The sequence below is a fragment of the Lepidochelys kempii genome, chromosome 3 (assembly GCF_965140285.1).
Source record: "Lepidochelys kempii isolate rLepKem1 chromosome 3, rLepKem1.hap1, whole genome shotgun sequence".
In the NCBI taxonomy this organism is placed as follows: Eukaryota; Metazoa; Chordata; order Testudines; family Cheloniidae; genus Lepidochelys; species Lepidochelys kempii.
In genome coordinates this window covers 11272790-11337226 of record NC_136382.1, presented here as the reverse complement: position 1 = coordinate 11337226, position 64437 = coordinate 11272790, and the positions used below count along the sequence as shown (strand labels likewise).

The window sequence follows — 64437 nt, the reverse complement described above, 5'->3', positions numbered from 1 at the left end:
GGTCATACTGTAATACAAATAATAAATAATCTTGTCTTTATAAGCTTTCAGTAACCTGCTCATCTTATTTTATTTGAGATGGGCCAGAACCGAAACCAAAACAAATCCCCCCTCCCCCCGGATCCAAGCCCCTCCCCTCCAAACTAAAGAAGGGAGTGGCTAAAATATAACCCCCCAAATTTATAAATGGACCCTCGCTTTACAATGGGCTGTACCAAACCCCAGAAGGCTGTTGTGTTCAGACCTCATCGCTTCATAATACTTCTTAGGCCAGGGGTTCTCAAACTGGGGGTCGGGACCCTTCAGGGGGTCGCAAGGTTATTAACATGGGGGGGTTGCGAGCTGTCAGCCTCCACCCCAAACCCTGCTTTGCCTCCTGCATTTAAAATAGCGTTAAATATATTTAAAAGTATTTTTAACTTATAAGGGGGGGTCACACTCAGAGGCTTGCTATGTGAAAGGGGTCATCAGTAAAAAAGTTTGAGAGCCACTGTCTTAGGAGGTTTCTCAGATCTCCCCCATTTCTAGAATTCATCAGCCTAATAAACATGATCTCCTTTCTCAACATCACCCCCTTCTAAACTGTCTCTGACCTGCAGAAGGATCTGTACATGCTCCTAGGTCTTGCAACTGACTTTCAGCCCACTGCTGGCCTTCGCAGACTAATTGCTTGGAAGCCTTGTGTTTGAATTAATATGTCCATTTCCCATCCTGTGTTTGTCGAGCACCTAGCACAACCAGGTCCTTGTCCATGACTGGGGCTCTGAGGAGCTAAAATACTACAAATAATAAGAATAATAATTAGCTTAGTCTCTAGCTAATGTCTAACAGCTATTTAGATTGTAAGCTCTTTGGGCAGGAACTGTCTGCTACTCTGGGTTTATGCAGCACCTAGCACAATGAGGCCCCATTCTCCGTGGCTCCTTAGGCACTACCATAATAAACTTGATTAATAACAACACTATTGGGTAGGAAGTAGACTAGGGTTGTGGATCTAAAACATCTGAGAGCAGCGTTGGATGAATTAAAAGAGCAGTAGAACAAGAAGGTCTCTTGACTCATCTGTACTTCTGCTGTGTACAACGGAGAGAGAAATAAGGCTACATGAAGAATATTGAAACAATTCATTTTTCTGCTAAACATAGCAAAACTGTTTTCCTCAGGCCTCCAAAGCTCCCTGCTTCAGAGGTGGCTATGTCTCGTGGTGCAAAGACCCTCAAAAACCCCCTTATGCATTGAATAGCCCTAGCTCCATATCTCCCCAGGCCTGAAGGATGGGCAGGGGCAAACCACTGAATGGACTCACAGAGAGAAAGGAACATTCTGTTTGCTTTGGGTCCTAGATTCCAGAGATGGCAAGCAGCTAGAAGACCATCTAGCCCTGCGGGATCCCCATCAAGGTACGATACTTGAATTTCTACATTTACTAGCGTTTTGTCCAACCTACTTTGAAGTGTCCCCAGGTGTTGGCATTACTTTAGGTCAAGTTCAAGGTGTGTGTGAGTGTGCATCTCTCTAAGGGAAAGGAAAGTATAGGGCAGTTTCAGGCACAGGTGGACAGCGAGTTCACCAGATTTAAAGAGGTGCTGTTACTCAGGGAGAAGGCTGGCTGAAGGATCCAGTGAAAGAAGGAGCTGCCTAGCCAGAAGAACCACACTCATGCCCAGGGAGATGCTGTCAGCAATCTGCTGCCTCTGTGCATTCATCTCAAAATTATATTGACAGGTTTCAGAGTAGCAGCCGTGTTAGTCTGTATTCGCAAAAAGCAGGACTTTGTGGCACCTTAGAGACGAACAAATTTATTTGAGCATAAGCTTTTGTGAGCTACAGCTCACTTCATCGGATGCATTCAGTGGAAAATACAGTGGGGACATTTATATACATAGAGAACATGAAACAATGGGTGTTACCATACACACTGCATCCGATGAAGTGAGCTGTAGCTCACGAAAGCTCATGCTCAAATAAATTGGTTAGTCTCTAAGGTGCCACAAGTCCTCCTTTTCTTTTTACTGTAAAGAGAGTGATCACTTAAGGAGGGGGGGGCGGGAAACCTTTTGTAGTGATAATCAAGGTGGGCCATTTCCAGCAGTTCCTCAGACAGTTCTTGTCAACTGCTGGAAATGGCTCACCTTGATTATCACTACAAAAGGTCCCCTCCCCCGTCCCCCCCAGCTCTCCTGCTGGTAATAGCTCACCTTAAGTAATCACTCTCCTTACAATAAAAAGAAAAGGAGTACTTGTGGCACCTTAGAGACTAACCAATTTATAAATTGGTCTCTAAGGTGCCACAAGTCCTCCTTTTCTTTTTGCGAATACAGACTAACACGGCTGTTACTCTGAAACCTCTCCTTACAGTGTGTATGGTAACACCCACTGTTTCATGTTCTCTATGTATATAAATCTCCCCACTGTATTTTCCACTGAATGCATCTGAGGAAGTGAGCTGTAGCTCACAAAAGCTTATGCTCAAATAAATTTGTTAGTCTCTAAGGTGCCATAAGTACTCCTTTTCTTTTCTCAAAATCATATTGTCTTTTGTGTTATTTTCCCCCCAGCTGTATGAGCTTGTATTTTTCCAGCCTGAATGCCCTGTTGTTCTTTTCTGACCACATTTTTAACCTCGCTATGGGCCTGATTCAAAGCCCACTGAAGTCAACAGAAAAACGCCCATGTATTTCAATGGGCCTAGTACCGTCTGTATTGTTTTTCTCTCCTCACTAGCATTCACAACTTACTATGATCTGTAGATCATTTGGTATCACCTGCAGATTTTATTAATACCTCATGTACTGCCTCTTCTAGATCATTAATGAAGATGTTAATAAGACCAGCCTTGATATCGGTCCTTGCAAGGTAAGAGGTTGAGGGGTGATGGAGATAGAGGTTCTGGGAATCTTAGAAGTTAGAGATGGAAAAGACCTAGCAGGTCATGGAATCCATTCCCATGGGCCTATGCAGAATTGTTCCTTATTACTGGCTGGATCATGCCCCCCCTACTGCAGGATACCCTATGGTGTAAAACACCACAAGGATCTCTTGCCCCACATTGTTCCGCCACCAGGGGGTGCAGTTACCTCCCGCCTGCAATCAGCTGTGGAACCCATCCAGAAACCCTCTGGATCTCCAAGGATCTATTCAGATCCCAGGAGTACTGGAAGGGTCCATGCTTCCATTGCAACGCTGCACCCCTCGCTCCCAGCCCCTGTCTGCGCAGCTCCATTAACATCTCCCCAGCTGGGCCTGCCGGGGCAACACCCCCTTAAAGGGGCATCCCACCACCCAGGGAAGTTGCAGTGGGGAGACAAAACAGCCCTTTGTCTCTCCACAGCCCCATCTCTGACCATCGCGTTCTCACCCACTCACCCCTGTGTTGACTTCAGACCTACAGAGAGGCCTTTGCAGGGTTGGAGGGAAATGTGGAATGTTTCCATGGCGACAGCTTAGGGGCCTCCTCCACCCCATCTGTTCAGGAGAGACTCACACACCGCGGACACCTTCGTATATGGATCTGGGGGGGCACAATCCCTCCCCTCTCTATATTTTCTTTTAGTGCTTTACACAGTCAAGTTTTGACTCTAAGGAGGACAGAGAAAGGTTGGGCAGACAAGAGGAGAGATGGGTGCCTGAGAATTGGGGTGGGGGGGAGAAGGAGATCGGGAAACCTGTTTGGTTGATCAAAAGGGCCCCAAGAAGTTCTCTGCCTACACAAATAGGGCTGGCCCTCCATGGGGCAGCCACTCTTCTGGGCCTTGTGGGGAGATAATACTAGTCTCTTCATATTTAAAAAATACATGTAATTAAGCTTGTCCCATGGGTATCACAGCTGTGTGCTCATGCTTAGCTGGCGACTAGATTTTTCCCTGCCTATGATATTCAGTTACACAGTGGATGATCACAAGGCCGCTTTCTGCCCACAGTGATGCCTTTAGGAAAGCTGAATTGCTAATTGGCTTTAGTTGGACGTGGGGGAGGGAAACAGGTCTGTGTTTGGGTTAAAAGGCAGATACTGCCATGGAAAAAAGATAATCAGATTTATCAATGGCAACGGAAAACATCAGAAAGAACGTAGAATAATTAATTGTGATAGGCCACAGGATCATACACAATTGCAGCACCATGTCACGGCGGTAATCACAGTGTTGCCCTGCTCTAGAGATCCTCGAGCCAGGCTCCTTGCTATCTCAAAGGGCAGAATCCAACATTTTCCATCATGTTTTTCATAAACTCTCTGGGTCTCTTCCCCCGCAACTCGCAAAGACTTTCACTGAAACATTAGGCCTGGCTGCGAGACCTTCTCCAGCCTTTTGGAAACACGATCCCATAATTAGGAAAGACAAAATCGTTCCTGTTAAATAAGTACAATGGTTCGGTTCTCTGACTCCTTGGTAACATGAAAACAAAGCTTTGGATGTTTTGGTACATATGTGAGCTGAGTTCTTCTTTCTTCTTAAACCGAATCATGGTATTGAAATCCACAAAAGCAGCCAAAGTTGTGTCAAATTAAGTCTACGTAACAAATTGTCCTGGAGCCAGCTTTGCTGAATGGAAGGACATCAACTCTCTGCCTTTGGGCGATAACAAGGCAATGGCATTTTCTCCTGGGCTGACCTGGTCAGGAAACGAATGGATGGTGAGAAGAAGAAAGTGTCTCCGTGCCATCACTATCCGAGATGTCAAAGCCAGAAGTTTAAAAAACACCTGAGTCCTGTCTTTGTTTCTGGCTGTTTCATAGAAAGTGGTTACAATCTGGTCTGTTTAAAGGGAAAGATTCAGATCAGCCACTGTTATGATGAAACTGGGTCTTCTCTGCTTACTTAGTATTAGCTGTTCCTGGAAGTCCTCTTTATAATACCGTACGGAATTGTTCTTCCAGAATTACATCATACTTCCCTCGAGGAGAGAGGGGAAAAAGCAAACACTTTTGCTTGATTATTATGTGGCGTCTTTGTATCTCACGTGGGTGAGCCTGAAGTTCATGGGAGGAGGAAGAGGTTATGCAGTTATGATGTCTCCATGGCTTTCGGCTAAGACCAGGCTATTCCAGGAGTCCTGTTTGGAGCTGGCCTGTGGAGGTTGGCTGATGGCTGATTGGTAGCCCTGTGGGGAAAGCTTCAGGGCTGAAATAGCAGGGTGAATAGAAGATCCGTGCCCAGACATCGCGGTGACTGAGAATGCCTACAAACAATGTAAAAGTGAAAAGATTTTTTTTTAATTGCTTCAGACTAACAACATTACAGCAAGGAGAAAGCATTTCACTTTCCACAGGTCTAATGTTACATTAATATGTACATGCAAAGACATGAGATTTGCAATATTGAATTAAACCATCGGTTCACTGTATCTGGTATCCTGCTTCAATGCCTGATTTGTGATGCTTCAGAGAAAGACAGTTTCCCTTTTCCTCTGAACCCATGCCATTTATAACACTGCAGAGAGTGCACTGAGTTCTTTTCTGAACTCTACAGGTGACCATTTTATACCCTGAGGTATAAGATTTGACCACCAATTACCCTTTGATTAATAGCTTGCTCATGCAGAGTGTAATCAGCGCTACATTACTCTGGACTCGATACTGCAAGCATTGGATCAATCCAGCAAAGCCCGTAAGCATATGAATTTTTATTATGATGATTTAATATTATTTGATTTATTATTTAATATTGGTTTTATGGTCAGAATGCTCAAATATTACACTGAGCCTTTTATTTAAACATTGGCGTTCTTTGGATGAGTTTAACAGAGGCTAAGCTAACTCAGTCTCGAATATTAGTCTCGTTATGATATAGGGAATCAAATATCTTCTTAACCAAGAAACAACAGCTACAAATAAACAGGCTTCCACACAGATCAGGTTCCAGATTTGTCCGTCTTGTTCACCAGGGGCGTCAGCCTGCCTGGAACTGTATAAGGCACATAGAGACATCTAGTGGCTGAATAATATACTGCAAATAAACTTATTGTTACAAGTCTGGCATATAGCGTAGAGCTGTGTGATTCTGGTGATTTTAATTCTCAGGTGGTTCAGCTCAGCTTTTTCAGTTTTGTTTTACATGGACTTGTGCTCACTGCACTGAGCTTCAGGTTTAAGCAAGCCCACAAATTCATAAAGAAACTAAGCCAAAACTGCCAAATTTTGCCTGGTTTCAGGTCAAAACCAAACAGCACAGCTAAGGGCTTATCTACACTTGGATATTTATGCAAATAACTAGTCCAGAATAATTAGCATAAGCCTCTGTGTGGGGACTCCTAGTCCAGAATTACAGTCCCGTTTATGATTTAGCTTACACCGCTTTGGTATATTTCCCAACGTAAAAATGCCCTTAGTGTTGCAAGTTTCGCCCCCTGTGACCTTTCAGATCCTTGGGTTGAGTAAATGGCTGTCGTTTGCCTTCAGAGAAGGTTCTGAGGGTGTCTTTTCTCCTCAAGTTACCTATATTAAAGTTCACACCTTTGTCATACCTCTTGACCTTTCCTGCTTCATTACCTGAGAAATAGGGCTCGGGTGCCCGTAATGAGATGAAAGCCCCGGTTCCGTCTTTATGGGGCGCATTTCCTCGGTGGTGGTGGTGGTGTTGGTGTTATTGGCGGAGCTGGGGGGGGGGGTAAGACTCTCACTACTGGACGGTCCTAGGAGAAAACAGCAGTTAAACCAGGCTTCCCATCAGAGGAGCTTTACGTACAAAAAACATAGCAAAGCATTTGTGGTTTGGGGAAAGAGAACTCTGTTCGTAGGCCGGGTTTTGCTGCCATTGAGAGACCTTCAAAAATCTTAACCAGGTTTGGAGAGAAGAAGAAAAGGATGATGGGAGATTTGCTCGTTTGGTAAATTACCCTTGTCTCCCCACTTACAGTGTTCCTGCCTCTCATTCCATGTACTCTTTATCCCTGGCAGGGCAGGATGGAAAATCTCCCAAAGTCCTGTGTCAGCATAAACAGGGCTTGGTGTAAAGCCTCCGAATGATTCTCTGTGGGAAGTGGCTTCTGTGGTTGTTCCATAGCCCTGGTTGGGAACCTGGAAGGGGTGTCACCAGGACATTACAGGTGCTAATTAGTACCAGTGATGATGGGGATGCCTGTCCACTGGGAACCGGACCAAGCGCACTCATTTCACATAGGTCACCAAACAGCAATCCAACAGTGATCAGCTACCTGTTTGCTAAATCCGGGGATGTCTGGTTCAGAGGGCAGAATTCTTAATTTAGTTCTAAAGGGTGAGTTTCTGATACTATGCTCCTCCTACGCGCGCTACACACAGACATACACACACATCTTGTTTAACGCTCACCTGCTGGTGTCTTGGATTTGTTAAGGTTCTTCGGCTTACGTTTCCTCGTTTGAATCCCCTCTTTTCTCATTGCTAAAGGCCTTGGGACCTAGGAACCCAAATGCAAAGCATACTGTTTTCAGTATGTACGCAATACAACCTAACGTACTGGGATTACATCTCTGCCTCCTAGGATTTCAGGTAATCAGTAGATTTAACTAAAAAGACATGAAGCCAAAAGTTACTGACCAGCAGTGATTGAATTGAGAGTAGAGACAAGCCCTGGCTGCAAAGTTTGGCTCCAGATCTGGATCTGAATTTTTTGGAAATAATAGCGTGTTTGCATCCAAGGCTTTGAATCACCAACTATAAAGCCAGAAGGGATTATCAGATCCTCTACTCAGACCTCCTGTATAACTCAGGCCAGAGAATTTTATCATGACTAAATCTATGTCTACACTCCAGAGCCTATGTTGACATAGCTCAGATGCAGCATATGCTGACAGAAGTTTTTCTCCCAGGGTAGGAACACCACGTCCCTGAACAAAGTTATCTTGGCTGACAGAAGTATTCTTCTGACAGCATCCCTGCATCTACAGTGGGGGGAAGAAAGGGGGTGAGTTCACACGCTGACCAACATAGCTATGCCAGTGTAAGCTTTAAGGGCAGACCAAGCCTAGCACATACCTTCTGGAAAGGTATCCACGCTTCCTCTGAAGACTTCAAGAGATGGAGACTCTACCACTTCCCTTGCTAGTTTGTTCCATTGGTTAACCACCCACACTGTTAAAAATTATGCCTTATTTCTAACTTGAATTTGTCTGGCTTTGACTTCCAGCCACAGGTGCTGGTTACATCTGTGACCCCAAAACCCCTCAATTCCAACGGGCAAGGGGGCTACAAGAAAATTCTGATTCTGGTCTATCCATTCTGTCCAAAGACTATCAGGTGAGGTCTTAAATGAAATCCAGGGTCACACTGGTCATTAATTTCAGAGGGGTAGCCGTGTTAGTCTGTATCAGCAAAAAGAACGAGTACTTGTGGCACTTTAGAGACTAACAAATTTATTTGGGCATAAGCTTTCGTGGGTTAAACCCACTTCATCAGATGCATCTGACAGTTTAACCCACGAAAGCTTATGCCCAAATAAATTTGTTAGGCTCTAAGATGCCACAAGGACTCCTCGTTCTTTTTACTGGTCACTAATATCGTTGTGAAAGGCATGATCAGATATGCTGTAAGGAATCAGGTGTGTATACTGAAAATGGGTTTTAAAGTCTGTGTCAAGGCCGATTGGACAAACAGTTTTTCTGTCAGACACAAGATGTTTATGCACCTGTCCCTGCCACAGCATGTAAATTAAGCATTGTAAGCTAACACAACCGCTGCACATGGGGATGTGCAATCAAGAGGACAGCAGCACACAGGAGAATAAACCACAGGGTTTATCCTGACTCAGAGCACAGACAATGAACTCTGGGGATATAAGTAGAAGGCAAAAAGACACCCCTTCATCCTGCACCTCGGAAGTAAATGGACAGTGTCTTTACATTCATGAAAACGGGATCTTTGCCCACCTTGCTGGAAGATACTGCAACAGATTTTGGGAGAAATAAAACTCCTTTAGAGAGGAGGTAGCCAGTTAAGCTTAGTCTCTATAAAGCGTGTTGTGATTTTGTTTTATACGGAACCCTTTTGTTTTTATTCTCCTCACTCACTAGCTCTTGAATCTTTGGTAATAAACTTATCCTTGATTTCACTCTAAATATATCTAAGTGCTGTCACACAAAGCTAGGTGCTGATCCTGAGTTGACTCATACAAGCTAATGTGTGCACTGTTTCCTTGGGCACAGCAGACTGGGTATTTCTGTGGCATTCAATGGAGAAGGGACTGGCTACAACAGGGGATGCTTCAAAGGGGCTCGGGGACTGGCCTGCACCTATTGTTAACCTGCAAGGCAAAGTAAGGGCTGGCAGAGCTCAGAGGAAGTTGTTTGCATAGCTACCAGGCTGGCTGTGTCCTCTGACACCCCGCTAATCACAAACAACTCTCTCTCTCTCACTGGAGGCAGGGGGGTAACAAGGTGACTCCTATATTGACGGAAGGGGGGTTTCCATCTGTGTAGTTAATCCACCTCTCCGTGAGGCTTTAGCGAGGACAATGGAAGAATTCTTCCATCGACCTGGTTGTGTCTACACCGGGGTTAGGCTGACCCAGCCACGGCACTCAGAGCACAAAACTTTTCACAGCCCTAATTTTAAGTAGAGCCCAGACATTGCTCTTTGGCCTAGGCCCATCTGTAAATGAACACTACAGCATACACTCTCAGGGAACGGAGATCATTAACGGCATAAATGAATTTGTGTCTAAAACCAACAAACCCCCACCCCTGTGATCAGCAATGGGAAGAGCTGTTCGGGTTTGCAGTTCAGCCGGTGAGGGTTTGCTGTTTGTTTTCACTGTGTCTCATTGGACACAGAGAAGATTCACAGATTTTAAGGTCAGACGGGGTCACTCTGACCATCTAGGCCACAGAGAGCGGGGACAATCTTCCCTAATTTGCCTTCACCTGGAGCAGGGAGCGAGAGGTGGATACACAGTGGTTCACGACTAGGACTGCCTGGGCATTGTACACATCTGTGTCCACATCTGGCGTTCGGAATACAGAGCCTCATCCCACACCACTGTAGTGAGTTTGTGAAGGGAGTTTGTTTCTGACTTCAGTGGGGAGCATGAGTGTGGAACTGGCTTGTAACACCTTAAACTTCAGATCGGCCATGGGGCCTGTGTGACTTGCCCAGATCTCATTCAAACAGACTCTTTCAGGCTTATTAGCCATCAGGCTGGTCCCAGCAGTTGTGGGACCCTCTCAAACATAGCCAATTCCTGTCACCATGACAAGACTACGATCGAGAGAAGGGTTATTACATTATACTGCTTTCTTAGAGTCACGGATTCTGAGGCTCGAGAGAACCATTGTGATCATCTAGGCTGACCTCCCACATAGCCCAGGCCACAGGACTTCCCCGAATTAATTCCTGTTTGAACAAGAGTATGTATTTTGGAGAAAAACATCCAATTTGGTTTTAAAGATTGACATTGATGGCGAATCCACCCCCACCCTTGGTAAGTTGTTCCAATGGCTGATTCCCCTCACTGTTAAAAACTGGCCCTTCATTTTTAGTCTGCATTTGTCAGCTTCACCTTCCAGCCGTTGGATCGTGTTATGCCTTTATCTGGAGGGCGTAAATGGCAGGGTAAGTTACACTGTGCTAAATCACCTTGCTAAATCATTTTCAGTGAGTGCGAGTGTGATTCATGTTTTGGGGGGGCCAAAGACTGGGGTTGTAGAGGGGAGATCAGCCAAAAGAAAAAAGTAAGACCGTGTAAGATAAAGCAGATTCCCACCTGGCACCACTTGAACTAACCCTGTCTCACATCCTGGGAGAGTAAACAGTCCATCTGCAGTCTAAAGAGCGGGCACACAAGTCTATTCTATTTTACACAGGTTCTCATACCACCCTCCCACCCTGCTAGCTGAGTGCCCTCCAGCCGTGCATTAAGCAACCTGACTACACGTCTGGCCCGGGTTATTTGTTCTCAGCGTCTCATTGTCATTACCCCGTGGAGCTTCATGTACAATCCGCAGGCGTTACAGACTGGCTCGCCTTCAGCGTTTCTGCGCCACAGCGTGGTCGTGGTCGTGTGACAGTTGGCACAAGAGAGCCCAACGCGGCGGGAGGCGGACTGCAACAAGAGACAAAAGCAACAGCAGTGTCAACAAGTCGCTAGCGTTACCATTTGCACAAGCGGTTTCTAGGTTGGAGCAGACCCCACCCAGCTTTCCCTGATGCATGGCAACTGTTGCAGGGGTTTGCGGATGTACTAATAATATTTTGTACAATGGACAGTAACTAGCACCGAAGAATCTCAGTGCACGTTACAGACATTACACGGATTCAGCGTCACAACACCCCTGGCAGTACGGTCAGTGGGTTTTTACCCATTTTACAGATTTATAAACCAAGGCACAGCGGGGTAAAGTGACCTGCCCAAAGTCACGCCGGGCTTAACCATTAGCCCAGTTGTGCAGCCCTGTGGGTGAGAAAGGGGACGTGACAGAATATAGTACTTCCCTGCGTAGGAGACCCACATCACCAGACCCTGCATGAGCGGGGCAGGGCGGGAGGGAGCTGCTGCTAATTCACCTCCCATGCAGGTGGGCAGGGCGTGGGCAGGCAGGAGTGGAAAATGGGTGGGGCCTTTGCTCCACTCAACATGCCAGCCAGCTGAGATGGCACAGAGCGGGAAGCAAGATACACTAGGTACTGGGCTGGCCTGGCTTACTTCTCCCCTGGAGTGAGCCGTGCAGGGGCGTACGCAGGAATAAAAATTTGATGGCTTTGGGGGGGAGGGGAGGCACATTTTGTGTCCCCTGCAGCCGGAGGAGCTCACTCTCCCTGCCCCAGCGCTGGAGCCAGAGGAGTTCTGTGCCCCTGCTGATTTTTGGGGGGGAGGAGGGGTTGCCCCTGCTTGCCCCCCGCCTTCTGCCTGCCTCCAGAACCGTGACTCTCGGTCACCGTTAGGTCCCCACCATGGTCCTGAGGCAGCACATTAAGCACTGCCTCCTGCTCTGGCCAGACAATGATGGGCCAAGCCAGCCAACGGGGTCAGTGGCACAAGTGGGCAGAGACCCACGGGCTCCTGGCTCCTCCTCCCAACACTCGCGCCTTCTCTGTAAGTGAAGGGAGATTTGACAACGGTCAAAGCCGAAGCAGGAAAATCTAATTTGTTTCCAACTTCAAGTGAGACTCCGCCTGACAAAGGCCGAGTCTGGAACTGGGCCCAAGGTATGAAATCTGGAGCCAGGTTTTGAGTGCTATGAAATTTGGTGGCGTTTTTGATCCAGGCGTTTGGTTTGTTCCATCACAGCAAGAGGGGCCAGCTGGGAAATAAAGATCTGGATCCTAACGCAACCACCCCCCATATTACAGGGTGTTTAGACCTGGATGTTTGGCTTGGGGGGCCATCCCTAGATGCATGTGTTTAAAGGGACATTGTTGAGATGTCCTGCCATCATTACTGTGTTCCTTATAATAACTCTGTCTGGAACTGTAACTCTCCTTCCTCCCCAACCTGCTGCCTATCCACCACCTGGTCACATTGCTTTATTATTGTAGGGTTGCTCAGGAGAGCCAAATGGATGGACTTTGATTTTGTTTTTAATCGGGGGGAAAAAAAAAAAAACCAGTGCTGAAGCAGTCTGCCACTTAGAGTCTCTGGCAAAACACAAGACGGAGGCTCCTGCTGGGCTGCCTGGACTGGATTTCTTCTGCGAGGAAATCACGATCCTGCTGCCACTAAAGTCAATGGCAAAGACCCCTTGATGTCAGTGGTGTATAATGTAAGCTCTCCTGGGCTGGGCTCTTGCCTTCTAACCTGTACAGCTCCTGACCCTCTTTTGACATCAAATAAATGATCAAAGCAGAGGCTTCCACATGTGAGGTTTTCAATCATATTTTCCTTCAAAAAAAAAAAAACAACAACAACCAATATTTAAAATTCAGGAAAGACTCATTCTGGAAATTGTGATGAAAACATGTAAGCAACTGTCAGTATGTGCAACTGGTCCCCTGCTGGGCCTGATCCAGAGAGGGTAGGTGGCTGTTAGAGGCCTGCTTATGAAGCTTTAGCTCCAGGTGTTGCTACTTGTGTATTTAACTCTGGAAGTCCCCAGTTCAATCCCTAGTGCGTCAGTCAAAATGGTCAGCATGTAAAATGCTATGAAACCAGCCCCTGCTTCTCCCTCTTGCTTCATTTTTAACTGCCCAGAGTCTGTAACCCACAAAACGGTATCTTCTGTTCCTGTCAGGTTTGCCCATATGGCTGCCATTTCCTTGTTTTGCCTTTTCTGCAGATGGCAACATGGCCGCCCTTTGTTTACCTCCCTGTTTGCACTTACTGGCATTGTGGCACGAAGGTCGGGGAACCTGGCACTGACCTAGTACAACTGCTGTGCGCTTCACTCGCTGAGCTTCCTTTGCTATATGTAGGCCTGGAACAAAATTATGTAGCCGAACACACCCAGACTTTGTGGGCGTTCTAAACTGAAACCTGGATCAGGGACCTAATAGGCGGAAGCAAAACTGGGATCCAAACTCACCCCGACGGCAGGGTGTTCAAAACCCAGATCCAAACTACTGCTGCTGCTCCCGCAAGTCAATCTAGAAACGAAGGGATCAGCACAGGTACAATAAAAGCCAGCCTGTCCCACAGCTTTTTAGAGGATGGGGGGAAAAATCTGTGTGCATTGGTTTGTTTGTTTCAGATTTTAGTGCAGCCCTTTGCACTTCCTGATTAACGGGGAGCATGGGGAGACTGGAAACTGATGTGCTGAAACCACATGAGAAAGACCGTTCTTGTCGTACTTGAAGGGAGAAATACTGAAACACAAGAAAGCCCACTGGCCTGAAGTTTCCACCCAATTTTATAGAGCAAAGCAGCTTAGTTAGCTCGTGTACATGCATGTGGTCTAGCCGTCTTCTGCTTAGTGTATGCACAACGTGCCTCAGTTGGCACATGACCAGGATTCATCACTGAATTTGGTCCAGGGCTTGGATCATTTGCTTCCCGGCCTCGGGCCATGTACTGACGGGGAGTGTGACGTGACCGCTGATCCGTGCCCCCGAGTCTAGTGGTGACAGCACAGTGTTAGGAGTCAGGAATCTGGATTCCAGTCCCACATCTCCCAGTGATTTGCGGTGTCATCATGTCCTCTCTCTCTAGCTTGTTTTCACCAGCTGTGAAATGGGGATAAGAACACCTACCCCACAAGGGTGGGATGATGTTTAATTCAGTCTTTCCCAAGGTTTGGAACACTGAGCTCCTCTTCAGAAATCAGTCCTCTCTCCCTACAACCTCACTAGTGGCCCACCCACCTTACTGTAGACATCTCCTGTGCACCTCAGCCCCGCTAGTCCTTTGGGATGTGACCCCACACCCTTTGGGAAACCATGGCTTCGTTCATTAACATCCATCAGTGGAATGAGAGCCTTGGAGAGACCATGCAATGCAGGTAAACACTGTGTGTGTCTGCACGCTAGGGAGAAGATCCTGCAAACACATGGGGAGATGTTTCTACACTGGCTCAAAACACAAGCACTGCAAGCACTGTGGAAAGATCAGCAGTTATCACGTGGCAATGTCTGACCTGGCACACACTGAGACGAGGGAATGGCTTTACAGAGTCAGTTGATTTTTAACACGCATCTTTTTGTAGTGAACGTATCTATCTGAATATGTACGCCATCTTCACCAAGACCAGGGATTGAAACCAGGACATCCTGAGCTAAAGCATCACTCTCTGCAACCATGGGCTGTACCAGACACATAGCCACTGTGGACTGGGCCCAGTGAGGAACCCACAACTCTCATCAATGGGTTACCTAGGCATACACACTGGGCACCTGCCCCAGGCGCTAAGCTTCCCTCGCCTTCTCTTAAAAATATACGGCAGAATTGAAGCAGCAAATGGGGATTTGGGGCCAAACCCTATTACAAAGCAATTCAAAATCTCCTTCCACACACAAATTCGTGGAAGAAACCCCATCCCAGCCATCTCAGCCCTCCCCAAACACTGGGGAGCTTTGAAGTGTGCCCAGAACAGCAACAAATTCAGGCTGTGTTGACTCTGGAGAAGAGTCAGTTTCCGAGGGGAACTAGCAGCTCCTGATGTTACGTGCCCCAAAGGCCTGCTGAGCGAGCACCTCTGCCAGGCTCAAAGTGCACCGGTTCCTTACAAACCCTAGCACTCTTTCAAACCAGCCTAGGGCCTAGCAAAGCACGGAACCTCTCAAGTGACTTTGGGAAGACAAACCAGAAGCACGTCACTATGAAGCACTTTAGCCAGCAGAGGGCGCCAGAGCCAGCGGATTATGGCCAGCTGAGCGTCATCCGCAGAAGGCAAAGCCAAAGAAATCCAGGCAGTAGCATGATTTTTGCCTTCTGCCTCTCTGAAGATGCTGGAGAGCGACAGACAGGCTTGTATGCTGTATGTATGTATGTATGTATGTATGGTACAGCATGTAGCCCCAGCATTTCAGTTCTACCTCCTGGCTTGCTCAGACAGGAAGCCACCAGAGGCTATGGAGATGGTGGGGTCACCAGAGGCTGAGGGAGGTCACAGGCAGGCAGGAAGTAGCCAAGGGGTGGGCATCACATGTACATAAATGTGAACAGAAATGTAGAGAGAGGTGGAGGGGACCAGGCTGGAGGTGGAAAGGGAGCTGGGGGTCAAGGGCAGAGCTCTGTAGATGTTATTTTGTGTAGAACCCTGTAAACCCAAGGGCTGGCCTTCTGCTCAGCTGTGAGCAGCAGGCAGGCACTTCGGGTCTCCCATGTGTCCCACAGTCCTTTGCACCATTTGCCATGGGACCTCCATTGAGGAGCCGATGCAGCCAGTGCAACAGATCACAGAGTTTTGCAGGCACAGACAACTCAGCTGAAGCCAGGATGCTATTTTGGAGGCACAGAGAGAGGCCCACGAGGCTGCTGGGAGACACCAGATGATCTCCCAACTTTTGCCTAGGATTCTAAGCCTCGTCATTGCAGAGTGCCCAGGTCCTCTGGGCAGCTTGGATTGAGCGAGTGTTTCCTGTTCTGGAGTCTATTGTGTAGTTGTGCGCAGGCTGCAGGCGAACGGCACACGCCTTTCCTTACCAGCCGCCTCTGGGGTTTGATCAGCGGTCGGTTGATGCCGTTCATCTTGTGGTAGAGCCCACATGCGTTGCACAGGTAGTGTCCCGTGCCGTCTCTCCTCCAGAGTGGGGTGGACATGGCTCCGCAGTTGACGCATTCTCGCCCCTCAGAGTAGTCGTCAAAGAACTCTGCAGGCATGACAGTAAACAAGACAAGAAAAGAGGGTGGACAGGTTGAGTTAAATAAAACATTTTTAAAACTCTCCACTCTTGGTCCTAAATACTCAAGCAGTACCTGGCTATCTGCAGAGAGCAGAAAAACAGGGGCTGGGGGTGGGGGGAGGGAGGGAGAGGTTGTGTTACGACTTTCCTTAGGAAAGGCAGGTCTTATTAAAGGCAGGCTGGCCAAGTGGCGAGGCCCTTGGCTTGGGATTCAGGAATCCTGCCTCTGCTACACGTATTCTCTAGCACCTTAGACAAGTTACTTAATCTACTCTGTGCCTCTTCTATCAAGTGAGGATAATACTTCCCCACCTCACAGGGTGTTGCGAGGATAAAACCCTCTAATGATTATGAGCCTCTCAGAGACTAGCCCAGTGGTTCTCAACCTTTTTTCGTTTGCAGACCCCTAAAACATTTCAAATGGAGGTGTGGAAATCTTAAGACACAATCTGTGGACCCCCAGGGGCCCACAGACCACAGGTTGAAAACCACAGTAGTACAGTGGTGAGGGCTGTAAAACTGCCTTTTGAGGTGCAAACTGGGGCCCTCTCTTTTCATCAAAACCACGCTGTTCATGCAGGCCCAGATCTGAAGCCCACTGAAGTCAATGTAAAGAATCCCATGGATGCTGGACTGGGCTCGTCAAAGCTACCCATGAAAACAACACGCACCTATGGAGGGTGCAAAGTCCTCACTGTCACTTGTAAATCAGAAAGACACTTGCACAAGCAAACATCTAGCTCTGCATGCAAGCACTAGATCCACATGCACAACGGATGCCCAGGTAACACACTGTCTGTTTGTTGACACCACACTCATCATCAGGAATCGATCCTGTGACTCTCAGCATAGAAAAATAGGCCTCTACCACTTGGAGTAAAGGAGACCTTCTCCAGGGACAAGAAAAGAGCAGGCTGCTAGCGTGACTGGTGTGAGCCACTAGAGGGCGACATGATCCCATGCATTCTGCCAGCATACTGCACAGGGTGCTTTTTAGACAGTTTCACAGAAGTACCCACATGGACAAATCTGGCCCATGACGTCTGCTTACAAAATACTTTCCTGGGAATTTGGAGATGCTAAAGAGACTCTTCCTCAAGCACTGCAGCCCTAAGACAGCTACGGGAGAGTAAGCTGGACTCTATTCTGCCTTGGCAGTTACATGCTTCATGCAAAACATCATCGCTCTAATAATGGAGAAAGAGATGGATCACACCCTGATTTTCAGATCGCAGGATGAGCCTGCAGTGCTGGGCTACGTGTGTTGCACCTTCCGCTCTGGGCCTGATCCACAGAGGAGCAGCATCTGTCAGAGCTCTTTAGTGCGAGCTCGAGAGACCAAAGCTTTCAGCTCCAGAATGAAGTCCCCCCAGTTCAATCTCTACAGTGGACCACGATAACAGCGGTTACACCAGTGGCCATGTGCTGCTATTTGACCGGCACTCTCCAGAGTTAAATTCAGCTTGAGCTCAAAAGACGGGCTTTGCAGCTAGTGGGTCTAACAGACCCAGGTCTACTCTGAAACTCGTCCTTGGATAGAGTCACAAATAGCAAGTGTGAAAAATCAGGGCACTTTTGGGGGGGAATGGAGGGACATTGTCTTATATGCAACTAAGCCCCTAATCAGGACAGTCCTGGTAATATTGGGACGTCTGGTCACCCTGTCCTTGGGTCAGGCATAGAGGGGAACTAGAGAGGTACATGTGCAGATAACAAGCAACAGTGCAAACCCATCCTCAGCATAAAGAGGTGCAATTCCATTGAAATCATGGACAAACTCAGCGCAATTCCCTTTGGCTTGGTAAAATGAGAACACCTGATGTGAGCATCTGTGGGCCATAAATATCTAAACCTCTGAGACTGCAACGCATCCCTGATGTTAACCCAGACAGAGGATAACAGCCTACGACCGCTGTCAGTTTGCGGAGTTACTCCTTTAGCGAGCGGACTATCCTCTTTCACACTGCTTTGGTGCAGCCCCAGCTGACGACATGAGGGGTGGGAGAGTTGTTACAAAATCATTCCTGCAGACTCACTTCCCCGATTATAACCGAAGGAACAAGATTGCTTGGCTCTCAGTCTAAACACAGAAACTACCGTAGAATGCAGATGCAGCATTACAAAGGAGACGGGGGGGGGGGGGGGGAAACAGTGCAGCTTAGTGTGTCCTGGGTTTGCAACACACATCTCAGCCACCCTTGGAGGTGTCAGCCTTCCTGGGTTTCTCAGGCCGAAACACGTTACATGGTGTGTACCACAGTATGGGGACAGAATATACATAACGGCCAGGCCAGTGTTGATAAAAGCACATTTTTGGAAGCTGTTTAGGCTTAGGCCATGCCAAACAGAAGCTGCTGAAGAAGTGGCCTGTTCAACACTGTACCGCAGATCCTAGGAACCTTGCCATGAGACCCGGGCTTTGTTATAGCGGCGTGATCTCTGGGACCCTAACAGATCTCTCCACAGACAGTTCAGAGACAAGCCCATTGAGACAAACAGTTTTGATCAGGGGAACCTGTTTCCCACTCCACGCCCACAGCGGATTCGTTGGTGTCCCGACTCCTTTCACTGCAGCGTCTACACTGAAGACGCTGGGGCAAATGAGATTTTGCCGTAAAGACCTGATCCAAAGCACATGAAGATCAGACGTCGTTCCGGGGATTTCAGTAGGCCGTGGACGCTTGAGAGCCTTACGGATTTTGTAATTTCATGTTGAGTCTTGTGAAATTTGGTGTTTTATTTCAATCCCCAACTCCTGGAGACATGTTATTAGCTAAGAATCTCATCAGTCCTTTGGAAAAAAAAAACAGAAAGGTTCTAACCCACAGGCTTGTGCAGAAAAGCTTGAAACTGTGAAGCGAATGCACGTAAAGGCCCAGAAACCAGAAGACAGAGAAAAAGAGGCATCTTTTGTTTTTTAAAAAACATCCTGATTTTTATGCCAATCTCATCATTTTCTAGGCCTGACTCATGATTCTGGAATGCACAGGGTAGCCATCAGAACATAAGAATGGCCATCCTGGGTCAGACCAAAGGTCCATCTAGCCCAGTATCCTGTCTGCCGACAGTGGCCAATGCCAAGTGCCCCAGAGGGAATGAACAGAACAGGTAATCATCAAGTGATTCAGTCCCTGTCACCCATTCCCAGCTTCTGGCAAACAGAGGCTAGGGACACCATTCCTGCCCATGCTGGCAATATTGTGATTATAACGCCTTCCTTGTCTCCTTACAATTATTTGAGTCTCAACCAAACCACAGATCAAAAAGTGTCGTTTGAAAAGGAAAGGCACTAGTGCAGCTGGTTAAGAAACGAGTCCTTCCTGTGAAAAATCTGAACAAAATCAAAAATTTCAATGAACATATAAAAAATGTCCTCTGATTTTTGGGGGGGTTTCAATGAAAGCCCCAAAATTTTCAAAAGACATTCAAATATTTGCACCCAAAGTTTTATTTTGTCAAAAGGCCAATTTGCTTTGAAAACAAGTTTCAGTAATACATTTTCAACACACTCCAAAAAAACAATTGGTAAAATCGGGCTGGACTAAAATTGAAACTCAAAACTTTTTCCAGTGGAAAACTTATGTTTTCAACACAATGAAAATGTGCGTGGGAAGTGTCTGCTGTCCTAGAAATTATTAATTATTTTTTAATCAAAAAATTGAAAGTTTTTGGCCAAAAGTCAAAAAGATTTTGTCTGAGGACTTTTTTTGTTTGTTTTCAGCCAAAACTCGGGGGGGGGGGGGGAGAAGAAGGAGGAACTGGCTGAAAACCAAATTTTCAGGGTTTTGGTTTTCTGAGAAAAAGTCAACATTTTCTGCTAAAATCTTTGACAACAAATATTTTTTTAAATAATTTTTGTCAGAATTTTCTGGAGGAAAAAAAACAACATTTTCCACCCAGCTCTACAGTCAAGTGTCCCTGATTACTATCGGCCTGAGGTCTGTTGTCAGGCACAACTTGGGAAACTTCTTTTCACTAGATTCTTTCCCGTCCTAGTCCCCATCTTCTCTGTATTCATTTCTCATTCAACCCATGCCTAGCTGTTTTTCCACCTTTCTTTTCCCCACACTGGAGTTTTTCATTCCCTCCTGTCTGCTCGCCACAAAAGAATTCAATTTCTCATCAGAAAACCAAAACATTTTCAGTTTCCATCAATTTTTGGCTGAATAGGTTCATTTTGGAGATTTTCAGTTTGATGAAAAATTGAAATTTTCCACTGAAAATTTTGACAAACATATTTTGTTTTCATCTAAATCTTCCTCGGGGAGAAAAAATCCCAAACCATTTCCCATTCAGCTCTAAATCCACCATTTCAGTGTCTCAGAATGCTGATCATCCATAGCTCCTAGTGACTTTAAAGACAGTTGCAGATGTTCATTACTTTTGAAAATCAGACCATTAATATTACCCAGCTGCTTTGGGGGCATGCAGATGTCTCTATCAGCAATAATATCCCCAGCATGCTGATCTCCAAGGTGAGTGTGACAAGATCACACTGCCCATGATGGAGGAAATGCGGAGCCAGGAGTTGAAGATGATGTTTGCAAGGTGTAATCTCTTCACAATCTCATACAGCACTACAGACCTGTCTGAGGAGAGACTGCTAATGTTCCTCATCAGGAATGTTCCTCCTTCTTCTCCAGGGCATACTTTATGTTGCTGAAATCCTTTTAACAGGAATGCTCCCTAGGAGGACTTCTTCCCACAATATAAACTGAATAGAACAGGAGTCTTGAGCTCTGATATGTGTAGTTTAGTCTTTGGCACTGTCCCTTTATCGTCTCTATAGTGGTGAATTAGAAGGCAAGAGAATGGATGTCTTTATAAACAAGGCCTCATTCAACCACATCCAGCTGAGCTTGATGCAGGAATGACTGTGGGGAGTTCTCTGGCTTGTGTTGTACTGGGGACAGGCTGGATAACATAATGGACCCTTCTGCCCATAACAATCCATGAATCTACAAAAGAACGAGCACCAAATTTCTTCACGACTCCAGCCTTCTTACCCCTTCCCTCCATGGGAGCTCTTCACTGGCTTCCCGGTTCTTATCACATTGAACAAAGCTTTGTCTCCTTCCCCTCCAGGCCCTCGCCCTCGGCCTCATCTCTGCTCTCAGTTCCTCCCAGTGCTCCTCTTGCTCTGCTCGGGAACACTGGAGGAAAGGCTGGATGGAGTCCTTTGTTCTGTGCTCTGCAGCAGGTCAGATTTGATGATCATAATGCTCCCTTCTGGCCTGATGAGCTATATGAAGCCCTCTGGGAAGAGTTGGGCCTTCATCTCTTTCTGCCTCAATGCCCGCCCCCTCCCCAAAGGGGATAATACCTCCGCTCCTAGCGGGGCTGCTTGTGAGGAGGTAGCCACTGGCGTTGGAGAGATCTGCTCAGACACTACTGCGTGCCAGAGAAAAGCCTATTCACCATGCTAAGAGCCTGTGCTCGCTGACTGGACGGCCAGGTTCTCCAGGACACCACGGTCGCAGCGCCACACGGATTTGGTCTGGTTTGGTTTTTCCAGTGTTCTGCTCGTTCAGTTTTCCCTTTTCATTAATAACGAAGATTAAGTAGCGTCAGCCTCTGGAGGCTCCCTGTGGAAGGCGCCTGAGTAAGTGCTTCCATGGCTTTAAATCCAGTCATTATGAGCCCTTTTGACACTTATTCTTCCCCCCAACCTTGTACTAGCAGCCTGGAAAGGAAACATTTATTCAGGCAGCAAATTGCCTGAACAGCTCCCGCAGGGAGCCAGAACAATGGGAGCGGAGGGAAGGGCTCCTCCAGTCACACTCAGGGCAACAATTTCCCTTTCACGGAGCCGCTGGACGGCGAAGATTTATGGGTCCATAATGTGACCTCTTTATTACCCTTCACACCAGGTCCCTCTGTGGAGATTTACGCCCTGCCCAGAGCCAGGCACAGCAAGTGGCAGCTTGGGAGGGAATTACGTTTGCCAGGAAAGGGTTCGGGCCACCATTTATGTGGGAAACAAACGCAGAAGCCTCTGACTGGAATGGCCTCCCTCTCCCCTCAGAACTTACTGCTTCCACCACCCGCCTCCCTGACTCAGCACCTCCACTGCATCATCATCATCATCCATTACACCTGTACCCCTTCCCCTGCTCTTTGGCCATTGTGTTAGGTCTGACTTGGACCTGAACCTGACTGGTGCTGAGGACTTTGAATTCCCATCAAGGTCTCAAGGGCACCCCGCAGCCCCTGTGCTGAGGCTCCCAGTACCTCAGCACTCGGTCTTGAGAGTGTAAACTGCTCGGGGCCAGGGCAGATTTTAACATGAAACAGCATGGTCTAGTGGTTAAGGAGCTGGTCTAAGAACCAGGTGACCTGGGGGCTGGTCCTGGCTTGAACAATGAGCTGCTGCATGACCTTGGATGAGTCTTTCCCCTCTTGGCTGTTGTTTAGCCAGACTACACGGTTCTCAGGCTGGGAAATGTCTTTCGCTAACCTGGGTGACGCAATGGGCCCCCAGTCTCGGCTGGAGCCTATGCATGCTTCCACAATCTATCTCCGTGGTTTTCAACATTTTTTCGTTTGCGGACCCCTAAAAAATTTCAAATGGAGGTGCAGACTCTTTTGAAAATCTTAGTCATAGTCTGCAGACCTCCAGGGGTCCATGGACCACAGACTGAAAACCACTGATCTAACATCATTTTTTCGGGGGGGGGGGGGGGGGAGGGGGTGGATTTAGAAGGAAAAGTCATTGCTAAGATACAGTTCACTTAGGGTCCATGGTCTCAGAGAGCGGTACCTTACCAGCACGTGGTTCCACCGATATCAAGAGCACTGCTCACAGAGTAAGGTGCTACTCACCAGGCAAAATGGACTCAGTGCAGTGGTTGGGCAGGAGGTCCCATGCACATCTAGTGACAGGGGTGTCAGTGGTCCCTGGGAGGTCCTGAGTGGTGGTGGGTGACTGCACAGGTGTATATTTTATTGTGGCGGACTATTACCATTTAAAGGAAGGACTTCTTTGAAATAGAGACAAATAATAATCCAGGAAGCTACATATTTCTGTCCAACGTTACAATCATTCCCAAACCAATCCTTTTGTTTCTTTTAAGTTTAAAAAACCTTCATTTTGGGCCTTGAAGGGGTTGTCTTTGGGGATTGAACAGGAGATCTCTGGATCTAAAAGCGTGAGCTAAAGAACCAGAGCCAGGGGTGGCTAGTGAGACTAGCCCAGGACCTGGGATTCAATGCTGTGTTCCACCACACACTTCCTGTGTGACCTTGGGCAAGTGACTTAGTCTTTGTGTAACTCATCAGTTTCCCCATCAGTACAATGGAGATAACAACACATCTATAACTGTGTTAAAGAGCGTGAGGTGCTCAGATAGTGTAGTAATACAAGTACCTAAGAGAGAGAGAAAAGGTCCATTAGCTCAAACGCAGTAGGAGATTTATACGCTACTATACATGGGCCAGCCACTAGAGGGGGACAAAGAGCCTCACTGTATTATTTTGGATGGGACATACTTGAGGCAGTTTATTCAACTCTGACAGCTCTTACCCTCCCCTTCTGTCTGTTATCTTTACCCCCTTTGATTTGCCCAGTGGAAATGGGTTTCCATTAATACAGCCCTGGAGTTTTGTTTACAGATGGAGGGAAATTTAATATCAACATTTCCCCCTACAAAAGTGTCTTGTCAGTTCACTGAAGCACCTCCACAAAGGAGACACCATCCGTCACGCCCAGCCGGGCACTTACCGGCTTTAAACAGAGCGTGAGAGCAGTTCTTCCCCCCCGAGAAACTGCCTTTCCTAAACCAATTTGTTATGATAAGAGGTGAGAGTGGCACACTCGTGTATACGCATCCCAGATGGACTCTTAGAGGAGTCTCACTTTGCACAAGTGCACATTGGCTTTAAAAGCAGACCCAGAATACTCCGCATGGGAATTAAGAAAGGCAGGGGACTCCCGCCACATAGCAGAGGAGATCTGAGCTGGGGAGCAGAGCACAGGGACAGCTGGGAAAGCAGGCAAACACCAGGATCGCATTCAAAAATTATGAGCCATGCCCCACAAATCATGATTAGCTTAAAAATCATGATTATTTTTTTAAAAAACTAATACATTTGGAGTTCTTTATATTTGCCTTCTTGCGTCTGAACCTTTGGGTTCATGTTTTCAAGCTTTTCACTGCAACCGCAAGGGCTCAAGACTCACTTTGTTTCTTGACATAAGAGCTGAGAGTCTCATGTAATCACATGACTCCAGGAGCTGGGGCTTAAAGAAAAAACACCAAATAGCATGGGTCACCTGATAAAAATCACAAGAAGTTGGAAGCATTAGTCATCCCTCTAATGCTACAGAGCTGAGCTGCGGAGCACACCAGAGGATAGGTGAGAAAGCCGGGAGCTCTTGTAATGCTGGAGAATTCACCGATAGGAAAGCAGGGGGATTTCTGTAATGTTACAAGCAGACTTGCTCTAGCAATGCTGCAGCACAGCTCTGAGCTGGGAAGTAGAACATGGTGGTAGGATTATTTTTGTTTTAAGTAGGAATGAGGGCAGCAGAACACGGCTGATCAGACTCCATTCCCACCCTCCTTCCTCCACTCTTTTCTGTTTAGATTTTATTTTCTTTAACATTTAAAGGGCCACAGGCAACCCACAAAATACGATTCAGCAAGACTTATGACCAACAGAAATGTCCCGAGGATTTATTTTTAAAGGGCCGCTGTCAATTTGAAAATCCCATTTCCATCTGAAAAAGTGCCCCTAAAGCGATTAGAACTGAAAGCGACTCAAGAAAGTAACATTTTTCTCCATTGTTTCCATGTATTTACTTTGTGTAGTCGATGGCACTTTGACAATTCACACCCGGGCATCATGCTTTTGTGAGCATAAATGGAACATACGTGATCCCCGGGCCTGTGTGCTGTTCTCGGAATAGCAGGGGAATAGTTATAAATATATCACATGGATTTATTGCCCCATTTGTTTTGTTTTGAAAAATTGTTAGCAAACATGAACATTGTCCTCGTTCTGCAGTCGGCCTGCCTGGGATCTGAGCTAGCAGATCCAGTTGCAGAGTGGTGTTCCTTGTCAATTAGAATCCCTGTCAATATCTAGGGATTTAATCGCATGTGTAAGGCCTTGTTACAAATGATTTTTAAAAAAATGTTTGAACCGCTGTCCTGAAAATATGTTGTGTTTTTTTGTCATTTCACTCATTTGTGTTGGAAATATGTCTGACCCAGACTCTGGCATGTGATTTATTCGGTCTGATAAGGAGAAAAAGAACCTACATATTTGCTTATAAAATATTCAGACTATGATCTGGTTCTAACATTAAATCACTTTATAAGAGGCTTTTTTAAAATCACTGTTTCACTCAGTATCACAAGTTTCAAAATGCTACAGCAAATCTGTGGCTACCTAAAGCTTCACAGTTCTTATGCTGAACTTCACGGCCTAAAACTTGGATCCCCAGCTCCACAAAGCACAGATCTTTGCAACCTGACCTTTATCTGCAAACACACCCGTGAGCAGTACTGATTACATCCAGAAGAGGGCAATGGTACACACACACACACACACACACACACACACACTTCTTTTCAATACTGGACATTGCCACAGTGCGACAGAAAATGGAGGATGAAGCACTCAATCAAGGGATGGGGATTAGATCATTGAAATCTACTTGCAAGGTGGTGTGCTAAAGAGGGCAGGATTGTTTGGGATTCAGGAGACATTAGTTCAATGTCTGGTTCTACCAGAGCCTTTCTGCTAACGGGTTAAGTCATTTAAATCTCTCTGTGACTCAGTTTCCCCCCGCTCCTGTAATATGGGGATACTAGCACTCCTCTGGTCTTGCAGCAGTGTTGTGAAAACTAATGTCTGTGAGGGGCTCAGACATGGGCGGTGGGTGAACCACTGGTTGCGGGAGGCTAGGCCCCAGCCAGCCCTGCCCCCCGAGGACCCGCCCCCTCCCCCGCCCTGGATCACTGGGTGGGAGGGCGACGTATTGCCCCCCTCTCCCAGCCTCAGTGCCCCCAGTCTCCCCAAGAGCAGGGCCGGCAGCCTCTACCCCCATCAACGGGTAGCCCCAGCCACCCCAAGTCCCGGCCACCCTAGCCCCAGCCGCAGCACGCCTCCCTAAAGAGCAGCCTACCTGGGCTGGGGCGAAGGGCAAGCAGGAGGGGACTTCGGGGAGGAGCATGGGTGGGGCCACGCCGGGCTGTCTGGGGAGACACAGCCTCCCCCAGCCTGTCTGAGGCACTGCCCATGTGCTCAGATGCTGTGGAGATGGATCCATGTAGACAGAGAAGTGTGAAGAGACAATTAGTGGGTGGAATGCCCCAAACACTCGAGCTCTTTTAAAACACCGTATCCAGAGTGGTTACAGCAAGCGCAGGCTGGAGGACAAGTCCATTTTGCAGCAACTTTCAAGGTTTAACCCTCCCTTTCAGCAATTGCGTGTTAGCTCAGCGGTGAGGGCACCAGCCTGAAGGCGACCCAGCCGGACGTCCCTGCCTGCCCGGATCTGGAGCAGAGTTCTTCATCGCAGCTCGCTCTCCTGCCTGCAGAGCAGGGACGTGAGCATGGCTCTCCCACGTCCCATATTGGTGATAGTGGTCCAACCAGTTCGCCTTGCTCACGCGTGCGGTGGCATGGCTGCCCCGCAGCATTTCCCCCACCAGGCCCGTCTACACCTGCTGTGCTCCCAGCAGGGCATTCTGGGCAAAACTGCACAGCTGCTGATGTCAGGGGCAAAGGCGCGTGGGTGCTTTCCTCTGAATGCAGTGCTCTTTGGGAAGGTCTCTTGGGGAAGGGGTGGGGGAGGAAGGGACCATGTGTTACCACTTTGGGTGTCGCTCCTGCTAACACTTAGGCCTTGCCTATGCTTGCCAGGAATGATAAACCGGTAGGGCTATATTGGCAAATCTGCCGAGTGGAGACGCAGTTTATACCAGCAAAAGAGTGCTGTGGCCGGTCTAGCTCAAACCAGTTCCCCAAATGGAATAAACTGTATCAGCAAAGGGACTATTTTGGCTGGTATGACTGCGTCTGCTCTGGTGCTTTTTGCGAGGGGTTAATTTGTTCACATTCCTAGCTAACACAGCCGTGCTGGTTCTATTTTCTAGTGCAGACCCGGCCAAACGCAGATGAGCAATTTGACATGGGCGAATAGCCCCACTGCCCCCCTCAGTGAGACTACTTACATGCATAAGTTGCAGTCCTGGGTAAATGCTGGCAACATTGTCGTGGAATCAACCATGGTTACAAACCTAAGAGGTCAGTACTTTGGAATAGTCCCTAGTTCCTGCACTGGGTCACCAGATCCAAACCCTTATGAGCTTTGGCTGTGTTTGGATCTGGACCTGAACTTCACGGCTTGGCTCCAGGGCTAATTATGGTCAGATGAAGGTTTCTTGCTCTACCTGGACAGGAAATGGAAAGCTGCTAAGGGCCAGATTCTGAAATAAATACACCGCCGACAATGGCGCGATGCTAATTTACATCAGTGAAAGATACGGTCCTAAGTGTACAAGTAACTGCTGTATCAATCCTTCTCCAAGTTTACAACCCCAGTTATATGTCCTGGGGAACACCCTACCCTTAAGGCCATGTCTACACTAGCGATCTTACAGCAGCGCAGCTGCACCAATGCAGGTATGCCACTATAAGTTCTTTAGTGTAGCCACTCTAAGCCGACAGGAGAGAGCTCTCCTGTTGACTTAATTAATCCTCCCCCAATAAGCAGCAGAAGCTATGTCGGCGTGAGAGCGCTGTCCACACCGGCACTTAGGTTAGTGTAATTTACATCACTCGGGGGCTGGCTAATTCACACCCCTGAGCGACATAAGTTATACCGACATAAGTGGTAGTGGAGACGTAACCTACAACACTTTTCTAGACGTTTCTGAACCTGCTCATAGATTTAGCTTCATCTTTATTATTTATATAGATGATCCTTAATCTGTTACACATGTAGGATTCTTGCAGCCAATACGATGTTTTTTGCCGGTTTATACGCTTTTCAAACAAATCCTGGATTAAGCTGATTGCTGCTTTGCCAGGACCTGCGCAGGAAATGGGGTCAGAGCCATGACATCCGAGTGCAGGGGTGAGCTTCACAGCAATGTTCCTAGAAATGGTTTTCTTCCATCCGACAGGAAACAACATTGGCACCATTTTCCTCCCTGAATTATGTCCATGTTATAAATGGAAACGGGCTGTCAGAGGTTCCCCTTGGCTTAAGTGTCATTTGGTCCAGAGATTTAAAGTCGGGGTGAAACAGCAAAACAATGCCTAAGACCCCAATCTGCAGTGAGAGGTACAGAGAGTGATGGCCAGGAAATGTGGGATTTCTAATCCTCTCTGGTGCTGTGTTCCTCGACCCAGGAACAAGCCTGGACAAATCATTTGAAGCTGGGATCACTGTGTGAGGGGTGCTATGCATTATTCCTTTACAAAAGAATTAAGATGCTATGGATTAAATCCACCCCGATGCTAACAGCCAGTTCAAGGCCTACGCACTGCTCATGGTTATGTCCTGTTTAGAAGGCTTAGGTGGGATTTCAGTGGTGCGTAGGCCCCGTGCTAGCCCTCTGCCTGGTGGGTGGGGGGGAAGGGGAGCGGGATTTCACCCTGAAAAAGGCACCCAGGAACAGGAAATTGTAACGAATAAGTCAGCACAAAAGAGCATCCACATTCCATTTGAAATAGAAAGGGAGAATGGGATTAGCTAGCTCCTCCCGCTCCCTCAACCAGGCGACCGCACCCCCTGTTGGGATCGGGGGGCAAAAACAGCCTTCATCTTCCTACAGGTTGCCAACCCTTTGTACATTTGTCTCCTAGCCAAAGAGACCTCCACACCTTCCCACAGTCAAACTATTGCTCGAGTCATCCTGTGTATCAAGTTACACAGTCAGCAGATGTGCTGGGTGCAGCTTTGTGGAGGGATGCGCAGTGGAGGCATTTACAGCCCCTTGATCACTGGACCAGTTCAGTGCCAGCCTCATCCCCAGAGCAATCCAGAGCCGCCTAACGGCTGTTCTAAACTCTGCCAGCTGTCAGTGGCCCTGAGGGATCATTAGCGGGCACACGACCTCTACAGATGAGGAACTGAGGCACAGAAAGGTTAAGAGACTTGCCCAAGGTCAGACAGGGAGTCTGCAGCACAGTCCAGGAAAGAAATCCAGACCTCCGGAGTCCCAGCACAGTGTCTTAACCACAAGACCAAACTTCGGCTTGTTGGGTGTTTTTCCTCTGTACGGTCTGTGACCGTATCATCCTAAATGCCCTGATTCTATAAGCCAGGCACCAGCTCCTGTGGTCATGCGGGGCGAGATGTGGTCCATGGGGCCAAACCAAGACATAGCGCTGTGAACAGAGCCACTCCTGACACAGACAGGGCAAGGGGACGGGGCAAAAGAAAGATGGGACAGATCACAGAAGAGCTCAGACCCCATGGCTATTAGTACCCAGGTAAAGAGGTAGGTCCTACACCACTCCGCAAGTGTGTCAAAACTGTCAGGGAAAGAAAGAAAGAAAGAAAGAAAGTCGGGGCACTACCAATGATTTCCTTGGCTGCCCCACTGACTCCCAGCCTTCACGGGCCATACTCTGCAGTGTCCCCGAAAAGGGCTGTGATTAGATTAGCTGGATAGTTCTGCTCTCTGGGGTGGGGTGAAGAGGGAGGATCTGCTATCTCCCCTCCAGGCATTTCAGGCCTCAGAGAGATGGGCGAGTACAAACAGAAAGGAGGGGAGGAAAAGATTGAAGGGACTTGTGAGGCCAATAGAGCTGAAGGGTTGGGGAACCCCCAGGAATGACCTTGCCGGGAACTCCTAGCATATTATCACTGACCCTATTCAAACTGTTATCTATATGGCTGAGGGCCCTTCTAAATATATCTGGCCTGAGGCTCAGTTCCTCAGTTCCTGCACTTGGGCAGGGATGGAGGGAAGAGGGAAAGGTGGCTTTAAAATTACCTCTGCACTCCCTGTATTCTGGGACTGTGCAGGGACCTGCCTTGGTCCCAGTGTAAGTCAGAGCAGCCTCAGGGCTGCTCTAACTGCCTGGGTACATCTATACGGCAACTGAGAGCAAGCTTCCCAGATTGGATGGACAGACTTAGACTAGTCGCGCTTGAGCTAGGGTACTGAAAAGAGCAGTGTGGACGTTGCGGCTCCGGCATGGACTCAGGCTAGCCAGCCAAGCTCGCACCTTGGGGGCCAGGTTGGCATGAGAGCCCGAGCTGCTGCCCAAGCCAGCCACAGTGCTATTCTTAACATGCCAGCTCAAGCCCAGCTAGTGGGGGTGTCTGCCCATACCCAAGCTGGCAGCCTTTGTGCCAGCTCTCTGAGAGCAGGGGAGGCCTTCTGCCTGGTGAGGATTGTTGGGGAGAGAGGGCTGTTTGCACCCACTGTGTGGCTCCTTTACTCTGACAGAGTGGCATCAAGGGACCCTAGAGTAAGTGAGAACCAGGCCCATTGTGCCCCACGCATGTTATGCTCTCCCCTGCTGTGACTATTACTCCTTTCACTCTTACCTCAAGAATTCAGCACAGGGGTCGCACACAGAGTCCTTTGGGGACTGTAAACCAAGTAATCATATGACCTACTCCCTCTCTCAGCACACGCACCCCTGTCTTCAGGCAGTACTAAGTAAGGGCTTCTCCCAGTGTCTGTGGACACCATCAGGGCAAGCAGACTCAGGCTCCAGTTACTACGCAACTGGCTGGAGTATCTCACCATCATTATTAGAACATCACTGGGACTATGCACGTGAGTAAAGCAAGCCAGATCTGGTCCCAAACCACTGGTTGGACCCACACATATTTAATGGCTTTTTAACTGTTGGCCCTGATCCTGCAAAGACATAATTAAGCATGTGCTTAGATTTATGCACAATAGGTAGTACCCCCCCGGGGTGAAATTTTAGCCCCACTGAAGTCCATAGGAGTTTTGCCATTGACTTGATTTCGCCCATTTAGTTTAATGGGATTATTCACAATGCGTAAAGATAAGCATGTGTTTTAAAACTTTGCAAAATCAGGGTTCATGTGTGTAAAATAGCACTCTGAAATCTCTGGATGAAAGATCTGATAAATAATCAGAATTACAACGGTTGTATTCTTTCTATATTATTCCATTTCCAAAATGACGCTGTTGTGAGGCAGATCGTATTGTCCAAACACAGAAAGTGATTGGCTTCTGTCACTAATGACCCCTTACATTGCTGGAAACTGAATTCCCTTTTCACCGTTTGTGCCGTTTCTTTCCTTTCTTGTCTCCTGCTCAGCTTGGACAATGCAGCTAGCCAGGGATTTTTTCATGAGTTTCACTCAAGTGACCCTCTTGCTGTTTGGCTTCCAACCCCTGCAGGGGAAAGTTTCTATGCAAAGATCTTAAAACCATTGGGATGGAGCTTACCTTTCTTTGTTGTTTGTTTTATGAAACTCACTCTTGGGGCTTCAACCCCTTGACGGTATCTCTCTAAGGGTCCAACCCTGCAACACTTACTCAGCTGATGAATCCTTGCTCAAGTGAAAAATCTTACTGACCTCAGCGAGGCACCCATGTCAGGCCTGCAGGATCATTATGCACTTATTGAGCCGGATTCTAGTTTCTGTTACAATGGTGAATATCTTTAAAGGAAGGAATTCAGAAAACAGCCCAGGACAACTCAGGTCAGTCTCTAGCCTATATATATCTCTTTGTTTTTTCTAATTCTTTTCATCATCCCAAATATGCCCGGTTTGTGCTTTTTGCCCCCTGTTCCCTGTTTACTGGATGACCTCTAATAATTCTCTTTTCCGGCAGTATTTGTTGTTCTGAACATTGGGTCACTCCCTTGCATTGGGAGCGGGGTGGGGAAGAGAGAGAGAGAGAGATTTTCACAGTAACTGATTAAATATCTGAACAGGTCAATTCAGACCTTGACAAGCACCCAGCCGACAGACCTGCAGGTACCAAAACTTATCAGAGGAAAATATAACTTGCAGGTTTTCTAACCCAATTGATTGGACTTTTATCTAAAATAACAGACATTATAAGATAGGAAATAGCTTGAGATAAGGAACAAAATCGAGTAGTCTTGAATCAGATCGGACTGCGGACAGGTTCACACTCCCACACCTGCCTTGGATGGATCAATGAAAGTTTCTTGGCATTGTCCTCTCTGGTTTTGAAATGCTGCTAAAGTCGGTGAACTTTGAGACTTCGGCGTTTATTCTGCGATTATAATTAACCTGCTCCCCACTCGCTATTGATTAGGCCTGACTGGAGGTGACAAAGTTTGACTGGATGGCTCAGAAATGTAAATGGCTGGGGATGACTGAAAGAGCAGAGAGTGGAGTCTGATCCCGGCTCAGGTAGAACACCCACTGACTGGAGTTCAGCAGGGAGGGCTGACTGCGGAGGGAGTGGGAGATTGGGACTGCTCTCAATGCCAGGCAAATGGACTGACTTTTCCATTCACGTGGGGCCATAACCATTCAGGGAATCACACCAAGCTTTAGGGCCAGATCCTCAATTGCTATTCATCTCTATAGCTTCCCTGGATCCACAGCAGGTGTAAATCTTCCTAGCTCCACTGGCTGGAGCAAAGGCAAAGCAGGCGGTTGCCTCGGGTTGCAGATTCTGCCAGGGGCAGCTGGGCCAAACCTAAGCAACGCTGCAACCCCGGGTGCTACGTACATTTGGCCGGGCTGCCAGACTGGGCATCCCATTGTCTTGAGCAGCCTCTGTCCATTTGAGCCTCCCGTGGTGCAATAACTCCGTCCATGAGAGTAACCTGACGTGCGTTGGTGCGGAGCTAACCGACAGCATCTGAAGATCTGCCCCATATCTTTTAAAACGCAAAGCGCAAGAGCCGAATGCTGAGCGCCCGGGCAAGGCCCACAGTGAAGGGCTCTGCTCTGTGCATGGGTTTGCTGGAGCAAAATCCCCACACTAACCAACCTGGGTATCAAGGCATCCAGGCTGCAGCAGCTGCTGCAGGGCATAGGGAGGAGCGGTACCCACATTCGGCCCTGCTCCCCTCATGCATATCGTCACTGAGCATCCACGATCCCTCCTGTGCAGAGGGAGCCTCCCCCCAAACAGGTGGGGGCAGAACTGGCTCCTTGCATAGTAGGAACACATTTAGCACCTTACATACCCCTGGGCTCAAGGTTTGGGGCTTCTTTCAGAGTGTTTTTTTTTTCAGAATTGCCAGCCCTGAACATTCAAAAAATCATAAGCTCAGCCTCCTAAAAATCATGACATTTAAAAATAATAATAAATGTTGGGTTCTTTTTAATTTGTCTTTTGAGTTTTATGGGTTTAGGGCTCATTTTCAAGCTTTCCTCCACCTCCGGGAGAGCTAGAAACTTACTGATTTTTTTCCCAGTGAAAGCTTGGAGAGTCTCACACAATAACGTGACTCCAGGAGCTGGGGCTTTCAGAAACATCATCAAATCTCACAAAGAGTTGGCAGCAGCATAGGGGAGGGAAGTGACGAGGCAGTCAAGGGGGAGATCCATTTCAAATGATATTTGAAAATACATGGAGAGGTGATGAGCACATGAGATACACATGAGCTGCAGGAAGAGCTGTGCACTGGGAGTTAAGATTGAGATAAGATAATGATATTGTCCCATTGCTTCCTTGTGCTCCCCCATCAGTCTGGCTGTATCTATTTGTCGTCTCTTGTCTTATACTTAGATTGGAAGCTCTTTGGGCCAGGGACCATCTTTTGGTATATGTTTGTACAGCACCTAGCACCGTGGGGTCCTGGTCCATGACTAGGGCTCCTAGGGGCTGCCGCAAAACAAATACTACTACCACTAATAATAATAATAATTAATAAGACACATCAGAGAAGAGGTTTGTGCCGGTCAAATGCAAGGGGGAGATGAATGAGGTAAAAGAGCAACCGATTGCTTTTTACGAGCAGTTGTGTGATCTTCCCTAGAGAGCTTCAGGGGTGACGCCAACCTCTAATTGCTAGGGGTTAGGAGGAAAGATTCCTCGGGGGCAGTTTATTCTATTGCACCATCTGGCACTGACCCCTGGTGGAGACAGGATATTGGACCCCACCTCTGATCGTGTCTGGCCATTATGTGTAAAGGGGAAACCTTAACTGTTCCTTTCTGTAAAAGATTTTCTAACAAACAGACTTACTTTCCCACCCCCACAAAGAGCAACATCAGATCCACTTCGTCCCAATAAGGGGAGGGACCATCCTGATCACATATTGATTATATCCCACCAAAAAACCAACACCCCAAACCCCTCTATGTGGCAACCAATCAACTTGATTAGAAATTACCGAAAGTTCCATTACCTTTAGTCTTGGGATTTGTGTGCTGAGACTCAACTAAGTTTAGATCTCCATTCATTTTGCAATGGATTGTTTTCTTCTGCATCCCAGTTCCCTCTCCCCCCACTATCTTATATGGCCCTGATCCTGCTTCTCTTCTAGTCCATAACAAACCCTTCTTTGATTTCAATGGGAACCATTTCATCTCAAACAAAGCTGGTTCCATTTTCTTTTAACGCAGATCTCTGCCTAGACTTTTGTGTGTAGCTCAAGCCTATGTGAATGGATACAGAACTACACTGCAGAGTCAACAATCTTTAAAAACCTCAGTGCAAATTTCTGCAAAATACGTCTTCACTGCCCTCAGACGCTGCCTAAAACAGCACTTTAAAAACAAAGAATTCTTACATTCTGAAGACTGGAATTGTCAAAGCTGGATACGGGCGCTGGATGCCCCGCTTTGAAAATATCAGCCTAAATCTTTATTGGAGTGTGCTTCCATTAAAAGCCCTGGTGTCTGAGTTCTATGCACAAGGAATTCCAACACTGCCAAACTGTATTTAAAGGAATAATAATAACAGAAAGAACTGCTTGTTTCAAAATCTAAGATACAAAGGAACTGTCAGAGGTTCAGTAAATCAGTCCTGTTTCAGGAATGGCTTCTCTAAGGGCTGGATACTCCTTACACGGGTTACAAGAAATTCCCATTGATTTAAGTGGACCCAAGGAGCCCGTGAAATGCTGTTCCTCTGTGTGTAAATGCCGATTCACTTTTGTTACAATGCACTGGGCCTTCAAAATTTTCCACCGTGTCGCTGCACAAATGGAAGTCGCAGTGCTATTTCTAGTGGCAACATCGGGAATTTCAGAGAGTATTTAAGAGCAATTGCACCTTGCATGATCTAACCATTTTCAACACACATCTAGTTAAATGGGATCACAAATAATTATTTTTAAATTTGTCATTTGAGGCTGGACAAATTTACAGCTACCAGCCGCCACACTGCCTTAGCACTCCATAAAAATTCGCTCACAGAAAGTGCCGTGTCAGTTTCATTATGCCTGAAATAACATGCTGAATGCTTAATGGCTCGTTGGCAGGGAGTTTAGTTCCAAAATGTAGGTTTTCTATATAAAAAAAAAACCCACACACAACCTATGATTAAATATTTTTCGTAATTTTTTTTTTAAATATCACAATTTGAGATGTATGTTTCTGTATTGTCTTAAAATTCCACAATTTAAGTTGAACGTTGTGATCTTTTAAAAAAATATACGGCAATCAAAACATTTTCTTTGTTCTTTAGGCATGCAAGCGGCACACATGCACCGCCCTACAAGAGATTACCAGGGCGAAACTGACCCCCGCGTAGCGAGTGACACCGACTAGTCTAGCAGCCCAGTGCTGTATGCTCAGTGCACCCCAGTCTCCAGCCTATTTCACTGTGCACACAAGGAATACAGATCCCTAATTTTGTTTTTCAGCAGGGTGAGAGAGGAAAGAACAAGCCCAGGCCCACACACACTTCTCAACCTTCCATAGCCCAAATGTAGGACGTAAAATGTCCAAAGATCCAAAATGAAGGACGCAAAAAAAAAAATTATCCCTGCAGAACCCACACAGTGCTGTGAGCTTCTTTCCTTCAGTGCAACTAACACACTCTAACCTCAGAGCAATAATCCTACTTTTCTCATGTCACACTCTCAGCATGAAACGACAAGGGACACCAGATTTGTGTGGATTGCAGGGGACTTCGGGATTAAACTAAGTGCCGTCCCATGAAATGAGCTATTATTCCCCTGCCGTATGCAGGCAAAGCTTTTCTTGGAGTCAGTGGGAATTCTGCTTGCATGAAGTCTGCAGGATTATTTCTCCCTAAAATCCTATTTCTGCAATCAGATACTGCACCCTGCACGGGTGCAGGGCTCTGTGCTAGCAGATCTGATTGCTTACATTGGAGCCTGTTAAGATTTTTATTTAATTGCTTCAATTTTAGTAATTGATTTATTTAATGACAGGTTTCAGAGCGATTAATTTAATGTATTTAATTTCTTCAGTGTGAAACATCTCTGTTTTTACAGTATCTAGCACAATGGGGTCCTAATCGGGACCAGGACCAGTGAATACGACCATAATTATATTCTTCTTATCCTTACAGAGGATGATTTTTTAAAAAAAATCTGTCATTTTCATGTGAACTGGTGTCCACTTAAAAAAGGTTCTTAATTTTACAGCGATCAATCTTTAATATGTTTTATCCAACCCTGGAATAGAATGTTATCCATTCCAATGGCCAAACTATGGAGCCCTTACTCCCCGTTGTCACTTAGGCCTGGTCTACACTTAAAACTGAAAACCTCACATCCCCTAGTGACATAGCTATGATGGCAAAATCCCCAGTGTAGATGCAGTGATACAAACAGAAGAATGCTTCAAGTGGCATTGCTAATTGTGTTTGAGCAGGCGGTGTTCCTATTCTGGCACAAAACTCCTTCTGTAGGTGCACGCTGCGTCTACACTAGGGAACTATGCAGGTATGGGATCTGTAGTGTAGATGTAGCTTTACGCTCATGAGTTGCATTTGTATAATAAGTGCTCACCCACATGGGTTAGGGCTCAGCAACTTGGCCCCCAAGTTAGCTAAGAACATACCCGTTATCCTAGTGAAGATGTACCCTAAGTGTTAGGAGATCAATGTCAAATTAGCTGCATCAAAGGTTTGTGAGGAGGCACCTGCAAACAGCAGGGTATTTTTAGAGAAACTATCTTTCATGACCGAAGAGCTCACAAGTGCAAGATCTGATCCTGCTTGGACAAACAGTCCCTGTTTACTTCGGGCGAAATCCTGGCTCCATTGATTTCAACAGAGCCAGGATTCCTCCCCATCACCGGGAGTGCGCTAGGAATACAGGATCAGGCCTGGGACATTTCCTTCGATAAACGGCCTGCAATTAACAGTAGCTCAATCACAGGATTTTATCTTCTTTTCCCAAAAAGATGGAAACAAATGATAAAAATACAAACAGATTCATGTCCCAGTGATCCATTTCTTCAAAGGCCTCTCAATATTATTGTAACTAAAGTAATCTGTACAAAGACCTGTGTCTAGAGCGAGCTAATTTTATCTTTTAAACTAAAGTATTAGATTTAATGCCCTTCACCCTTTATCGGTTTACACAAACAACTGATTACAACTTGCAATGTAGGCTACGTTATGGTATCATGTTATGCACCATTTTGGTCTATATATTAATAAATAATAACAACAAATGTATTACTGACTTATTTAAAGTTTGTAAAAAACCACTGTTCTGGGATTTTAGGGACGAAAGAATATTTATATATCTGGGCTAAATCTTTCTCTCCCTTTGCCCAATTCTGTCCTTTATTACGCTCAGTTCATGGCTCCGTCGTACCAATTTCACAACAGTGCAAGTCCATTAAGGGCAATGGCGTCATGCCACCATAAAACTGGTATACCACAGCAATGAAGCAGGCCCACTCACTCCAATGGGATTTTCCAATTTGCTTTGTACCCCTGTAGCGCATAATCATTTATTCACATAAGCAGTGCCGATGGGAGCTTGTCTGTAAGGAGTGTGGACATGAGTGAGGGTTACAGGACGGAGCTCTAATTTTGGAAGATGAGGGTTGGATTCTGTATATTACAGACACAATATAAATGAATGCATATATAGGTATAAGGCCCAACCCCATGGAAAACAATGAGAGTTGAGGATGCACCACACCTTTCAGGATGTACCTTGTAGAATCGGGGCAATAACATATTTCAAATACATTTCCTTTTTCCACTGTCTGCACTGTAAGTTAATAAGTCAGTTTCTGCATGTAAAGCTGGGGTACTTAGAGTTCAGTAACACACACAGCAGACACCTCTGTAGAAGGGGTGTGGGGAACGTTACTGTACTACAGTGCTTTCAGTGGCAAAAGATTGTGACAAATGCTGATGAGTCACATGGAAACCACGCAGGAGATGCTACAGGGCAAATATCTTAGTGTCCCTGCTGAAAAGCTTAGGATCTGGTTCAAAATCTCAAACAGCAGCTGCAGAGAAGACATTTGCCTACAAAGCTGTGTTTCTGCTCAGGGCTTTGATCTTTCCAGATGCTGCTGCTGTGCTGAATATCTGCCCGTTCAGACAACCCCCTTCCCACACTTCTGCTTTGGTTTGCAATGAAAAGAACATAAATGTTCCCTCCAGCGGACAAATCCCTGTAACGCCCAAGTGCAATCATACTCCCCTTTCAGTTACACCAGAGTGACTCCACTGATTCCAAAGGAATTGCGCCAGTGTAAATGAGAGGGAAAACTGGCTCCATAGGGTTGCAGAGAGGGTAAGGATTTGACCCATTGTCCATACTTTTAAACAACTGTTGCATGCTACATAGATCTGAGACCTGCATGCTACATAGATCTGAGACCTTCCAGGCCTTGTTTCTCCTTTTCCCTGCATGGATCTTGGGGCCTGACTCCAGTAGATGTCTCCCTCACTTTAAATGATGTGGATTCCTCCAATCCACAACCCTTTCCCCCAGCTCCTAGTCTGAAGGTTGCAAGGCTGTGCTAATTTCAGAGTCTGTGGAGGAGAGAGCAGCAGCAGATGCTCAAAAGGAGAAGATGGCTTTTGGCTTTGACAGGGCTATGAAAACAGACTTAAAAGTGGGTTCTTTTCACGCACCATTAAATCTGGAATTCATTAAAGCCTCATCAAACCAAGGCTTGGATCAAGTTCATGGCCGTCTCGGATGGGCCTGATCCTCCCTCTTTAGGCTCTGAGGTTGGTACCCTTCAAGGTCGTGAATTAGGCACTTTGGGACCATGTTGGGTAACATTTTCAAACGTGCCTGAGCCTAAATCCAACTAGGATCCTAAACCACTCATTTTACCCAATCCGTCATTGATTTTTACACCCAACTTGCCATTGTTCAGCTTTCAAAATCAATGCTACAAATATAGGCTCTTTGGTTTTGGTCTCACGCTGTATCATAATGTCATAAAGCCTGTGTTGTTCTCCCCACAAATCTGACTGTAATGGAAATGACGTGCACATGTAAACTTCAGGATTCAGCTCATGGTTTCGTTTACACTTTGGCAATCTTGTGTAGCTCCTTGCAAATAACTAAACAAATAAATACAAGTATTCTGCCAGCACCTAATGACCCCAGCTGGGTTAGGGGCTCTGTTGTGTTAGGCACTGTAAAAACACAGAGCAGAACCCAGTCATCCCACTAAAGTCTATGGTTGAACTGGACTGTGTGCATTTCACTCATGTTATTACTGACAACTGAACATGACTTGATCTCCTTTCACACTACATAAAGTCAGGTTTCAGAGTAGCAGCCGTGTTAGTCTGTATTCGCAAAAAGAAAAGGAGTACCTGTGGCACCTTAGAGACTAACCAATTTATTTGAGCATAAGTTTTTGTGAGCTACAGCTCACATTGGATGAAGTGAGCTGTAGCTCACAAAAGCTTATGCTCAAATAAATTGGTTAGTGTCTAAGGTGCCACAAGTACTCCTTTTCTTCTTACTACATAAAGTGAATTTTTTCCCCTCCATATGTGCCTATCACTCGGATTTCCTGCAATAATTTCATTTCTTTCACCTGGACTTTCTAACCAGCTGTTCCCCTCTTGTAATGAATCTCTCCCTTTGCTTGTTAACTGCCTTCCTACAACTTTTCCACATTTCATACCAACACCTAGAAAAGTACAGTCTCCGCAAAGTATCCCCTTAGGTTAGAAAAGCCACCCAGCTGGAAATTATCCTTGTTCCATTTAAATACTAAGGGGCTAAGTCCTGCAGGCAAAACTCCCATGGAATCCAGTGGGAATTCAACTTGAGCAAAGATGGAGGTTTGAGCCCTAAATCAGTGGTTCTCAACCAGGGGTATGTATACCCCTTGGGTATGCAGAGGTCTTCATCTAGATATCTGCCTAGTTTTACAACAAGCTGCATGAAAAGCACGAGCAAAGTCAGTGCAAACTAAAATTTCCTACAGACAATGGCTTGTTTATACTGCTCTATATACTATACACTGAAATGTAAGTACAATATTTATATTCCTGTTGATTTATTTTATAATTATATGGTAAAAATGAGAAAGTAGGCCATTTGTCAGTAACAGTGGGCTGTGACACTTTTGCATTTTTATGTCTGATTTTGTAAGCAAGTAGTTTTTAAGTGAGGTGAAATTTGGGTGTACGCAAGACAAATCAGACTCCTGAAAGGGGTACAGTAGTCTGGAAAGATTGAGAACCACTGCCCTAAATCACTGGATTGGGGGTTACATTTAAAGCAATCATTGTTGAACTTCACGCGGTTATAAAACATAATTTAAATTTTTCATACCCAGCTCGCATGCATATTTTAAAGTGGGTTATTTTTTTAACATAAAAAGTCACTTGTACTTAGTACTTTTTATTTTAAAACCCAAATATCTTTTACTCGCTTAGGCCCTGATCCTGCAATTGGATCCACCCAGGAAGACCCCCGTGTAAATTACAGCACTACATAGGCAAGGCGGTCTACTGGCACAGATCCATTTGCTGAATTGGGGCCTTGGTCTTGAACTTAAATTTTTTTCCTGTAGCACTGAATGTAAAAGATCATTAATGTTCGGTTGGTGGGCTGGACAATATAATTGGTACTGTACAAAGGCCCAGAGACCAATTCAACCCCACCCTCTAAGAGTTTAGAATCAAAGCTTGTAACCTACATACCCGAACAAGTTTGGTGTTTCCTGCTAGGGACAGCTGCTTTGAAGTCAATGGAACTACTGTGATAGCAGGATCGGTGCTTAGTGCTAAGAAGTAAGGATTGGGCCCAGAAAGTTAGATGCATAGAAGAAAGATGGGCTGAAAAATGCAGGGAATGGAATAATTTAGAGAGCCTTCAGGTATTCCTAGATTTGGTTTTGTTGTGGTATTTAAAATTATTATTAACTCGCTACTTGTGGGCAAGGGGGAAGATATGGGATATTTTTAGGAACAGTCTAAAAGATTATCGAAATATGTCAGACATTGTGTATTGCACATCTTAACAATACTGTCTGATAACACCACAAGGCTGGTGCAAGCTTTGTCTTTAAAATACCAGGTGGCACTTTTTAAACTTTTTTTTGTATCGGCAACAAAAAGCTCCAAGAGCTTGAGATGCCCAGTCCCCAAACAATAACTCCCTTTATTTGTGAAAAGTTTTTAAAAATCTTAATAGAGCATTGTACAAATTCACACTAGACTAGGAGGAAAATTCGTGCTAAACACTATTACCTACAGGCACATTGTGCATGAATTCAAATCGTTTTCCTAGTACTGTGTTTTATTTTTAAACTACACCACCCTCAGCTGAGGCTAAACCAAATAGGGCAGTAGAGAGAACATGGAGAGGAAACTGGATTTAGAGATGATACACTTGTGATTACACAGAAGATTCACTTTTTTCCCCTCCCTTCTCTCTCTCCAAAATAAAATAAAGAGGCAACAGTGTTTGCCTCTTAGGTGGATTTTTTAAGACCTGTGCACTTTATGTTAAATCAGCATTTAGGCTCCTAAATAAAAGTGAGCAGGCGTCACCAAGCTTTTCAAACCCGGGGGCCTAAAGTTAGTCTCCTAAATCTACATTAGGCACCTAAATTGGTGGTTTCGTTTTCAAAAGCACTCAGGACCCGGACCCAGCAGCTCGCATAGAAGCCAGTGGAAGCTGGCTGGGTGCTCATCACCTTCCACTTATGTAGAAAAGTAAATCTGAATGTAACAACTCTTTTCCCTTCCTCTGCTCCCCGGCCGCATCTTCCTCACCCCGCTTTCTTCAAGGGGCCCTCCCCTTTCCCTTTCCTTCAGCTTATCCCCTCCTAACTCACCCACACACCCCAAAAATGCGGCACTACCATGCCATGGGCCACTGGACATGGTTCACTCTGCTGGGGTGTTATACCCATTCTCCCTCCTGTGTCTGTCCGGTCTATTTAGACACTTTCCAGGGCAGACACTGTGTATGTACAGCCCCTAGCACATTGGAGCCTTGTTCTTGATTAGTCTCCAGGCCCTGCCAGAATAACCAGGACTTAATAATAGGTAACAACAACAACTTGGGGCACCCAAGCCGGAAAGCGTTGGCCTTGGGCCGCTCCTTGTTTTCTTAAGCAGCCAGCTCCTAATTCGGACCTCATTTCTCTACCTCCCCCAGCAGTCCCGCGACCCCCATCCGCCCAGGACCCCTGTCTCTCCAGAGAGGTGCAGGCCAGCCAGAGGGGGAGGTGTGGCCCGGCCAGCCCCCCCCCGGATCGCAGCCCGCAAAACCGGGCGGCGCAGGTCCGAGTCCTCTTCCCCCCGCTAGCAGCCTGGCTCTCGCGGGGCAGCGGGGCGCGGCGCGGCACTTACCGAGGTTGGCGTGCCGGGCGGCCCCCGCGGCGCCCCGGTTGGGCAGATTGTGCAGCACGGGGCTGTCGAAGGGCGAGGCGCTCCACGTGGTGCCCATCTCCGGGCTCACGTAGGCGGGGTAGGGGCCGGAGTAGGAGCCGCCGAAGCCCCGGCCGTACTGCTCCCGGCTCAGCGGGCCGCTGTACGGGGCGGCCTCCCGGGAGGCGCCGGGCGAGAAGGAGAAGCGGGGCGAGACGGGCGGGTGGGAGGCTCCGGGGTTGTAGGCGGCGGGCTCGGCGCCGGGCTGCGTCCAGATGGAGTGGCTGGAGGCCGGGCTGGCCTGCTGGGAGGCGCCGCCGCTCTGGAGGTAGGGCAGGCTGGGGAGCATGGAGGTGACCCGGGTGGTGGGCACGTAGACCGGGGAGGCGGCCGCCCCGCCGTGCATGAACCCGCCGGCCCCCTCGTAGGCTGGGGGGCCGTGGTTCGCGGCCATGGCCAGGCTCTGATACATCGCGGCGCGAAGCAAGGCCGGGCCCCGACGCAATCCAGAGTGGGCGGCAGGTTACCACGTTAGCGCCAGCGCAACGCTCTGTTGCTGGGGGGGGTTATTGCCCACTCCTGTCCAGGGACCATGCAGTGCTCAGCCCGGTCCAGCAAGCCCCAGTCCTCCCTGGGGTCCGGCTTCCCACGCCGGGCTTCTCCACGCAGGCGGAGCTGTCTGTCCTCTGCCGGAGCCGGGTCTAGCGCCTTAGCTGCTCCCCCTGGGCTCCATCCATCAAGCCAAAGCCACCGGGGCTGGGGAGTTTAAACATTGGGAGTCTCCTCCCCTCTCCTGCGGGCCGGCTCACACCCACACCTAGCAGGGAGAAAGCAGAGCGGGGAGAAGCTGGTTAGGAAGGGGAGGGGGGCACAAACCCAGCCGAGTGCCTGCGGAGATAAGGAGGTTAGAGAGAGCTGGGGAGGAGGGTCACGGAGGGAAGGTGAGAGACGGAGCATTCCCCAAGGCTCCTCCAGGAGCCCCTGGAGCAAAAAACCTTTGTCCTCAGGTACGACTGGGCCTATTGTGTTGTTAATGTGACCGAGCCCGGTGTTTGATCTGAAATCACAGCGGGGCTGATTGCAGGCGACCAGGAGTCTGAAGCTGTCAAGGGAGAAATTAAATGAAGCGTACGCTTGAGGGGGGTCGCTCGTGGCCCCAGAGGATAGAGAGACATGGACACACAGAGACACACACACACAGAGATAGAGACACACACAACACGTGCACACTGACATATATTCACATGCATGTATACAAACACACACACGCATACATACATGGACACCTACAGGGACCCACACACAGAAGCAGTGCAAACGAGCGCATAAGTCCAAGAATTTGCAGACATGAGCGGGCGGGAGAGACGGTAGGAATATGAAATAAGTGGTTATATCTAAGTGCAAATGATCCGGTTTGGTTTCCAGGAGAATCCGTGTTTAAACAAAAGAAACCGTTCTCCGTATTGACGTAGCAACCGCTCTGCTAATAGGAAGCGCTGCGGAATAACTTGGCAATAAATAATCGAGATTAAAAGAAAACGACTTTTTAAAGGCATCTACTAGTAAAGGGCCCAATCCTCAGGCAAAACTGCCGGTCAGCTCCTTGGGGAGACTTTTGCTTAAGAACTCATCGTCTGTAAAAGGAAACAAAAAATCTCTAGCGAAAAAAGAATGCGAAGATTTTCCATTGCCTTCTCTAGGCTTTGGCTCAGGCCCTGGGATTTTAAAACGCAAATCGGCTAGGAGTTCTGACGGCCCGGAAAGAAATATATTTAATCGCTTTGTCGCTGGAGAGCTCGAGTAATTTCAACGCTGCCAGAGACCTGCCAGCCCTCGAGCAAATGAACGCTATTTTCCCCCAACGCACCCCTTTGGATTTTGCCGCAAAAACAAAACAAAAAATCAATATGAAAGCGGAAGAATAGCAGCATTGCCTTGGTTTCGAAAGGGGTCTGAGACACAGAGATTGTGGTCTCTACTTTACCATAAAACTAGTTTAAAACATAAGTTTCTGCGCCTCCAAAAAGTCACAGGACTGGCCCTTTTACACCAGCCTAATTTCCAGCAAGGAAAGTCACTTTTATTCAGCACAATAATGATTCGGATGCTAAGGGCAGGTTTGCTGGGAGTTGGGTTGCTTGAAATGGTGTACGGATCCTGGATCGTTGCTGTCTCCTCTTTACAGTGTCTGGGGAAATGATACAGGGTTGTTGGTGTATTTAAGTGACACCGTATTTGGGGGGGGGGGGGGATAAAATGGAGAAAATCAGATCCGATGGGTGGATATTTCTGAAAATGAATTCCGAAGAACAGAACCTGCCGCGACTTCTTTCGTGAAGTTCCTAATATTCTTTATGCTCCTGAACAAAGGAGAACTTGGAAAACTGGTGAACGAGACTGTCCGGCCTTTACAAACAAATATACAATCGAAATTAGTTATTGGGTTTTTTTTTGGGGGGGGGGAAGACGACCAATACGTTTAAGGCATATTGAAAAATGAATACACTCGAAGCTGAATGGCAATTAATTAGTTCTCTCCCCCATATTTTTATTACAGGCAGTAAAAAGAGCCCGAATTTGATATTGTTTTTCACATGTTATTAATTAGCTGAAAAGAAGATCAAGAATTCGTTTTGGAGACATAAAGTCTGGCGGTAAAATTAAGCAGTGCGGTTTCTTCTTTTTGTGATCTAGTTTTGGATCTAAATAGATAAAAAATGAATCTTCAGAGCTGTCCTGTGGGTCGCTTTTTTTTTTTTTTTTTTTTTTTAAATTTCCTTTCCTCTCTGGTGGTGTCATTTATTTCTGTGTGTGATTAAAGCGGTAGGAGACAGGCACAAATAATAGCAGAAGAGCCTGGGAGTTTGCTAATCTTTAGTAGAAAGTGAAATATTCCTAAAGAGATTACAAAGTGTATCCAAAAGAATAATCAAATGGTATGTCTGTGTCTGATGTCTCCTTGCCTTCTTCCTTCCGCTAGGGTTCTGGCGAATATACCACACACTGGAAAAAAAATGGATTTAGTGAAAGGGGATCAGTTCTCTGATATTATTTCAGTTTGCCAAACCAGGTCACTGTACCCCCCAAAACAACTCTCCGTACCTCACAAGGAGTGAATTTAGAATCAAAAGAGATAAGTCCTAGATAAGAGCAGATAAGCAACAAGACCGAGAGAGACAAGGGAGATGAACGAGGGTGGCCCAAGCTTAACACGAAGGAAATTTTGGAAATCGTGAGGAGGGGAGAATAAATCTGGAGAATGGGAGCTTGTCAAAATGTCCAACCCCAATCGGCCTTTATCCCGATCCTCCAAATCTACTGATGGCTGCCCCCTCCCCAGTGTCAGAAACAAATGAAACCTAGCGGGGTGGGGGGGATCCATATGTGACGGGGCTTTGACAGTTTCCATGTCATGGCCAAAGAGGCAAGAACCGAAACGAATCCACAGCAGGGAAAAGGCCCCTAAGAGGGCGAGCGATTTTCATCACAACGTTTGTAACAGCCTGAAAAACAGAATCAAGGCTGGCTCCGGATTTCTAGGGTCTTGAGAGGCGATCACGACGCATCTGGGTCCCCGTAGCTGCGAGAAACGAGCAGATCTGACGCTGAGACATCCTGGAAAGGTAACAAGAAAAGAACTACCCACCTTTGGGGATGTCGGAGGGCTAGGGCACCCCCTGGCTTGGCTTTTCACCTCTAGCTCCTTGAGATCCACTGGGAAGCGGGGCTTTCCCCCCTCCCCCTCCTGGCTCAGAGGCCAAGTGCTGCCCTGCCAGCCTTTCCCTGCTCGCTCGCTCGCTCTCTTTCCCCCTTTCTCCACTGGCCTTCTCCTCTCCCACTTGGTGACTGGTTTCCCCACATCACGTGGCGGGGGAGGCAATCTCTGTTGCACCATCAGCCGGCGCCAGGCTTCATTCCTGTTTAAAAAAAAAAAACCCACAGCAGCCAAAGTCCAGCAGTCTCTTCCCTGGCAGCTCCACTCCGCAGAGGAAGGGGCTTTCAGCTGGAGCCAGCTTATGACCCCCCGCATCCCTCCCAAAGGGAGGCACGGGCTTTAAAGATCTGACCCGGCATGAAGCTTTCTGGGTCAGTTGCCCTCCCCCGGGACCCAGTTTATGCCTGGACGCTGTGGAACATGGGGGGGGGGGGTCATTGTGCAGGCCCCTGTAGATGGGATGAAGGATCCAGACACAGGTTGGGGGGCCGAGATTCTGGGAAATGGGGAGAAGAGGGCAGGAAAACACCTTCCCCGCTAGCCATAAATGTCCCCTTTGCCGCACAAAAACACTCTAGGATTTATTCCACTCTCCCATGGCGTTCACAGTCCTAGGGCCCGGATCCAAAGGACACGAAACTGGACTCCCCTTGGCCTCAGTGGTCTTCTCATCAGGCCCCTAGGGAAGGGATGCTTTCAGTTTAGGGTCAGCACATAAACCAGTGACGCCCAAGGGAGGTATGGCCAAAGGGTGACATTTCTGCAGGGATGTTTCCAACTCTAAAGATGGTCTGGGAGCCATGAGGAGTGGGTTGTTAGTGCCAGCGTCCGAGCTGGGTCCACCCTCTCTTCTAATTGCTCTGCAAATAAATAAATACAAAAATAAAAACAAGCCCCGCATGTCTGCCTATGCACATATGCAACGGATGTACGGCTACATGTCAGCCTCCCCGGCAGGTCTAAAGGTTAATAGGGCAATCCTAGAACAATATTGTTGCATAAAAATAGCCATCTATTCCCACCTAGCCTTCGGGTTCAGATAACAGCCGCAGCCATAGATCCTGGCTCAAGCGGGCCTCCACGCGGTTAGCATTTTATCATGCCAAATGACTGATTTCCAATATCTGGAAGCGTTGCTACTCGACAGGGAAGACGGGCTATATCAAACCAAGCCTGTATTAGTGAGTAAGCGAATTCCTCAGGCACATACATATTTCTGTGTCCTCTGCCGCCGCAGCCTCTTGAGAGCTCAGTGACATCGGTTCTGTTAAAGCCAAACCACCAGACTCCCAGCCAGGGATCTGATCCCCACCAGGCAGGTTATAGTCAACACACCGCCCAGAAAATCCCATTCAGGTGGGGGAGAAGGCTTTGAGTTGGGGGGTTTTGTTTCACATGAGGTCCATCTCTTGAAGATAAACCGCGATCCCACTGCGAAAGGGTCCGCGCCGCCAAACGGGACCGTCCCATTCGGTCTGGTCCGGCGGCTAGATGGACTCAGAGCAAGAAAAGAAAACGTGACTTCGGGAGACGTTAGTAAACGCTGGAAGTCGCTGGTGTTCTCGCTACCTGGCGGAGTAGCAAATTGACTAGATTTGAGCGACCAGCCTCAGCTTGATCACTGGCTTCTGCTCGGCTTCCAAGCGCTGCGCAACGGAAAAGAAAGCGCGACGGGTTTCGACTTTTTTTTCCGCGGCTGCTTCTTTCTTTGTTCCTTTCTTTACAACGCAACCCGGTGTTGTTGTTTTTTTTTTTTCCCCCTCCTCTCTCTCTCTCGGGCTTATGCTTTTGTTTAGCCTTGTAGTTTTGACAAAGTACAAATTTCTTCCTTTCAATGTCAAGAACTGCACAAGCCTAATTTAATCTAATTTACCACGCTGGCTGCTTTTTAGAAATCCAATCTTGTGTATGAAGCACGGAGAACACAGCCTGGGTAGATCTGCGCTCTTCCTCTCCGAAGAACCCGGGAAATGGTTCCTAAATTGCAAAACAAAGCAAAAGACACACACACGTTTTAAAAGTTCTTGGGACATTAATTTAGGAGCGAATGGATGTACACATCTTCGTTTGAACGCTAAAGAAAGTAAACGGGTCGGGCAGCTGTAAAAGGATGAAACTTTTTAAAAATCCAAGAAACACAAAACAGCGAAACCGATTAAATTCCAAAGAAATTCTGATTTTTTAAAAAAATAAACAAACAAACAAACTGATCTTAACGCATTTCGGATTCAAACTAGAAATCTCACTCTGAAGCCACCCTGCAACCTTTTCCATTAAAACTGAAAAACAGTCTCAAGCAGCAGAACAGGAGAAAACTCCGTAGTCGGAGATCCTTCGCTCTTTGGGATGATGGGTGATTTTGTTTGTTTAGTTTAGTGGAAAAATAAAGAGCGTTTGGGTGAAATTCAGATCCATTTCGAACTACGCCGCGAGCTGCCGTGGGAGACGCTGATTCGATTTGCTATTTTCAGAATTAGTCTTATTTCGTGGGTTAGAAATAATGTCTTAAAATTGTACATGGAAGTGTGTATATTATCCACTCACATACACAACCTTCCTCCTATTTACAGGTACAATCTGAAGAAATTATTTATAATCCACATAATAAGTACCTAACAGCTACATATCTAGAGCTGTATAATCTAAACTCTCTCTCTCTATTATACTATACGATACTATTATATATTAAATATATTATAGCTATACAAACATGCATAGAATAATATTATGCACACGGACACACATTATATATAAATATATGTATGCGCTTGACTATGTGGTGTATATATACATACAATATATATGTGCGTATATATATAAATTATAAAGAAATATATACAAATATATACAATATTTATACTATATGTTATGCATATAGAATATTATATATATAAGCACACATACACAGAGAGAGAGAGAGAGAGAGATAATGTGTACGTGTGTGTCAAATAGATCTGTGCGTATTTCTTGAAGCAGTTGTGTATCCATATGTAATATATTTCTAACGAAGACATAGTTGCCTTTTCAGTGTATTTCCCCCCTGCTCTCAGAAACCCAAGCGAGTATTTTCTTTCTCCGCAGCCTGACTGGGACCTGAGTCTATTAAGGCTGATGGAGATTCTGTTTAATACTAATGCTTTCTTTTTTAAACAAACGAGTTTGCCGTGGTTGCCAGGAGCGGGGGAAATTTCAAGGACCTGTCTGCATTCGCTTTATCTCCGGACTTGTTCCAGGACTTTCACAATCTGTCAGATGCGTGCTCGGGAGTATTTCAGGAATAATAACAAAAATAAATGTTACAGGCGTTGTGTGAGGCTGGACTCGAACGCTCTGTCAAGGGAAATAGAATTCCCTATAAAATATCTCGCACTTTACATCCCAGGAACGACTGATACTGACGAGAGAGAGAAATCCAATGCAGCGATAGGGTGGGCAGTTTTCTCTGGATAATCTCGGAGGGGGCAATCGGCCTATTAATGAATAAAATATAGCGTTGCCTTTCAGGTTTTTGTAAAGTGCTGACAAATATGATTCATTAGCAATTGTATCTCTACAAGGGAGATTAACACAGAAATGACTTTTCTCCCTGGATGGAATCTCTTGGCTACGCCCTAGCCATGATAAAATACATTTTCATTCACAATGAAACTGGGGGCCGAGACCTCCTGCAACCGAACTCGACAAATGAGTCTGCCACTCCCTTTCAGGTTTTTTTTTTTTGGGGGGGGGGGTGAAGTCACGGCCTTTGCATTCCTTTTTTGGAAGGGGACCAAAAGAAGAAATTAGGACAGCAACGCCTCTCGGAGAGAACGCTTAAGAAACCAGGTTTCCTGAGTGCTGGTGAACAATGAAGACAACTTTTAAGATCCGGCTGAATGGGAAAAAAAAAGAAGGTTTAAACGTATTTAAACGTTGTGAACGGTTAGGGTTACGCGATACATTGACTGGACCATGCAGTCGACCTCGATATAAAGTCTTTCGCTACGAAGAGGTTGCAAAACCAGGCCAGCAATCAGGTGCTTATTTCAGTACAGACTAGCAACAAAAGCACTGTCCAGATGTGTGTGGCTGCATATATACATTATTCCACGCATGCATATTATATCCTTACATACCTGTGTCTGTGTGCGCATCAGCACATATTGTATACACGTCCATTACGTGCATTCATATTATATATAATGGATGCATCCATCTCTAATATAGATGTATGTAATATAATGTTATGATGCATGCACAATGTATGCATCATATACATGCCTATTATAGATTATAGACTCGATGCTAAGTTCTGTATTAAATCGTAGCATTTCACACGAAACAAATAGGAAACGCTGCCCGCCCCAAAAGGGAGGAAAACATTAAACCTATCCGAAGAAACACCAAGCTCCAGGTGATTTTGCTCCTGTGACTCTTAAACATGATCAATTTTCGCAGCACTGCTGAAAAATCGAGGTTGCACAGGCATGTTTAATTATACTCGTCTCGCTGGCCGGGCGGGGGTGTAATAAAATAGGGGGTCCGATCACAGAAACTTGATCCAAGCTAATGTCCCGAGTGGAAATGTCTGAGGAACCGCTGCGGAATCGGGCCCTCTGCGGAGGCTAAATCCTGACTCTGAAATCTGAATCTTGAGGGAAGGGGGCTTTATTGAATTAAAATCTTTGTGTGGGGAGGAGGGGTGAAGAAAAAGAAAGCAGAATCCTTGCGAAACCAGCTATAACACAAATAAATGCAGGGCTGCCCTTTACACCGGATTATTATGGTACTATGTGACAAATCAAAAGGGGACCCTTCCCTAACTCCCCATGTTAGCCCGAATTCCCTAATTAATCACACTAATCGGGCAGGGCGAGCTAGGGAAAAAAAAGAAGCAGGAAATCAATAGAGACATTAAATAACAGACTCCATCTTCGTGAAAGTGCGGTTGATGGACACACCTCCCACGCCACCAGAGCTCACGGGTTATGAAAAGGAGACGGGAGAGACAAAGTAGCGGCCCGATCCTGGTCCCCGAGAGGTCAATAAGAAAAGGAGGCCTTGTGGCACCTTAGAGACTAACCAATTTATTTGAGCATGAACTTTCGGAGCTACACGCCCCGAGAGGTCAATGGCAGTTTGGGCCTTTCTCCACCCCGATCCCCCAAACACGCCCACAGGTAGGGGAAATGGAAAGTTAAATCTCGGAGTCCCTGAACTCCACGTGGTTTCAGATTCGGGCCCCGCATCCGTAACGTTTGAGGGATCGCGGCCAACCCTGGTGCGGTTTGTTTCTAACATGTGGCTCTACGGGGCTGCTTCCCGGCAGGCGTGTGCGGTCCCAGAAAGAGGGGGAAGAAAGAACCCACGGAAAGGCATTCACCGGCGGAGCCGGCTGGGAAGCTCCCGTTCTCCCCCCTTTCCCCCCAAACCAAACGGTGCTGCCAGCAAGCCCAATATGGCCCCGCTGGGGGAATTCCTGGTACAAGCTCAGAGATCCGCCGCAAAAGCTCTGTGTAAATAACAAAAAATAAAGGGGGGAGGGAAATCAGACAAAATAGAGACACTAGACCAGATGTGGGTCTAGGAGGCCAGCCTAGATGGTCCCTTCTGGCCTGTGAACATAGTACACGGGAAAGACCAGGTCTGTCTGCAACGCACACGCACAGGGCAGAGTCCCTTGTCCTTTGATGACAGAGGAAACCAGCGGGACGCTCCTTGTCTCCAGGGCTAGACCAAGGACCGGCTCAGCACTAGCGGGCCCGCAAGGCTCTAGGCTCCGATGGGGGGACCCCCACTGCGAGCTAGAACGGGAAGAGCCGCGGTCTAGGCCGGGGGGAAGGTGACTGGGCTGCGCTCAGACGCAGGGAGAAGGCAGGGAGCGAAAGGGGCTCTGGGAGGTTGTCTTCACCCGGGGCTGCCTTTGATGGGGACTGTTACAGGCCCACCCCTGCCTCGCTTATCGCAGGGTGATGTCACAGCCCCGCAGACGCGTTCCTAAACAAATGTCACAGCTGTTTACATGTGGACAACGGTCTGAACATAACTTCCCCCCTCCAACTACAAACACTAACTCGCTGGGCTAGGCTCAGATTTCTTTCGCTGGGCCCTTCCCTAAGGGCTGGGGCTGGAAACCCCAAAGCAAAGTCTTGGATGGTCTCACTACTCTCACCCAATCCAAACTCATATCTTAATCCGTGTCAGGGCCAATCCATGGATTCCATCAGGCACCAAGAATCCAGTGTAGCTCAGTGTCCTAGACACCTAATTTTGAAGTCATTGCTCATTGCTGACATAGGGTAGGTGGGTCACAAGATACCTTTTAGCTTCATTTATCACTGCCCAGCAGCCCCCTCAAGCCCCCATATCTTGGTCCTGTCCTGCAAACAAGCCCTGGACGGCAGGGAACAGAAGCATAGCAACCCTGGGCAGTGTGGACTGTCTTAGCAAACACTAATGCCACCGGCCCACCAGCCTAGTATAAAGTTTTTCTTATGTGGTACATTTTTATATAACAAAAAACCTTAATAGATAGATAGATAGATAGATAGATAGATAGATAGATAGATAGATAGATAGATAGATAGATAGATAGATAGATGTGTGCATCTATGTATATGTTTGTGTGGAGATCTGTATATTTGTCTATATTTGTGTAAATATAGACAGATACACAGACGTCCATATGGAAGTCTGTATAGCTATGTCTATGTACATGCATATATATGTGTAGATAGATAGAGATACATACGCAAATATATTTGATTTTGCCCTAAAGAAAATCTTTATAGACTGATGCCTAGATATAGCTCTATAATGTATATATCGATGTAGCTGTTTCAACTACTTCCACATTCTGTGAGTGTTTATGTTTAATTATCTTCTAAGGGGAAAATTAGTAATTGCTGAGTGGAGAAGAAAAGTACCTGGAATTGTGTAACTGGGCTTTTGCACTCCGATCTTTGGGCTTCGTGTTCTAAAGCAGGATAACACTAACTGCCGTTTCATATTTGCCCAGCTGCTACACGCAACAACCTGCCTCGCATCTGTGGAGTATTTCCCACGATTAATTATATTGGGTGGTCTGATACGATTTTATGCAGAGATCGTTAAACCAGACGCCACCGAACATCGCCCCAGAAATATTTAAGAAAGTCAACGGTGACCTTGGCATTTGACTCCGCGATGGTTTTCCGTATAAAGCAAAACGTGCACTTCACACGATGGAGGGAAAAGAAGAGGCTTCCAGCTTCATGAGGCTTCACTGTGGCTATTAAACCAGAGGCGTGAACAAACGAACCACCAAAAGGGGGTTTGGATCCTTTCCCACTGTCCCTCTTGGAGGAGAGAGGTCCCTTGTTTCGCACACGCTCAGGAAATACGGATGCGCGGAGCCCAGACTGTGTTACGGCTGCTAAGGAATTCCCTTCCCCGCTGCCAGAGCTTCTTTTGCGATTTATTTGCGTGTGAGTGTTTCTGAATGTGCAGTTTTGCGTGCCTCCCATTTTAGCCTTGAAAGATGGAGCGTATTTGGATAATAGCTCCACAGAGCTGCCATGAGTTTGCCTGGGGCGATGTGGCTGTGTACTCTCCCTGGCTTTGGCTTTGTCTCTCTCACACACGCAAGCTTAGAAGGCAATTTATCACACGGAAACTACCAGGTGGTTTAACAAATATTTTGGTGTGTGTTTGTTTAACAAATGGAATCAAAAACTCGATTTTGTAATGACTCCAACGATTCTGCAACCGGGAAGGCATTGAATAAACCAAGGAGATTTTCCAAAGGCTCCGTAGATTTTGTAATAACTGCAAATATTGTTTGATACTTAATTAGACAAGCAAAGGAAGTGTTGGTGGTATTTCCAGGAAAGCCATTAATTACAACTGGAACACATTCACACAATGTGTGGGTGTGGGAGGAAAGACGTTCATAAATTTAAATAATTCACACAGACTCTACTTAGCCTTCCTCTGACAGCCCCAGTGAAATATCAAGAAGCACACACCGACCACTCACACCACACACGTGTATGTGAGCGATTACACGTGTGGAACACACCTCCATCATGGTATCCCTGGAATAATAAACAGCACCTTTATTCTAATAATAGTATTTATGCAAATTCAACGAGCTATTAGCATAAAAATGCTGTTTGTAATTCTAGGGATGCCATTCGTTAAGTCCGGAAAACTTGTGTGTGATCGTTCATATATATATGTGATCGCCTATATATATATATATATGTGTGTGTGTGTGTGTGTGTGAGCGAGATCGCTCATATACTCTGTGTGTGTGTGAGAGAGAGGGAGATCGCTCATACACTGTGTGTGTGTGTGTGAGAGAGAGGGAGATCGCTCATACACTGTGTGTGTGTGTGTGAGAGAGAGGGAGATCGCTCATACACTGTGTGTGTGAGAGAGAGGGAGATCGCTCATACACTGTGTGTGTGTGTGTGAGAGAGAGGGAGATCGCTCATACACTGTGTGTGTGTGTGTGAGAGAGAGGGAGATCGCTCATACACTGTGTGTGTGTGTGAGAGAGGGAGATCGCTCATACACTGTGTGTGTGTGTGTGTGAGAGAGGGAGATCGCTCATACACTGTGTGTGTGAGAGAGAGGGAGATCGCTCATACACTGTGTGTGTGTCTGAGAGAGGGAGATCGCTCATACACTGTGTGTGTGTGAGAGAGGGAGATCGCTCATACACTGTGTGTGTGTGTGTGAGAGAGAGGGAGATCGCTCATACACTGTGTGTGTGTGTGAGAGAGGGAGATCGCTCATACACTGTGTGTGTGTGAGAGAGAGGGAGATCGCTCATACACTGTGTGTGTGTGAGAGAGAGGGAGATCGCTCATACACTGTGTGTGTGAGAGAGGGAGATCGCTCATACACTGTGTGTGTGTGAGAGAGAGGGAGATCGCTCATACACTGTGTGTGTGTGAGAGAGAGGGAGATCGCTCATACACTGTGTGTGTGTGTGTGTGTGAGAGAGAGGGAGATCGCTCATACACTGTGTGTGTGTCTGAGAGAGGGAGATCGCTCATACACTGTGTGTGTGTGTGAGAGAGGGAGATCGCTCATACACTGTGTGTGTGTGTGTGAGAGAGAGGGAGATCGCTCATACACTGTGTGTGTGTGTGTGTGTGTGAGAGAGGGAGATCGCTCATACACTGTGTGTGTGTGTGAGAGAGGGAGATCGCTCATACACTGTGTGTGTGTGAGAGAGAGGGAGATCGCTCATACACTGTGTGTGTGTGAGAGAGGGAGATCGCTCATACACTGTGTGTGTGTGTGTGAGAGAGAGGGAGATCGCTCATACACTGTGTGTGTGAGAGAGAGGGAGATCGCTCATACACTGTGTGTGTGTGTGTGAGAGAGGGAGATCGCTCATACACTGTGTGTGTGTGTGAGAGAGGGAGATCGCTCATACACTGTGTGTGTGTGTGTGAGAGAGGGAGATCGCTCATACACTGTGTGTGTGAGAGAGAGGGAGATCGCTCATACACTGTGTGTGTGTGAGAGAGAGGGAGATCGCTCATACACTGTGTGTGTGAGAGAGAGGGAGATCGCTCATACACTGTGTGTGTGTGTGAGAGAGAGAGGGAGATCGCTCATACACTGTGTGTGTGAGAGAGGGAGATCGCTCATACACTGTGTGTGTGTGTGCGTGAAATACGTGACTAAATCCACAGCTTTAAAAATATTTCACATACACACTGCATGTGTAATATACATGTGTGTGCGGGTATGGAACACATTCGTGATGTGTATATATAGAAAGAGCGAGAGAGAACACAGTCGTGTGTATATATGTGTCTGTGTAAGTGAGAGATTTGTAAAGCTGTGGATTTAGGCACGTATTACACACACACACTGTATGAGTGATCTCTCTCTGTCTCTCTCTGTGTGACTCACACACACACACAGAGTATATGAGCGATCTCTCTCGCTCTCTCTCACACACACACGCTCCGGGCTTACATAATGGCATCCCTGCAACTAGCATTTGAGGCTAAGAGATCCCTGGATGCTCGCAAGCCCTATTATTCGCACACCAGCGCCGTTTCTAACCCCCGGGGAGCTGGGACCGAGCTGGGGAACACACGTGCGCTCGCTCACATCTGCATGTGTGGGGTGGCAGCGGTCTTGCACATTCACCCCGACATTTCCCTGGGGCTGGGAGAGGAAAGCGAGGCAGCCCCTGTGTGAGCTGCCATGGCCACCCAGGGCCCGAGGTCACAACGCCCCCTTGTGCTGCCTGCCCCCCCCCCCCCCGGCCACAACTGCCGCGTGGCTACACCCCGACACGGGCAGCTGTTACCCCCCCCTCCCCGCGCCCAGCATGGGACACCCGCGCCCAGGGACCGAGGCAGCGGGGCCCCTGCTTTCCAAAGCCCCTGCTCGGAGCCCAGGCCAGCGGGACGCGGGGGGCGCGGCCCGGTCCCGGTCCCGAGGCCCCCCCCGCCGGCTGATGGATGGCTCCGGGCCCCGATGCCTGCCAGCCCCATATTAATGAGGTGTGCGCTGACAGCCGCGAGTCAACAGAGGCCGAGGGGCCAGGGCTGCAGGCGCAGGGGCCGCCGGCTCGTCTCCGCTCGCTGCCCGGGCTCAGACTCCCAGGCGCTGGGGTCAGAGCCTCGGCAGACCCGCTCCCTTCCTATACCCCCGCGCTCGCCAGGACGCAGCCTCCGCCTGGCTCCTGGCCCAGTGCCCGGCGCCCCCCAGCTCAGGCACCACTCCCCCCTGGCTCCTCCGCCCCCTGCCGGGAAGGGGGAACCTGCCCTCTGCCCCGCCAGCCTGGGCTGGCAGGCCTGCGGGGGAGAGGGACCCTCCTGCTAGCCACAGTCTGAGGGCTTGGTGCAGCGGGGCCAGGCGCTGTTGGGAGGAGCTGGGTAGGGTGCACCCACTAGGCTTCCCCCAGAGTCAGTTCCGTGGGGATCCCTGGCACAGCTGGCCTGGCCCCATCCCCATCACAGCTGCACCACTTCTGCTGCCCTGGGCTCCTCCTGGGACATAGGTGCTGTGGGGGTGGGCCCTAAAGCCTAAGAGAGAGGGCAGGGTTTTGCCCTGAGGATTCATAGCTTTTTAAGATTGATAGATGCCTAGGATGGAAGGTCCTATCAACTGAACTGCTGTGTCTCCCAGACCCTAGGATTTCACCCAGTTCCCCCTGCCTTGAGCCAACAACTCAGGAGAGCTCCCTCTCTGCACAATGCCCACTCCTTGCTTTCTAGATTAGGCCTGATCCTCAACTTGTCCTATCGCCAAGGAGCTCTGATCATCATTTACATCAGCTGGGGCATTCCACCTTTGATGAAGCAAATACAAATACAACAAATAATAGTAATTAATAAAATAATCCATGGATTAAGAGTTGGGCTCAGTTTAGAAACCCAGAACCAAATCTCCCTGCCACTGCGACTTTGAGGAATATTTGGTTCTAGATCCATACTTTGTGGCTGGGCCTATCAAGAATGAGCAAGAACCAGGAGCCGGAAAAAGCATTTTCAGCAACATCCACCCAGCCAGGATGGTGCCAGTGTTCATATGTTGTGAAATTAGTCCATCTTATCAGAACCGCTGGGGACATGTCAGGTTTATTCAGTCCATGGGGCTGATCCCACAAACACTAAATGTAGGGGAGTGACTTTACTCACATAAGCAGAGCCACTGATTTTAATGGGATTACCAGAATGAATCAAGTGACTTGGGTGTCAGAGTAGCAGCCATGTTAGACTGTATCCTCAAAAAGAACAGGAGGACTTGTGGCAACATAGAGACGAACAAATTTATTTGAACATAAGCTTTCGTGAGCTACAGCTCACCTCATTGGATGCATTCAGTGGAAAATCCATCTGCCATCTTTGAAAGGAAAGGGTCCATTTTCACTCTTAAGTGGGGGTTATACAGGGTGCATGGCACTTGTATTGGCCCTCTGCCTACAGGCAAATCTGACCCCCTGCCCTGAAGAGCTTACAGTCTCAAAGGCAGGCCCAGGGAAGCCATGACGTGGGTAGGAAGGAGGGTTTAGTGCATAAGGCATTAGGCTGGGACTCAGCAGACATGAGGTCAGCTCCCAGCTCAGACACAAGCTTCCTGTGTGACCCTGGGCAAGTCACTTTAGCTACACTGTGCCTCAGTTCCCCATCTACCAAATGGGGATGATATTAATTCATGAGTGTGATGTACTGTGGTAATATGAACTTAAAAATGGCCAGACTGGGTCAAACCAAAGGCCCATCTAGCCCAGTATCCTCTCTTCCAACAGTGGCCAATGCCAGGTGCCCCAGAGGGAATGAACAGAACAGGTCATCCTCAAGTGATCCATTACCTGTTGCCCATTCCAAGGGGATGAGGGTCATATAAATTCATAGGTAGGGCCCTGAACAACACTGAGAAAGGAATAGTGAAGCTACTAATTAACATTTTATTCTTTCTCTTCAAGAGTGGGCTTACCCTCTGTGATCCTTTGGGCTCTGTCTGCTTTGCATAGTATCTGCTTGGTGATTTCCAGATCATAGACTTCAAGGCCAGAAAGGATCACCAGATCCCCTAGTATGACCACCTAGGCTTGGCATGGACGTGTTCACCCTGGATTCACAATTAGGCAGATGATTCCACATGGCAAGGTAACTTTGCAAACAGAAAGGCCCAGCAAATAAATAAATAAAGCAGCTCCAAGCACCACTGCTGGGAGTGCAGGGATGAGCTCATCTCATCAGGAATTCAGAATATGCTAAGGAGATTCCAATAGGTCTGCAAATAAAGACACAAACCTCCATCTAAGATCTGGAAAGTCACTGTTCCAATTCTCCTGGTTTGGGTTTACGCGCTTGTTCAATGTAAACTCATGCATCACTGTCATTATTATTACAAATGCATTAACATTACCCAACAGCCTCAGAAGAGCTTGCTCCTTCTTATTGTATATCAGTCCCCCTGTAGAGCTCTCTTACTGCACAGATCTGAATATACCAATCTCAGATGCAAATGAACCCATGGAGTGCGACACAGATTGTAAACTCTGGGAAGTAGGCAGCATGTTTTCCTTTTTAAGGAATGGTAGTATTGTGGCAGGAGGGAGGTGGCAGGAGGGAAGGAAGGCAAGGAAAGGGTGAAATCCTCGACTCATTGAAGTCAATGGGAGTTTTGCTTTGACTTCAGTGGAGCCAGGATTTCACCCCCAAGGAATTCTGATCCAAAATGCCTGCTCACTGTTTTGTACAGCACCATGCACACCCTTGACACTTACAGGATAAATCATCATAATGAAGAGTGCCTTTATTTTACTGTTTCTCACATCTAGATGGGACTGCACATTCAAAGAACATTCAGATGCCACTTCATGTCCAGCATGTGATGTTCCAGATGTACACATGCCTACATCTCACTTATGGTGTTCACAAGTTAGTAGATTGATATTGATTTTTAAACAGAACTCCCCAAAGAAATCATCACGAAAGGAAAGAAAATATATATATATATGCCTGATTTTGCCTGATTCCCTTCTATTTATAATTATGTCAATCCAGAGTAACCCCTTGTGTCAACAGATTTACCAGTGCAGGGCCTTCCTAAGATGAGGCTCATATATTTTAAAGTCTGTAGAGGGTTTGTTGTTTGTTTTTGCTTTGTTTTTGTTTTAAGAAAAAAAATTCAAGCCTTTGCTTTGAACTTCCTGCATTTGTGTGTGTGTGTGGCAGGGTGAAAGGGGGAGGAGAACTTGAATATTATTTGTGTTTCAAATATTAATTTGAGCATATAATTAATATATCTAACAGACAATGAACACGGGAGATAAAAACTGTCATATTAAATCAGAACACAGGCTACTGGACTAGATAGGCCAATCTGACACAGATCTGTATGTGATGTGTCAGAGGGAAGTCAAATACCCCTGTCCTGTAATATACCAGGACAGTGCCTTACAGGGGGATAATTCCATTTTGATGCACAGAAGGGATGGACGAATAACCTGGGTCATGAGTTTTGGGACCTCCCCTGTCTCTGGGGGCTCGGTCCTGCATGGAGGTGCCTGAGTAGGAGATTCCCCAGGTGGGTGAAGGGATGCTGGAGTCAGTATGGCTATCCAGAAGTGTAGCAGTGACTATTCTCCACCTCCCGGCAGCAATGCCAGTTCCCCGAGGAGCTCCTCATTCCCTCAGTATGGATGAGGGTGCAGTACTTTCACCACAGGCATGGCCCATCTCCATCCATCCCACCTGCCCCTTTTGAGTGCTGTGCACCCCGGCAGGAGACCACGCAGGCACGGGTGCTATTAACCATGCTGAGAGCACAGTGCCTTTGTCATTGGGTCAGGAAGTTGCTACCAGCTCATTGATGAGCATGTGGGCCTCTCATCCAAATCCCACTGAAGTCAAGGGGTGTTTTTGCACTCATGTCAATGGGGCCCAGGCTCTAGATAAATTTCTCCCCCCTGTACCCATCTCCACGTCTCATAAGGCTTGCAAATTTAATCTTCAGTCCAACTTTCAGAGAGAAGAGGATTTTTTTTTTAATTAAAGCATAGTTCTGGGAAGCAGGAGATGGCAGTTTTAGCCCTGGCTCTCATAGACTTTCCATGTGTTCTTGGCCAAGTCACTTCACTGCTCTGTGATTCATCCCCATCTGTTAAAGGAATGAGGCCAGCAATACATACCTACTTCACAGGGCTGCTGTGAGAATTAATTAATGTTTGCCAAGCACTTTGCTAGAAGAGAGGGAAGCATTATTAATTATCGTTATAGAGACACAATAACAATAACCAGCACTTCTCACCTTTGAAGCATTTACTACTTCATCCACCATGAGGCAGAGAAGTTTTCTAAACCCTGCTTTTATAGTGAGGGAGACTTGGGCTGAAAGGTTAAGTGATTAGCCCACGGTCACAGAAGAACTCGGTGTCAGACTTGGGATTAGAATGGTAAATTCCTGGCTCGCAGTCCCATGCTCATCCTATAATTCCATCAAGGTATCCTTGTGACATCCTAAACTATGACCTTGAAGCCCAGTTTGAAATTTCCAAGGCTTCACATTCTTTCACATATGTTGATTTGAGAATTCTAAAAACAAAGGTTAGATTGTATTTATGTGTGGTATCTATTTTCAGTTCACAACAAATCCAATAGCCTGTTATGTTCATATTCAAATATACAACGTTGTTTAAAACAGTCATGACAAAGAAAATAAGAATTGGTAGTGCTTTGCATGACTGACCCCATTCACTTTATGATCAAAATCTATAGCCCCTTCCCCACACACTCCCCCCAAAGCCCAATGACCACCACTTCTTAAATAAGACATTTAAACAGACTATACACATGGGGTTAGAATAAGGCCAACATATTTTGTTTTGAAATATTGCATATTTACATTCCATAGTCCAATAACTTCCTATTGGTACTGAGAGTACATGATAGTAACATCAGTGGAGCTGCTCCTGGTCACACTTCTGCAGACGTAACTCCGGAGTCACTTTACTGGAGTCACACAGGGGTAAGTGAGAGAAGAATTGGGGTCAGTGGTATTTACTCTGCACTTCTCCAGCTCCTTCCACCTGAGGATCTCAATACTCTTTTTAAATATAACTGAGTTTCAACCTCAGCACCCCACTGTGAGATAGGTGGGTATTATTATCTGGGGAAACTGAGGCACAGCATTGTTCAATGACTTGCAGAAGGTCTATAGCAGAACTGGGAAGGGAATCCCACCTCACAGTACCCATTCCATTCCTTAGCCACAAGACTGTCTTTTTTCTGTGTAACATCTGTAAAATATCATACTGACCCTAAGATCAGCGTATGGGACGTCGGAGCAATTCCAATATATCCAAAGTATTAACACCTACGGCTTCAAAAAGTACTCTGCACCCTTAAATCTGCCATACATACAAGAAGGACTCATACTAAAAGCATGTCCTTCTTTTGAAATATACTTTTGTTTTGGAGTAAAGAGCACAATTTTTAACATCTCCTTGTGTAAATGACCAAGTAGCCTTAACTCCAATAAGGATGCATGTGTCGAAAGGACACATGGGGTAGGGACGTCTATTATCATATGTCTCCTTGTGGTGTGTGTGTTAGAGTTAATAAAACCCTAGGTGTTAGTAATGTGCTGTAGAAGGAATATGGTAAGATGTAAGAATTGATACATTTTACTTTGGTGTGGACAGAGAAACAGAAGTGGATGGCTGTTGAACTTAGCTTTGCAGTCTTTATTGAAGAACAGAGCAAAAAAAAAAAAAAATTAACAATGTTTTTTCTACATGAGCATCCTCAGTTTTATTACTTTGGTTTGCACCAGTAACTAAATCCCTTTTCTATCCTCCCTCCCCTTCCAGAGACTTCTAAAATCCCACGGGCTCTTTGAAGCCTCCAGCAAATACATTCCCACAACATGGTCTGGATCAGGGTAAATTGCCTTAGCTCCACTGCAGTTGATTTACACCATGTGAGGACCTGGTTCCAAGCCTTAGTTGAGACAGTAAACTCTTTGGGTATGTCTACATTGAAATGTAAGCCCATGCTTGAGGCTGGGGCTCAAGCCTAACCCCCTTGTGTCTACACTGTAATTGTGCTAATCCAGGGCTTGGACACAGGGGCCCAGGACACTGCAGAGCTGGAGGGTCTGAGCTTGAGTTAAGCCAGGACCCAGGGTCTGAGCCCTATTGTTCTGCAGTATAGACACAGCCCGACTTGACTTGGGTCCCAGGAGTCAGCCGGAAGTATCCCACAATTCCATGGGACAACTTCCTTAGTCTTCTTTATCCCACCAATCTGCAATCCACTCTATGGAAGTCACCTCCGTTTGCGAAGGGCAGCAGCTCAGGTCAGGGATAACCCATTCTCTTCTGATCCCCAATCTGCGAGCACACTGTCAGAGAGCCTGCCGGGTTTGCAATGGAGAGTGAAACCGATCAAGTCTTTTGCAAAGTGAGCTGCTTCAAACTTCCTGTAACATGTAGGACAGGCAGTAAAGTAGCCCACAGTGCGGAGGTCCTACGTCATGGAGGATAGGTCCATCAATGGCTATTAGCCAGGATTGGCCAGGATGGTGTCCCTAGCTTCTGTTTGCCGGAATCTGAGGCCAAGCCCACTTACAGTATGTGGATTTTGGTTTCTTTTTTTTGTTTCATCACTGTGAATATGTTTATAATAGCGTGTTGTGGATTTATTTTTATTTTTTTTAATTTCCCACTGGGGAGCATGATTGGCTCTCCATTGCACAATCCTCTGCTGTGCGCATGTGTACAGAGCTAAAGAGCTTTAAAAGACTGCTTTTGGTTTTGATTTGCCTTTTGCTTTTGCATCGGCTGTGATGAATCACTTGATGATTACCCGTTCTGTTCATTCCCTCTGGGGCACCTGGCACTGGCCACTGTCGGAAGACAGGACACTGGGCTAGGTGGACCTTTGGTCTGACCCAGTATGGCCGTTCTTATGTTCTCAGGTTCTTAGGGTTAGAGCGGCCATGTTTCAGGGGGAGGGAGCCACAGGCGCTGGTTTCCTCCTTGCCTGGGGGGTGCTCAACCCCCCACGCCACCCCAGGCCCTGTCCCACTCCAACCCTTCCCCCAGACCCTCACCCCCACCCCACCTCTTCTTGCCCGCACTTTGCCCCAGGTCCCGGCCCCTCTCCACCCCTTCCCCCAAGCCTCACTCCACCCTTCTCTTCCTGTCCCTGCTCTGCCCCCCACCTCTTCCCGCCCAGTTTCGCCCCCTCCCCCAAGCATGCTCTGTCTCTGCTCCTCCCCCTCCCCCCAGCGCCACAGCTGATCTCAGTGGGTGGGAGGTGCTGGGAGGCAGTGGGAGAGCTGTCTGTTGGTGGGTGCTAAGCACCCACTAATTTTTTTCCATGGGTGCTCCA

General features: G+C 47.1%; 1 protein-coding gene across 3 annotated transcripts; it reads right to left on the bottom strand.

Moving 5' to 3' along the window:
* Nucleotides 1-4995: 4995 nt before the first annotated feature.
* GATA4 (GATA binding protein 4) lies at nt 4996-43351 on the bottom strand. 3 transcript variants are annotated; one of them, XM_073335075.1, is made up of 7 exons: nt 42862-43351; nt 40100-40102; nt 15987-16153; nt 10890-11015; nt 7289-7376; nt 6488-6630; nt 4996-5178 (listed from the first exon to the last, which is right to left on the bottom strand). In XM_073335075.1, the coding sequence occupies exons 1-7, from the start codon at nt 43349-43351 to the stop codon at nt 4996-4998; spliced, it is 1200 nt and encodes a 399-aa protein (XP_073191176.1). The 3 variants fall into 3 exon arrangements, with proteins under 3 accessions (XP_073191176.1, XP_073191177.1, XP_073191178.1); XM_073335076.1 differs by lacking the exon at nt 40100-40102 and adding an exon at nt 35843-35845; XM_073335077.1 differs by lacking the exon at nt 40100-40102.
* Between the last annotated feature and the right edge of the window lie 21086 nt (nt 43352-64437).

What these genes read in the sequence shown, in the direction of transcription:
- GATA4 (XM_073335075.1), bottom strand. Translation starts at nt 43,351, where the DNA reads ATGTATCAGAGCCTGGCCATGGCCGCGAACCACGGCCCCCCAGCCTAC. An exon ending in TCAAACCCCAGAGGCGGCTG is followed by an intron (nt 11,016 to 15,986) that starts GTAAGGAAAGGC and finishes CTCTTGTTGCAG; the next exon opens with TCCGCCTCCCGCCGCGTTGG. An exon ending in ACCCGAGCCCTATTTCTCAG is followed by an intron (nt 5,179 to 6,487) that starts GTAATGAAGCAG and finishes CATTGTTTGTAG; the next exon opens with GCATTCTCAGTCACCGCGAT.